This window comes from Stigmatopora nigra, chromosome 8, assembly GCF_051989575.1.
Source record: "Stigmatopora nigra isolate UIUO_SnigA chromosome 8, RoL_Snig_1.1, whole genome shotgun sequence".
Classification (NCBI taxonomy): domain Eukaryota; kingdom Metazoa; phylum Chordata; class Actinopteri; order Syngnathiformes; family Syngnathidae; genus Stigmatopora; species Stigmatopora nigra.
In genome coordinates this window covers 5786431-5858519 of record NC_135515.1, presented here as the reverse complement: position 1 = coordinate 5858519, position 72089 = coordinate 5786431, and the positions used below count along the sequence as shown (strand labels likewise).

Below are 72089 nucleotides of genomic sequence, written 5' to 3'. Positions count from 1 at the left end.
TAGAACCTCACAATGCATTGAAGCCGAAAAAAATGAATTACAAAGCAGCGAGGGCTGACTATGTTGGCAATATGCAATGATGACTGCTTGAAGGTAGATCTTCAGCAAAAAAAAGTTGGAGCGCCCCAGATTTGATAGGTAGGCTCTTTTTAGCAAAATCATTATGACTGCCTGAGTATTGTTTTTAATTAATATTCCTTTGTGTAGGTAAGATGTAATTATAATTAATTTAAAAAAAAGTGAGGGAAATTATTTTTCATCACAAAAAACGCTTGCAGACAATTTGCATCTGTGCCAAGCAAGTAGCCAGATGTTCCTGATAAATATATTAACAGGAAGCAATTAATACATTCATTTTCCGTAATGCTTATTCACGTAAAGTAAAGCTTGATTGGAAGAAGGAAAAAAACTCACCTTAAGAATCATTTTATCATAGGAAACATTTTGACGCCAGATGCAGTCACTAATGACCTTCAGTGAAATGAAATCGCCATGAACAAAAAAACCCCATAAAAATTGTAAAAATCTCATATTTGGTTATAAACCTGCAACAATCAGTCAAAACGTAAAGAGCCAGTCTGAAACCAAGGCTATTGGTGACACTTTTACATTTTCTCCAGTGACTAAAAAGTCCTCAAGTCACAAATAATGTTTTTTGATTAATGACCTGCATGCTTTTTAACTTTCAGCTCTTATTGTGATTGCATTGTAGATGTAGACCAAGAAAGTTCCTTGATTACTCATAAAAAAAAATACTGGCAACTAGCAGACTGTAGATAAAGCACTGAATGATACTCAAATCAAATCAAATAGCTCAAGGCCACCATATCCATATGTATACAGTATGCTAACAAAGTGTGCTTTACAAAAAAAAATAAAAAATCATGTACAGGGAAGAAAATGCTTCATTGTCAATTGTCCAGTTCACCCACGCATAAAAGAATTTAAATATCATTGGAAATTGGGCCAGTGTGATTGGATCACTTCCGGCTCAGCAGAGATACTAAAATGCCTTTGGTGCTGCTGCGGTAATTGAATGCTTCATAATGAGAATAAATATAATAAGGCTGCTTCGTACTTGTTATCACCACGAAATCGAGAGCTCCCACGGAAACACAATAACATCTGTACTTTAATGATTATATTATACTTATCTACTTAATTCATTCATTCATTTATTTGCCGAGTCGCTTATCTCACGAGGGTTTGAGGGGGTTGGAGTGTATCACAACTTATTATGGTCTGGCCTTGTTTGATTTGGAGTGATTGTCATCCTAAGCAAGTACCTTGGGAAAACCACACAGACATAGGGAGAACATACTGAATTTGTACAGGGAGACCAGAATCAGGGATCAAACCCTGATCTGGGAACTGTGAGGGGGATGTACTAAGTACCCTTCCACCTATTTTGTCCACTCTTTGAAAAAACGGGATGATAGGCAAAAAAATTCAGTTAAAAAGTTACTGAACGGATTGATCGAAAATCAAAGAAAGCATTTAGTGTAAAACGGCAGCTTGTCGTAATGTATGAAGTGAAATAGAAAACAAACCAGTATTGCAATTACAAAAAGATTTTTTTTTAAATCTCAAAGCAACAACATTTTAGGAATAATAGTAGACCTTGTTTGTAGCATTTCCTTTCAAGTTTATTTTCTCAAAGCAAAAATGGAACTCTCCAGATGAAATAAATTAGAATCCCCCCAACAATAGAGGCAACAATGAAATGACACTGATCATGAGTGGATATGGAAATATGAGAAATGAGAGTGGAGACAGACATGGAAGGAGATGAGAGATGGGAAGCAGCGACATGGTGACAGTGTAGGTCAGTAAGAATAAAGAAATGCAGATGATAGTCAGTTGGAGGAATGGATGGAGGGACAAAAAAGAAGTTGGATGTTCTCCTGGCGGAATGTCTCTGATTGAGGTCAGTTTTCCCACCGTTTGAGACTCCACTTTAATCACCCTCTGTCTGCCTCATCACCATGGAAGGGCTGGCCTCATCACAGAGTGAACAGACATTTGGGAAAGGGAAGAATTATGACCAGAGTGTGAGATTATACATTTAAGGAGGACATTTTGTGGTGTCTACCTCGCCTTTTCCAGACGCTATACATTATTTGAATGTCCTCCTTTCCCAAAAAGGTTTTATGGTTTGATTTGAATTTTAACATTTGCCATTTTTATTGGACAACAACGATTAATGGGGATATATTCAATCTTATTTTACTTCATTCATTTGCTATTTTTTTATATGCATACTTTTATATTTAATTGCACTAATAATGTGAATAATTTAGTTTTATGGTAAATTTAATTGACTATCACTTGGTAGAGGTTTAACTTTAATGTTCACATGATGCTTAATATAAGGAGCATAAAAATTGATAGACTGGGGGAAAAATACATGAAAACTATACATACTTTTTTTAATGAATTGTTGATACTTTTGATTGTGACTTTCTTTACCATATGTGGTTTCTTTGCCCTTCTACACTTAAGAAATGTTGTATTGCTCTGTGCAAATGCAGCTTTATCCATCTCCCTCAAAACACATAACTGTGTATATGTGACTTTGCATTAATATTGATCTATTTCCTGCATATTTTGTGGATGTCTGAGGCTTCTAGCTTTCCAATAAATTGAACATTTTGTTCTAAGTCTTCAGACTTTTGGCATATGGATGGATGTACAGACGCACAGACAGGAAAAAGATTGTCGCCCAGGCACCCAAGTGTCTTTTGAGTAATTAGATGTGACATTGTGACAAAAGTCACCTCTTTTAATCTAATGGATGACTTGAAGATTTGTGATTGATTTCATGCATGGCTGTTCATGTGGATAGAAGAAGGAAGCAGCATTTTTATTTTGCTGCCTGTGCGTATATATATGTCTATGCAAAATGACTCTGCTCCTTTATTACTTAGGGCAATTACGACCTTTTAGTCATCACGGTGAGTTTCACTGAGAGCTTTAACCTTGAGAGAGGTGATGTCATCAAAATAGGAGACAATCAGTTGGATAGAACTCGCTGGTGGCATTTTGGGAATGTGGCTTTACATTTGGATTACTTGGACACTACACAGTGAGAGGTAGCCATTTATTGTGTTTTTAAGAAAAGACTCAAGACCAACTTTTATTATAATACACTTGAAACTGCAGACATAAAATGTCTTAAAATGTCTCCCAAAAGTGAGGCTATTCAAGGCAGTTGTAAAATATTGGAGGAAGTTTTCTCAAAATATTCGCACTCATTAGTTTAATCCGATGATTCAAACTTGACAAATTCTGCACCAGATACACCATAAATGTTTTGATTTCCTTAAAATGCATTGAAACCTTTGGTAAATTACATGGTGGTGGAATTAAGCAGGAAAAAGAACATAAGTTATTTCAAAATGAAGCAGAAAATCCAGTTGTAACGCTTACAACGAGACCTTGAGGGTTCTCAGTTTTTACCATCTCTCCTGTAAACCTGGTGTACCGTAGGAAACAAAAATTAATGTTCATCTAATAATTTTCCGCTTATCTTAATTTGTATTATTGTTGCACTGGAACCTAGCAGAGCTGACTTTACACAGGACAATAAACACACACCATCATTCACATTAATACCTAGGGGATAATTTAGACAAACTTGCTTATTTTTTATAAGTGTGGAGGAAGCCTCAATACATACAGAAATCTCATCCAAGCAATGGAGAGCATTCAACTCCCTACAGTAAACATCCCCAAACCGTCATTGTTTCACTTGAATTTTTCATTGAGCAATCAAACAAATACTTTGATCCTTTCTTTGCATGCAATTAATTATACCTTAATTTTGTGTGTTTGGTCATGATGATCAAGCGACAAGTTGTCTGCAAATGCCTGTGTAAGACTTTCAATGGTACCTTTAGGAGTCTTGGTGTTAACCATCTCCCTAGTTGAGCAGGTGTGTCATACGGCGATAAAAATAATATTTACATAGTAATTGAACATCCTCAAACACTTCCCCTCTGTAAACAATCACCCAAGCAGGGACTTGTGCTTTTCATAAGTAGAAGTAGCATTGAGGCGAGGGAGACTTGTGTTGTATTTAAACACTTCCATCCGTCTTCTGTAAATACATAGCAAATCTTATTTCTCCCGTGCCTGATGACACTCGATTTCACCTGTTTAAAAGGTACACTAGTAAAAAGACATCTGGTGGAGAGTGATAAAGACGAAGTGTCCTCCCGCTTCCTGATCCAACACATCCCCTTCCTACCAATTCATCCGCCCCACTCCATCATCCTGAATAGGAATCACTCAGATGTTTGACAGAAAATGTGGATAAATGGCAGACTTGGACTGTCAATTTTCTTCCTGATGGCCACCCAAAATTTGAAGGTAGCGGGGAGGATGTGAATAATGTATTGAGCCAGTAAAAATGGGTTAAAAAAAAAAGTTTGAGAAGAAAAATGAAGACAGAAAGATGAGTGAGAGATTGAGCCAGAGTATGAAGGCCAAAAACAAGGTCTAAAATTTGTAGATATACAACTTGTGTCACCCACGTGTTCACCTTCTCTTTGTATTTAAGTCCACTCTGTTTGTTCATTTCTTGTTGCGTCCTTGTCCATTTCATGTCAGTGTTAAGTTTATGTCCAAGATATATTTTATTCTCTGGCTTTTATTTCAGTTTTTTTATTTTTGGATTCCCTGTAATTGTTTGCACTTTGCCCTGGTCTCTTTAATGAAACTATCTGAGAATACCACCATTCCTGGCCTCCCAGTGTCCTTTGAGATTGGGTCCATTCCCTGTTTTTATCCCTACACGCCCACACGTGACCCATTGAAAAGTGTGTTCATTACAGTGTAGGTCACTGGAAATGACAATGTCTTGGATGTACAGTATCTGCTGGTATGTGTACTGCTGTGCACAGTCAATACTCATGTCGCTGTGCCCTTATGTGTGTCATTGGCCTGATGCAGCTTGTGTATGTCAGCCCATGAGAGTTAAGTTATTGGACTGACCTCTGTAGTGTGACACTAGTAGAGTCTGAGGCAATCTTGAGGGCCAAACAGCAGTAGCCACCAGCTACCAAAACACATTAAAGATTAAAGCAGTCGCTCAGAACAAAGCCACCAGTGTGTGCATTTGGTCAAAGTGGACACTTTTGGGTCCTTGTATCTGCTTGATTTTGCTGGTAAGCCATTGTTGCCTTGGGAATTTGTGTTGCTGTTGTGCAGGTTGTTCTGATGGGTTTACAGAACTCATGTTGATAGTTATATCTACTATAAAATATCAACTATTGGTGCAATGACATAAATATTGCATACGTAAACAGAGTAACTAAGTAACACTTCACACAAGGCTTTAATTAGTATTTGCCATTGTCTTACAAAGGCATTACTAAAAGTGTGAATAACATTAATATGTATTTGATAAATTCAGGTTTTAACACAATGCAGGAGTGACAGTGTACCTGAAAGTTGTGTTTTATTTTTAGGTTAGGTTAGGTCTTGTCCTGTTGCACATACTGCTTGGTGTGTCTGATGCTTTTCATGAGCATAAAAGTGTAGCGTGTCCATGCCCTGAAGTGAAATGCGGGTGAGAGCGCATGCGTGTTATTCATGTCAAGTGTTAGTGGTTGCATTGTTCAAGGTGTACTTACTATGCCAACACATCCTGCAAGGAAATAAAGCCATGTATTCATTATACCGTTCAACACTAGACCAATGAAAAGGATACTTGACAGGAAATTACCTCCAGAAAATATTTTGTGGAATAGAAGAGTCTCCTTTCTTTGTAACTGTAAAGACACTTTAGACTAAAAGCTGAATGTGAAAGGGTCCCTCAAAAACATGCAATATATGAGATGGCAAAAGGAATGAGACCCTGTATTGCTAACATAGCCGTGGCTTTAAGTGAAGAGCGGTTATACGGCAAGGATATTCACAATAACAAATTCCTTTCTTTCTTTCAGTTTTTTAACGTTTTGAAGAGGAGAAGAAGACTAAATCAGCTGTAAAAATGGGGGCTCTTTTAGTTACTGCTACAATGTGAATTCAGAAACAAAAAATCCACTCAGTGGGATCCAAGGTACCGTTTCGCTAAACAGAAAGAGGTGTGAAAGCCCATTTGCGCTGAGGTAACTTAATGAAAGTGTATTCATGAGGGCCTCCTCTGCCATGACTTGTAGGTGTCCGTTTGCCAAAATAACAGGCGATAACTACACTTCCGCTATTGGGACCACTTTATGACGTTAGAGTTTACCGCTCTGAAATAGGACAACCTCCTATTTTGAGACTTATTCCTTCATGGCCAAAATAGCCATGAACACTTTCTGCCTCCGGTAATTCTCCTCCCACATACAACATGAATGGGTTTCTGTATGGCACGTTATGCACTGCTACCACTAAGTTTGATAAGGTGCAAACTGCATGAGTCAACTCTTGTTTTCCCAACTGCTAATGGATTTTACATTTAAAAAACAAAACAGCATTAAAGTGGTAAAATGTTCTGCCCACTGTCCATATGATAACTTGCATGATTATGATTTTTTTAAGGATTATGTTTATACTTAAGGACTCACAATAAAGCCATCATCATTAAAGGTTCACAAAACAGGGCCATCTTTGACACAGCTGCTCCTGACCAGGCAGCAAGTACTAAAAATTTAAAAGCAATGGATGACCTTTTTGGTAAGTCGTTAAGTATTTTAAATCTCAAGAGAGCAACCACCTAGAATGGCAAATCTAAACCATTTATCTCACGTCTTCTATTTTCACATTTCAGGAACTGACCAAAAACCACAGGGGAGAGCTTTTACACCACACCCAGCAGCTGTATCTTACAAATACAGCGCTGCATGATGAAAAAAAAATAGCATGGAAAACAGATGGGAAGAGAGGATTAAGAAAAGGACCGATGAGAGCAACAGTTAAGAGATTATCACACAGTCATGCCCGGGATATAACCTTCAACTTGTGTCATGTTTACCTAACCTTTTCAATAATTCCATCATTTTTACCCGTATTAGGACTTTGGTGGTTTGGGGGGTGTTGGACAAGCAAATTTACCTTTGAAAAGTACAATATATTCTATTACAAGGATAAAACTGTAAAAAAAAAAAGTTCACAGATTCCCCGTGAAGCATTTTTCAACCATCTTATCCTAATAATATAGTTTAACTATAGTTTTAGAGGTCAAGGGAACCTTTTAGGCCTGGTTAAATACAGTAAAGGTAAATTTGAGATTAAGTGGACATGCTGTTAATGAAAATGTGTATGCTAGCAGAAAGTTTGTGTGCTTGAGTATAATGATGTTAAAGCATGTGACAGAGTGAACACGCACGTTGAGAGGTGAAGATGGCCAAAGTGACGGAGACAGATAGAGATTTCAAAAGGCTACGATTTCTTATCAGCAAAGGTCACTCAAGCAATTACGTGACACATTGATTTCTATCCCTGGAGGCAGGGCATCCCACAAAAGCACGTACAATGAGCTTACTCACAAACTCCAAAACACACATGCCTGCACAAAGAGTTTACCAATCTGATTCCCTGCTCTAATTATTATTGTTTTCTGTTGAAGTCTTATATGTTGTAGGATCATTAAGTTCTTGGCCAATGAGAGGATACTATTTTTTTATCATCTGTCAGAAGTCACAGCAAAAAAAGTTTGAGTAGATGAGTTTTCAGATGATATGTGATACACTTACATATTTATTTCAGTCATCTTCGTATCGCACATCCAAAGCAGACTTGTCTTGAATAAATGTATATGGTCTCAGGCAACAAATGAAGATTGTTTTAGGATTTCAATATAGAAGTAATCGTAAAATTGAGTAGAATTTTTGTGTCCAGTAGTGTCACATTACTGTTTAAGCAACAGCATAGAAACATGGAAATATAGTGTATGCATGGTTTGAAAAATCCATTGGACAATTGGTTCCTGATACTACGGATTATGTAGACGTTAAACGCCCTGACAGTTCTGTGTGCTGGAGATTGCACAGGCAATTAACTTGGCCATAAGCATTTATAGCTGCCTCCATCAAAGAGTCTACTTTCAATGATAAAGTGATTGAGGTGTCTGACAGATCACATTGTGAAGCAATATCTTTTTTTCCTTCTAAAATCTTCCTAAAAAATCCATCAATGGATAATTATTATGGAAGACTAATATAAAAACACCCTTATTCTACAACCACAGGAAACTTGCATATCTACAATAAAATACGTAATTTTTAAAATTGAACAAGCACATTATTGGGGATAAAAATTGAGCTTTCTTCAGAATGTCACAAAAATGACACCATGAGATAAACATTTTGAGATAACGCTCATGTTATAGTTTTCTTTCCTTTGATTTGGTGTTGGCTGGAGCAATGGTGTGGGAAGTGCAACTGTGTCTATGTTTATTACGTTTGTCAATCAGACTGTAATTAGCAGCAGCAACAGGGAAGTGTCTGCAGACACACACCCAACTACACAAACCAATACATGCGTAATCAATTGTACGTTATTATGGTGAACAAAGAAAAATATGTTGCAGTCACTAACAGCTCTACACAGGGAGAGTCACAGTTTGACAAGATAATAACCATCATCAAGGTGCAAAGGCTTGGAGATCTAACAAATCCCACTCCCTCTCTACCCATCATTATCTCCTGGGTGTTTATCCAAATAATGACGTACCCCTGTGTCTATGCTCTAGTGTGAGAGCAAATGTAACCCAATATGAAACAAAGTCATTTAGGTGACTTGTTCAACACTTACAAAAATAATCTAGATAAAAGTAGCTAGTTTGTCAGAGAATAGATGATAACATTATGTTGTATAATGCCATAGTGCATTCCCCAGGGTTAGCGATGTCTTTCAAAATCTCAAGACATTTACTACATACCTTTTGATTTCTTACCCATGCTGTGTGTGTGTGGGGGGGGGGGGTATACCTGCATAGCAGTTAGTTTTATGTTTGTTGTTTATTTAGATATCTAATGTCCTTGTGTGGGCTTGTTGCTGCATCTTGCATTTGTTGTCGTGTGAGTTTCCCTTTGTTGGACATGAAGGGTAATTGCAGCCTTTGTAGATTGTCAAAGCAGGTGGTGAGCCATCTGTTGATGGTAGGTAAGAGAAGATGACTGAAGCTTTGGGGACAAAGTGAGTGCCAGATATAGGGATACTTTCAGCCCTCTATCAGCCACATGAATAAGCAATTGAAGGGATGTTATCTATTAGAAAGATAGCAGGGGACGTCATAAGATGGGAACGGAAAGAGTTCCAACAGGTTGTTCACTTCTTATTTAGAGGCTGAACATTTTGTTTCGAAAAAAGGAAATAAAACATAAATCATCGAAATTATGAGCATCGCCCCATGTCTTAATTGAACTCCGTAACCCATGCAAAACTAATCATTTTTTTAAAGCCAGTGAATATAACTCAAAACTAAGAAACCGAATAATCATTCCCAACACATAACTTATTTTCTACTATAAACCACTACTTTTTCCTTGCATTTTGAACCCTATGGCTTATAGTCAATCCAATGCAGCTATTTTAGGGATTTTTACATGCTCATAAGCTTAATGTGCTATTTATGCATGTATATTATGAATGGAAAACAAAAAGTTTACTTGTAAAAAAAACTCTTATACTATGGTGCACCTTTTATAGTCCAAAAATTACAGGAATCTGCTATGGTCCCATAAAACTATGCAACTCTATGGTCCCGTTTTACTACTATTACTACTACAGTATACTTAGTGTAACACCCAGTGGTTGTCATTGATTAATTTTATCTAGTTATATGTGGAAATGTAGCTTTAAAAATGTTACATTTATACAAAAGTAGCCACACCATACAGCTGAATTTGCCCTTGTTTATTTTATTTTATTTTTTGCTCTTATTGTAGAAGTGTCAGAGCCAGAGTTGAGACTCCGTGTCAAACGTATATTTGTATTGCCTCTTAATACAAACTCTGATTATACTCTGATGCTTCACGAGAGCAGCGACAGGTGAATATTTCACGACTTTAATAGATTCTGTGAAACATATTACTACTATATAAGACAGCCCAGTCCACATCTTTTTGATTGAAGGTTTTCTAAACAGAGATTTATGGCAGGTTGCGTCTTGAACTACGCTATCTAGTTAGTTTTTGAAACAATCTCTTTTTCCAGGTGCTGTCTCTGTACTTTAAAAGCTGTTGACACAAAATATCCCTTTCATTTTCTTCCCCATAAACATCTAAAGATTTGAATTTGACTCTGAAGAAGACACTGTGATGAAAATATTGTAGACATAGAGTCTTACATATTTTCAAGCCCAAGGCTGTGGTGAAGCACTTTGTTGGTCTCGGCAAAATATATTTGCTGGTAGGGTGGGTGTGTAGTTGTGATGCTCGTGGGAATTGATAATCCTTATGGTCACTTTGATGCATCACAGAAACAAGAGCTATAATTTATCTTCACTGATACCAAGAAAATATACGAAAATATAAACACAACAATAGATATTCACACAACACTCTTTTCAAGTGGATCTGTGCATGCATTTGTGCAGAAAGCTCTATATTAGTAAGAAAGAGCTATTTTTCTAACTGACAAAACATGCAGTATATCAAAGAAATAATCACGTGAACATTTGACACTATTTTGACCGCAACAACTCTCATCCAATAAACATCCATGGTCATTTGCCTACGTATGATTTGATGAGACTCACTGGAGAGTCTGCTGGAATCAGAGCAGGCAGTGACAGCGTGAATGTCAGTATGAATTGTTGTCTTTGTATAGGCTCTGCCACTGACTGGCAACCAATTCAGAATCTAGGTCTGCCTTCTGCAGATTAAATCTTTCATCACAATTATGCTTTTAACAAAATATTGCACAGTTTAGATTTTATTAAACTGCACAATGAAAAAAAAATGAAATGAAATCTTCCACTTCTTAAATCCGACCCCATGGTCCCACAAAGTAATGTGCTAACTTTATGTTATGCTACTCAGCAATTATCAGTGATTTATGAGCCAATGCTTTTCACCTCTGACTTTGAGTAATGGTCACCAGTCTATCACAGGTTAAACTTTCAATATGCAACGGCTGAACAGTCTCAGTTTTGACAGTTGAGAATATGCTGCAGTCCATCCTCCATCTTTCTTAGCCCACTTTCTCCACAGCCAGGTTTTGTATGGTATCCCCTTAATTCCCTTTATGGCCATGTCAGGTTTGTTCCCAAAGCATCTCAGTGTCTTAGCTGTCATTATGGCAGTATTCCAAACCTGCTTTACTGTTCTTCTCCCAGGGTAGTCCTGTTCCAAACTGAGGCTTCAGCTGCTGGCATTACCACCCACTGCCATTGTACTGTCAGTTTGGGTTTGAATACTCACCTAAATCGTATTCATATTCTCTGAGAGTATTCAACATTAATATTCAAAGAGAGAAATTATGACAGCTTGGATTTCCTTGCTGACTTTGAGCTTGTTCCTTGATTACAGATAACAAAAAAAAAATAGAAAACTCAATTACACACTGGTTTATTTTGTGGCCCCTCTCTTGGTTTTAGACAAAAGATAACATTTCAAGACACCTTGTCAAGAGTGAAGGTGTGTGTGTGAGGTTGGCATCAAAGTTAAAGCAATACAACCTCAAAATATAAATGATCTTCAAGCAAACCATGGTTGAAAAGAAGCATTTAAGTATGTACATCACGTATTCTACCTTTGATGGTCTAGAAAATCATACTTTAAACTGTAAAATGTATCATAGTCATTGTGTTGAGTGTGTATAACCACCTCCAATGAGGTTAGTTGGACTAATCTTCAGCTCACCCTCACTGGGTACACAAAAATAGACAATAGATCAATGCATATTGCAAGGACGTATATTGAGGTTGGGTTTTCATGAGTATAAGACAGAGATAGATGGAGTTTCTAGTAATAAAAAAAATACAGTTAAATGTCACTCCTGTCGGTCTCAACAGACCTGCTCTCAATAAGGGGCATCCATTGTGAGAGTCTGACATTTATCCACCTTCCAGTGAACGACACACATAAACAAAGAATTGCGTGCTTACAAAAACAAACAATCAGAAAAAAAGTCACATTTCCAAGCTAATTTCAGAGAGACAATGCATATGGTGGTGTAACGTTGAAGACTGAGGCGTGATTTGCCTTATTTTATGATTTATTTTTTCATTGTAAACATTTATTTACTCAAAGGAATAATATGGTATTTCAGCATCACAAAAAATCATGAGTGTGAGTTAGAATTACATTTTATAAAAGTCAAGAGTGTTGAAGTCAGCACCACTATTAAACTGGCGACCTCACAAAGAACTCATGTGTCTGGCTGACTCGAGCAGTCTTTTTTTGGGGTCATGTAGATATTTGACATCGGTACAGATTGGAAATAATACAAATAGTTCAGCTGGGTAAAAGCTGTGACACCAATGTAACAACAGGGGTGGCCAACTCCGGTCCTTGAGAGCCCTGATCCGGTCTGTTTTCCATATCTCCCTCTACCAACACACCTGAATCAAATAATCTAGATCAACATCAAGCTTCTGGAAAGCTTGCTGAAGAGTTGATCATTTGATTCAGGTGTGGTAGAGAACGGGGATATGGAGAACAGAATGGATAGGGGCTCTCGAGGACTGGACTTGGCCACTCCTGCTCTACAATGTACGGTAAATTAAATGTTAGTATTCAGTCTGTCTTTGGCATATCACAGTCTTGTCTCCACGATGGCTCACTGTTGTTATTCATTCCCAAAAACACACAAGGGCACATTGTCTAACTTAGCAGTTATAGAAATAAATGACTATCTTACAAAAAACAGACAGTCTAATGTGTTGGCCCATTTGAGTGAATAAACTGGCATTAAGGTTTATGTGCTAGGGTCGTTTTTAAAACTGCATTGAATGTGTATACTTCAAAGTACCAATATGAAATACAGTATCCCAAGAACAAGCTGGTTTTGACCTGCAGCGACCAATGAAATTCAATGTAGGATTGTGTATAGAGTAAGCCATAAAAGCAACTTTTGCTGTTGTATATCTCATGTCGATATCAGACAACATGATGGTTGACACCTTGATACTGTAAATATGCTCAACTGAGTAACAGAACAGTTCATTTATTTATTTTTAAAGGTTGACTTGTGAAGTAAAATCTTGACTTGCTGTGACCTTATCGTCAAGCTCCGGTAATAGTAACAGTGTTGGGAGCGCCAATAGTGACAGTTTTTTTTTTTTTTTAGTTTATGTGGGCAGATTGTGTCAGCGGGACGCAGAACAGTCACACAGGGAGCCGTCCAAGCATTAGTGTGATCTGGAGTCATTCATTTTCCATGAGCGTGTCCCCTAGCAGTCATCAAAAGACTGTTTTGGGAGTCCACCAGAATTTTGGAGAAGTGCTTCAAGGAAAAGATTATCAGACGACACAACAATGTAAAGTTTTTTTCTTACCAAACTTTTGATCCATAAAATCTCCCCAAAAGAGGATCATTTAGTAGACACAGTTTTTTTAATTGTGTTGCAAAGACCTTACAATTTTTTCACTCTTGGGAAATTCTGAAGGAGCTTCTGAAACAACTTCATCTCAAAACTTTGTTGACAACAGAATAAGAGACATGGATTAGAAGCATGCTATTTGATGGCAGACATCAAATTGGTTTACATCTAATACTGGCTATGTTTATCTTTTTTAAAGGTACTTCAGTGACCGCTTGATGTTTTGTTTTTTTGTCACATTGCTAATTCTTTTTCTGATTTTGCAAGAAAAACTCACAGACAAAATGAAGCAAACAATTTAGAGACCTAATAGAATTCAACTTGTTCTTTATGAAATGTTCTTGTTGGTATACTATAAAGTTAAGAGATTATTGGCCAAGGTTATCATATATTTTTTAGGCTACTTAATAGGTATAAGAAGGGACATCATTGATAATGTACACATACATTATAGAAACAGTCATAAGACTGCAAAGAGCTGAGCGCAAAAGAAGAACTCGCGATTGAAGATGTTGCCAAAAATAGGTTCATGGCCGTCATTTTTGAGACCTCATAACCACTTTACTTTTATTGTTGGATGATGGCTCAAATCACTTTGCCTCATGTCCCTCTCTTGATGGAAATCCTTACCTTGTCCCTTCGGAAGGTTTATAATTCATGTGGGTCCCGTAAAGGCAAACCAAGGTCTTAGCAGAAGCAGTTTATTGGCTTCAATGAGGTAGTTAAATATAAAGAGACTTTGGAGGCACAGTCATAGACACTACATTATTGACGACTTTAGTCAAAATTACTTTACCTTATGAATATTGTAAATTCCTTATCTTATTGCAATGATTAATGAACCATTCATCTTGAGAAAATATCATAAATCACTCGTCTTTAGTTTCAAATTGCTTTAAGATTTAATTTTCTATAGAAATATTCAACTTAATTCATTGAACTGACAAAATTATTAGTGAATTACACTTGTATAGTTATTTAGGCCTATTTATCACATTTTATTTATCTAGTTTTCGATGAGCCATGCTTTTTTTTGGCTTACAATGACCTTGACTGGAGAAGTTTAAGTCTGGCCAAAGGCTTTCAACCCAGAGGTCTGTTTATATCCTTTTATTTTTTGCATCTTAGTTCTTGCATGTATGAGGTTTTTCTGGGTAAATGTATATATTTATGCCCACCCATGACTCTTTTTGAGCCTCAAGCAAGCTTCTGCACAATATGGGGCTGTCATTTTACATAAATGCCAAAAGATATTTGAAATCCATGTAAGCATTTTTTTGGGCCACATGAGCTTAAGCAGTGTTATTGTAAAACATGAGAAAACACATTTTCAAAAAAATTCTATATATGCATACACTATTGCACTAGCAAAAGTTACATGGAGCTAAGTGCATGTTTTTCTTCCTCGCTTGCATGTCCATAAATAATAATTACTACACAATGAGAGCATTTTCCTGTTTTTTTGTTGTTGCTTTTCTCTCAATTGTCAAGACAGAAACAATGGATGGATATTCAAGCAACTGATTGACTTAATTTGACGGAATTAAAACTAATCCGAAACTTTCAGTTGACCAACCAGGTATTTCTGCTCTTTTCCATAAAAACAAAAACAAAAATTGCATTATAATGGGACACTTTTACTACAAAACATGAAAAGTCACTAAGTGTTACAGAGAGTGCATTCAAGCCATTAAAGATGCACCATTTAAAAAATGCCAGGAGTCTTTTGCACTGCTTGTAGCTAAAACACTGCCGAGTCTGATGAATATTTCAAATTTGATGGCAATTACATCATTCCAAATGAGACGAAATGTATTTCAGCTCAACTTAACTATGCAGTAGTTCTGAAAGACATGGTGTGTGTACTGCCAGACAAGTGAAATTAATCTGACATATTCATCTTCAGTATAAAATATGATCATGAGTAACTTGTCTGTAAGGTGAGGCTTCGATTTTCTTTAGATTTACTTTCACGATCATTTCTTTTTTGGGGGGAATTTTATCCCTTCTGGTAAGTATTGAATGATAACAATTTTCTTTAATGGTTGCATTTTATTCATTCATTCATTTTCCATGCCTCACAATCTCATGAGGGGTGCTGGAGCCGATCCTAGCTAACATATACTGATCATCCCTCTAATATACAGTAAAAAATTATTAACATAAACTAATTGAAAATACCCTTTACTATCAAGCAATGAATGAATACATCTGATTATATGAAAACAAAAATCTCTTCACTGCACAAATGTTCTCCATATACCAAATAGGCGGCGCCCTGTGAGTATGTTTTATAAACTTTTTCTTTTGGTAGCAGTGCCCACGGCGCAGTAAACAGTGCCGTGGGCTCTCAGGAGCCATCTGCACGCTGTGCCGATGGTGCAACGACAGCGGTGCCTTGTATGCGGCGGGCAGAAAAGCTGAGCGATATCAGAGCGCAGCTGGCAGAAAGGAAACCTACTCTTTGTGTATTTTGGTCAGGCCATTCCATACATCCATATTTCAACATTTCCCAAATATGGGGACGCTTGAAAAGTATCTCAACCACGAAACTTGTATATCAAGCCCTCCTTTCCAAAGTAATAAAAGTCATATTGTGCAAGTTTGTGTATTAATACACAATCATGTTTACTTGTACTACAAATATTTGCTTGCTTGTACCAATACTAAAAGTACATCTACCTGTACGTGTACTTGTGTGTACCTCTACTACAAGTATTGTACTTGTGTGTACCTCTAATACAAGCATTGTACTTGTGTGTACCTCTACTACAAGCATTGTACTTGTGTGTACCTCTACTACAAGCATTGTACTTGTGTGTACCTCTACTACAAGTATTGTACTTGTGTGTACCTCTACAACAAGTTTTGTACTTGTGTGTACCTCTACTACAAGTATTGGACTTGTGTGTACCTCTACTACAAGTATTGTACTTGTGTGTACCTCTACGACAAGTTTTGTACTTGTGTGTACCTCTACGACAAGTATTGGACTTGTGTGTACCTCTACTACAAGTGTTGGACTTGTGTGTACTGCAACTACAAGTATTGTACTTGTGTGTACCTCCACTACAAGTATTGTACCTGTGTGTACCTCTTCTACAAGTATTGTACTTGTGTGTACTTGTGTTTACAATGTATGTACTCCCACTATAGTCACTCATACAATAGAGAATAGTTTGCTAAACCTTCACTTTTCATGTTACAGTGTCCTCGAAGTCATGCATGGCATACTGTACTCAATGTGTCATATACAAAGACAGTGTTATAAATAGCTTTCTTTGCATGGCATGAACACGGCAGCAAGTTGTCACTTACAGTATACTGGATGACAGTGTGAAGTGAAGTGGAAGCAAGGCCAAGGCACACTATAGCATACTATTTACGGCTGTCAGGAAATACATTGAACTCACAAGACTTGCAGACACGCGTATCAAATATTTTACCGAGTCGTTGCGTGTATTTGTATCTTTTCAAGGAGTGCATTGGTGTGCATTGCTACACAAAACATCACCTGATCACAAATATTTTTCTCAATCAAAATATTTATCAGAAATGAAAGAATTACTACTTTAATTTCATGTCCACTGATATGCAGTAGTTTTGCAAAATAGTATTTAGTGTATAATAGATCTGTTTATATTTGATACATGTTGCTCTAAAATACCAAACAGATATGTTCAATGTCAAGAATCAACATTTTTGTTGTCTTTTTAAAAAATATGGAAATATTTTCAATCTTTGGACATAATCTCCACCAAATACTGCATCCTAAGAAAATATATTATAATATAATATATTAATATATATGCATTTTTTTACAGGAGTTTAGTGGGAATGTGACACTGTAATGTTTATGCCAAATGGATAATTTCCACTTTTTAGAAGAGTGGTACAAAATATTCAGTCTTTGTTGTAGACCTGGATAATGCTGAGGTCAAGACATGTATTTTTTTGGTCCTCACCATTTGTTTAACTAGCAGCTCCTCAAAAGATCCAAGGTCAACAAAGCGGAAGCTCCGGCATTAATATGACATCACCACCTCAGCTTGTTTGAAAGCTAATGTGAGTATACCTTTATTTGTCTAGCTCAAGCTGGGTTGTATGTAGAAGGTTATTTCAACTTCTCATCTGCACGAATTTCTGAGCAGCCAAAAGTGGCAATGCAAGCAAGCATCGGGAGGCATGGTGCCTGTCCTGAAATTGCTTTTCTCACATTGATGCAGGTGTGTTCTCTGCTGTGGATGTGCAAACATTGGCCTGGTGGGTGCTTTAATCCTCTTTTCCAGCAACTCCTTGCCTTTCAGACGTGATCAGAGGTGAGTCTTTGTGTTGGATTGTGTGAGATACTGTGTGAAGTCGAAGAAGGTGAGTGAGTGCTGCCGGGGAGGTGTCAGCATCTGGCTTCAACCCCGATAGCTTTGCTCTAGGGTAAAGCATGTATGAAATTGAGCTGAAGCTACCTATTGTCACCCTTTGAACAGAGAGCAGTTACAAACTCGGAAATGTTCTGACTTGTTCACTCGTACACGGGCTGATATTACAGATATGACAACAAAATAAAAAAGCTATTTGACCAATACACACTCGTTGGATTAAAAAAAATGAGTGTATCAACACAAAACTGACCGGGAACCTAGAAATACATTGATATTGAAGTTGTGCATCAGTTACTAGGGGATTCAAATTGTTTTTATTTTAAATGCAGGGCTAATATGTAATAGACAGCAGTTTTAAGGCAACTCCAAAATAAAATCTTTGCCATGTACTGCTCCATGTTATGCATAATTTATTCAATGTTTATCTTGAATCCCGATCATTGTGGCAGCATACTTGACTTGCCATTGAAATTGCACACTCGTGGGAAAATAATATACCACACATACTTCTTGATATTGGAAAAATACATCATTACCACATTTATAAAACTTGTTTTCCTTGGAAAAACTACATAATCAGCTTGAAATGTTGCATTTTTAACTTGTCAAGATTAAAAATATATATGATATTTGGAACAAAATTGTTCACATTTATCAACCTCCTCCCTTCCAATACAGTAAGTTAAAATTTAAGATGCAAATTTGCACTTTTGTGACCAACCAAATATTACTAAAATATCTGATGGCTTAAAAAATGAAATTCAGGTCCTCCTTAATTTATGTCAGTGTCATTTTTCTCGTATCTGAATCCCAAACTAATCAAACTCATGTCAAAGATTCCCAACTCTATTTTATACAAAATGTTTTTTTATATGTCCGAACAGGTCTGGCTATAATGCTTGGTGACATAAAGTCAAGACTTGATCTTATTATAGGACACCTGCAATATGAAAACGAATCTTACAACAAAACCACTTTGGGAAAAGTATAATAAATGTGCCATTATGCATAATCTCCAAGGAGGAAATAGATTCCCAGTTTCAATGTCTCTGCACTGGGACCAATCAGTGTGTTTTTGCTGAGGTGCGAGGTGTTCAAGCAAGTCTGCGTGCATGCATGAATATGTGAGTTTGTGTACTCAGCATTTCCATCCTCGGGGGAGTTGTTTAAGGTATCAGAAACAGAAGTATTTTGAGCTAAACCCTTTGAAGCTCCTCATTTGAATGTCAGAGGATACCATTAGATTGTGTGCACACTGTTTATGTGAGGGAATCAGTGCCTTGAATCTCACAATTTATATTTGATGTGTATTCTTAATTCCTATGCAATGCTTTTTTTAAATATATATATTATGTGCATATTCACCGCATTAGCTTTAAATCCTTTCACATTGCATTCATCATTTTTCTTATTGAATATAATGAGTGCAAATACCTTTTTTTTTTTTTTTTTACACATTGCTCCAAAACCCACTGGCATTTTGATTCAAACGTGTAGGTACATAGCTTCTTGGCTAATTACTTTTTGATGTTGATTGACCTTAATGGTAATGAGCTCACTAAAGGTCAGAGTTCACCCTCAACATTAATTTGTTACAATCATTCAAGATGCATTCATCTTGTGCTTCATAAAGTATGATCCATAATTTAAATTGATGGCTGTTTGTTGGCAATATTCTCCAGGCCTTAGGATCAAGGTTGCCTGTGAATCATCAAAAAATACATAGTCTTCAATTATTATTTCAATATCTCTATACTTGGTGATCATTGCGGTATCGTGATTAGATGACAGATAAGCAGATTTATTTTGGGGCCAGGCATCTTGAGTATGTAAGATTTAGGGTATCAAATGCACATATAAATACTCATTTGTATTTTTTAATTGCCATAGATGACAGCTCCATGTCAACAAAGTAAGATAAGTCAGTCTTAAGTTCATTTACTCTTTAGTATTCTTATTTTTATGAGTAACCATGTTTATCAACTCATTAATTTGCATGTTTATTTACTTCCACTATGCAAAACTACATAGAACTAACAATAAGCCCACTTTTTTCCTTTGTATTAGTTACTAATAATTAGTGCAAAGAGTGAGTAAATTATCAAAATGTTTATTAACAGAATTTTCCTTTTACATTATGAACAATATATTATGAACAAGAGAATAACATAAGAACATAAATAAATGTCAATTCATGTTTTCTGCACGTACTAAAACACTGCGTCCCCTGGTGGACAATACAAGTACTACACATTTTAAAGAAAATTCTTTTTTTATATACAATGCAGCTTTCTTCCCGGGCCGTACCAAACCACCAGACGGGCCGGATCCAGCCCGCGGACCGTAGGTTTGACACCACTGCTTTAACCAATCGGACTTCGATTAAGAACGTCATTGCTTTCACAAACTATGATTGGCTTCAGAGCTACCCAGGCTATTTTTTGGTGCGCATGACTGAGGTCATAGTTCAAAATGCCACCATCTTTAAAAATGGCGGATGAGGCTGGAGCTAGTGCGCCAGTAGACTGCAGAGAAGCTCAGAAGTGACGGTTTACCGAAGAAAGACCTGTTAAAGTGCTTACAAGATAATGCAGCGCGTTTGGCTTGTTGGCATATGTTGATTTTTAAGACCTAGTTCCCATTTTAACAGTGCTTTTTGACGAGAGCGTGCCTCGTCGGCGTGCTGTAGCACCTCGTGGTTGGAGACAGAAAAAGGTTTACAAACAAATCGGCTACATTGTGTTATCTATAATTCTTTACGTTTAATAAGAAATCATTCCCTTGTCTGTTTCAGTTCCTCAACGTGCACAGATTGCTGGAAAACCTCAAGGATGAGGGCAAAACGACCAAAAAGGAGCTGCTTGTCGACGCCACAACGAGCTGTTGTCAGCAAAGTGAGTCGTTTTTTAATTACTAGTTTCTATTGTCTCTGTCCGTTTAATCATTAGACACCAGCGCTCAGTATTCAAGGCTTTGCTCAATTAGCCTTTTATTTATTATGATACGTTTACATTTCGAATGAAAACACTAACTGGTTTGGTTTTGATTTTAAATAGCAAGCTACCCGTTTGGTTAACTCGCCCACACAAGTGCCATCAGTGGAGATGTAAGGAACAAATGGTACACTTGTAGAATGAATATACCTTTACACTGGGCTTGGACCTTTGAATTTTTAGTTTTGACAAAGCCCAAGTGAGACATTCATTCAACAATAGTCATTTTTGACTCATTTAAACATGGTAAAATAACAATTTTTCCTCAGTGTTTGAGGGAAATACAGAAACAATTGTGCCAAAGCACATTTATTTTTAAAAATTAATAGATTTGAAATGATTGACTGAAACACTTACAGGAAAAAAATAACATGGCAAATGAATGTGGGTCTTTTGTGCATTAAATGATTTAATAACCAATGACATAATCATGCTGTTTTTTTTGTGAAGGTTTAAAGCCACGGAGACGGTGGATGCTGACGAAGATCAAAAGTCAAGGCACGAGTTGTAGATGAGGTAGGACCCAAGGGTTTCAGGTTATTTTACTTCTTATTTTCATGTCATGTGTACTAAATCTACTCTTGTTATCTTGCCTCTCTTCAGGGTCTGTCCAATCAACATGGTGAATGGCAGTCTTGGACACCAACATCCCCTCACTGGTCTCCAACTCTGGTCCTCGAAGGCCCCTGTCCAGTATGTTTTCCATATCTGAATCAAATGATCAGCAAGCTATCTAGGAGCTTGATTGCAATCATTTGATTTTGGTTTGTTGGAAGACATGGAAAATAGACTGGATAGGGACTTTTGGACTAAAATTGGAGATCCCTGTTATAGACTCTTATTTCTGAGTCTGTGTGGTAGTCAAAGAAGGGTATGTTTAAAATTTTCATTTATTTATTCCTATTTTGCCTTCAATGTTTGTCTTTTTTTTAGTGTTGGGGTGAAGTTTGCTGACTTACAAATGGTAAGTATCTTTTTGATACAAAATACTTATTAATTTTTTTTGTTGTATTATAACTTGACTTTTTTTTTCTTCCCCAGAATACCACCCAAGAAGAACTTTTCATTGGATGAATGCAACACTCAAAAGTTATTTTGTGGGAAAAATAAAATTTCTTGAAATGCAAACATGTCTTATTCATTTTTCTTGTAAAAGAAAACAAATATCATGACAGGTTAAAAGATTTTATTGGAACACAAGAAATTGACATCACATTGAAAGCTGGTTAGACTTCTTTTCCCCCTCTGGAAATCTGCAGACAAGATAATAAAAACAGGGATTAAACACTTAGGTAAATTTGTCAAAAATAAAATCTGAATTTAAAAAACCAGGTTAAACACTTAGGTGAATTTTCCAACATTAAAAGTAGAAAATTTTATTTAAAAAAAAACCCCTATATTGTATAGAAGTATTTTTTGATCAAAAAAAAAAGGGAATAAACACTTAACCAAAATTTTCCACATTTTAAAAAGAACCAAGAAAGCATATACTTTCACAAGTATTTTTTTTTTATTAAAACATACCATATTTTACAGAAGTATTTTTTTGAAATAAAAAAAAAAAAAGACTTGACTCGTAAAGAGTTGCCGTCAAGTCTCTAGAAAATGTTGGGCAGGATTTAGCAGTCTTTTCTTACAAGACAAGAAAGACTTAGAATTAAATCCTGCCCCCATGTTGGATTACATCAAATCACTTTTCTGAAATTTACTTAACTTAAAAGTCTGATGCTTCACTTTGCCAACATGAGCCAGAGAACTGGACCTATAGAAGAGGGCGAGAAGCAACCACTCAGTGAAATAATTCACAAAATAGATTGGATGAATACTTAGATATTTTACAATAAACAAATATATTCACCTGCCAGCATTCTCCAAAGTGCAGATATTAGAGACACCGCAACTTGCAGGGAAGATCTGATGCATGAGGGGAAAAAAAAAGTTATCACATATAGAAGAGATAAGCTTTAAGGTGTTTTTTATGGGAAGTAGTTTTACCTTGATCTGGCCCAGTCTTCTCTCCTGTGAATGTTCTGGGCACACGGAATGAGCTTCATGCTGCTGCTGCTGCTAAACAGGGAAAACATGCAAAAGTTATATATAGAGATGCAATAGATAGGCTTGGGTGTTTTTTTTTTTAATGGGAACTAGTTTTACCTTGATCTGGCCCAGTATTCTATCCTGTGAATGTTCTGGGCACACGGAATGAGCTTCGTGCTGCTGCTAAACAGGGAAAACATGCAAAAGTTATATATAGAGATTAGAGATGCAATAAATAGGCTTGGGTGTTTTTTTTTTTTTTTTTTAATGGGAACTAGTTTTACCTTGATTTGGCCCTGTGAATGTTCTGGGCACACGGGAAGAGCGTCATGGTGATGCTAAACAGGGAAAACATGCAAAAGTTATCACATAGAGAGATTGGAGATGCAATAGATAGGCTTGGGTGTTTTACCTTGATTTGGCCCAGTCTTCTCTCCTGTAACCTCAATGGTTTGATTGGTCTGGACGCACAGGATCAGCTGCATCTTGGTGCTAAAAAGAGGGAAAAGTTGATTTAATCAAACTATTATTACATGCAAGAGAAATCCTACATATTTAATAAACGATCAAAATAAAGAATGAATGAAAATAATTTAGTGAGTGCTCCGTGCGATTTTCCCTTTTCCAGACAAGGTGATTAAATAGAAAGACTGACTAACAATTACAAATTGGGAACGGCTTTGGCACTTGCATTGAAATCTATCATTACATACAACGCATCAGGAACTAAATCGTGCCTCTGGATGTCAATTTTGAGTGAGCTGTTACACAGCAAACTGTCAGTTGATGTCTCGAATTTGTTTGATTAGATCGACTCTTTCTACACGACTCAATAATGGAGAAAACTGACAATATTAAAGTCATCGTAACGCTAATGCTAGGATAACTAGTCACATGGAGCACACGGGTAAATCAGCCCAAATTTAAATGATCGACGGTGTGTTCAACCTGGTATTAAACTAACACATTTGTTGGCGTTTATGGCTTAATAGATTCCTAAAAAATCTACAGATAACGCGATAAATATGCACTTAGACGAGTAAAGTCCTCTCTAGACCTTACCTCGTCGACCGTCGCCACAGAAAACGCCGTTCCAAAGGGGCGTAACCCTGCACATGTGCTTAATTTACACAGCTGTGGCCCCACGTAACCACGCCCACATTGAACGTGAAAAAGATGGCGGCTTATTTAGCGCGTTTCACAAGGGGGTTTGTCCGCTCAACTTAATAGTATCTATGTTTTGAAGACGCGCATATTGTCCCATTATATTGAATGGGGAAAAGATGGTGGCTTGCTTACCGTGCTCTACGAGGTGGTTTGTCCTCCCAACTCAATAGTATCTATGTTTTGAAGATGACGTAGGCTAGTCGTGAATTTTGTGGTCTTGATGCTACAAAACAGCATTTCAATACAGAAATTTTACCAAATATTAAGAACATTTTATGTTTGTATTTTACATCAACTCACCTTTATTCCACGCCATCTTAGTCCATTAAAAGTTTAACATTTGAAACACAAAGAATGCTTCCTTGTCTCATCTCATTTTCTGAAACTTTTTCCTCACTAGGGTCGCGGGGGGTGCTGGAGCCTATCCCAGCTGACTTCGGGCCAGAGGCGGGGACATCCTCAATTGGTGGCCAGCTGATCGCTGGGCACAAGGAGACAATTTAAAATTGAATGCTTTTATTGTCATTATAAAAGTATAGTGAAATGTAAAACTTTCAACACAAAGTGCACAAATAACAGCAGACAACCATTCACACTCACACTAATACCTAGGGGGAATTTAGAGTGTCCAATCAGCATACCATGCATGTCTTTAGAATGTTGGAGGACTCCAAATCTCCCAGAAAAAAAACCCACACAGGCCTTCACATATTTGGACAGAGCTGGATTCGAACCCAGGTCCCCCACTGAAATGCAGACGTGCTAACCACTCACCCACCGGGTCACCCAGGTTAATAATGATGGTTTTTTTAAATGTTGTCGCAGTTGTAGCTGCGGTAAAAATGTTATAGCCATAAAATAGTTATTGAGGGTTGGGTTGATTCAAACTTGGGTATTAAGTGTGTGGGATAACGAATGAAAAAATAAATAAATTATTAAAAAAACACCCTCATAAGATGATAATGGTTGCATATCACTTAATTGAAAAAAATGATGTGGGTTGTGGGGGAAAGCATTACACATTACGATCTGATATGCTTGGAAAACTTCAATAGAACGATAAATTAACAAATTAATTACTACACTGATTAATGTTGATGAACATGTAATACATTGAGATTGTGTTGTGACTTTGACACATCCCTTGATGCCTTGATTTATGCCAAGTTATTATATTCAGGCTGTAATGGCGATGAAGCCTTCTTGTAAACATTTAGCACTTAACCAGAAGCAAAATGACATGACAGAAATATGTTCTCTAATATATATATATACACATAATATTCACCAAGATTCTGTCATGCCATAAGAAAATATCATGCAAAATACCACTGCTTTCTTTTTTGGAAAAATACTTACTATGAATTATATAGCAGTATATGTGTGGAGCATGCCAACCAAGGCATAACATAGTAAGATATATTAGAAGTCAAGGAAAATCTCTTCTGAAAGTTTGAAGATTTTAAAGCTGAGCTGCAATGTCAAAGAAAGGTTACAGAAAAAGTCACAATACTTAATATACAACACATACATAATGGCATTCCCACTGCGGCAAAAAGGTTTAATAAAAAAAAAAGAAGTACAAAACCAGATGAAAATGGTGTTCAGGAAAAGTTGCATAGATAAGATGTACATGCAGGCAATAAAACAAAGTCAAAGATATGAAGATTATGATTTATACAGAGACTGTCATGAAGGTTGGTACAAAACTGAGTGATGTATTACTTTAAAAATAGTAAAAACCATTATGTTATATTTCCTTACCATCTAAGTACAGAGAAAAATAAAGGTTTGAGGATCATTAAAACACATAAGACACAAGAGACCCGTGATGAACATTTGGGGTGCTGGAGCCTATCCCAGTCAACCCTGGTAGCCAACTAATCGCAGGGCACAACTAGACAGACAACAATTCATATCCACACTCATACTTTAGGGCACTTTAGAGTTTTCAACCAGCCTACCATGCATGTTTTTGGAATATGGGAAGAAACTGGAGTACCCGGAGAAAATCCACGCAAGCCCAGAGAGAACATGCAGACACCACACAGCAGAACCGACCTGGGTTCGAACCCAGGACCCCAGATTTAGCAGTAACTCCAAAAATATGAATGGGAGACACTGAGTGATGAAGTGCAAGCATGAAAATGAAAGAGATGTCCTTCACAAGTACAGCGCTGAGATTGGGTCTGTTAATTATGAATGGCAATATATTAAATATGGATGTGTCCCTCCATGCTGTACAGCTATTGAGTGAATGAGGAGCGTCTGTTGTTCCTTCTGTCAGTACATACTTTCACTGCAGGTATGAGGGTTAGCAAATGCATTGAAATGACAGTTATGATAAAACTATCCCGCAAAAAAAAACCTCCTTAGAGCTGCATGACAAATAAAGCATTACCATGTTTATCAGTCCTAAAAAAGGGTGTTATTCACTTCCATTAAAAAGGATTCAAATGTTGTTTCTCTGAAGTTTTCCTTGTAGCACCATCTTTGGTTACCTGTTGGCATATAGACAGTAATTTAGCATGACATGTGACAAACAAAAAATAGAAGAAAAAAATGTAAAAATTATTCATTAAGCCATTAACATTAATAAGACATGCAAAGACATTTTTCATTGGATGGTCACATGCAAAGTTGAGGATGGGGAAAGAGGCAAACGCATTAAATTAGATAATGGGTTTAAAATATTGCATTTTGAAGTAAATTTAATTAGATTAGATAACTTTATTCATCTTGTATTCAGGAAATCAGTTAGATTTGTATACGTTTATTGACATTATATTTATGAATGTTTTTTATGTCTAAGTTCAATGCACATTTTCATAATATTTGGTGTACCAATTTTTTTCTTTTATGGTTTTCCATACACTTTGAATATGTTTTTTTTAAACGAGGAACATTTAGTCTATGTAAAGGCTCAAGCCCAGCTGAAAATCTTAATATGTTGAAACTCTGCAGCCTCTACTACAAATATCTAAGCATTCTCATCCGTTTTATCAACAGAAATAAAAGATGAGTATGTAGTAAATATCTTTAAAACTGTGTTCTAGGACTTCCACATGTATTCCCTTCAATTTACATACAAGGAAAGCCCCAGGCATGCAGAGAAACAGGCAAAGAGCATGTAGGTTACACAAGAGTCAGCACCAGTGGCACTGATGCAGTCAGACACAGCTTGCAAAAGAAGAGGGTGATGGCAAGCTGCAAAGTGACATACAGGCAAAGGGGGGGGAGATGAAGTCTCGAGCACACTAAAGAAGCTTAAATAAGTGCTCCTTCCTGTGTGAGATTTGCTAGCTGAATGCTTGCAAGGGAATCAGCTGAGGCAAATCAAGGTATGGGGGGTGTCTGGAAGAACTGGGTCAACAAGATCACGTGGTTCTTTTATCAGGTAATGGAAGCAAAGTTGTGCTTGGTAGGGGACGGGTGGGGGGGGGGGGTATCTGAACAAAAGCACTGTTTAATTTATACAGAGAAAATGGGCGATGAAAAGTAGTCACATCAATAAGATGCTGTTAAAGCTTAACCTTTCACTATCTTTGTTCAAAAGCATCTTTTGCCTTTATTCCTTCCTATTAATATGCTCTTTGATAGAAAAAAAGTGCCATTACTCACTCAAAAGTAAAAACTTGCACAAAAAATGCACAAAAGACAATAACTAAGGGCTCTTTTTACTTCATTCAACGCAGATAAACATGATTTGTAGAGTATTCGGGTTTATTGTAAGGGTGCTGTCAGTCCAAAATGAGGATTATGCTAACTTTTTTATTATTATTTTACCAATTTATACTACATTAGATTGAATCTGTTCTTGGTGAACTCAAGATAAGGTAATAATGTCCCTGAATTCACATCCAAAACCCTTCAGGTGATGCCCAGGGGCTGCTGCCCCCATTTTTTGTCACGCTGTGATCCAATGTGAAGGTATACTTAAATGTCTTGTTGTTGCATTTGGCTGACACAAATCATGCGTGCGGAAGAGAAAACAAAAACAAAAAAACAATGGCAAGAACACAGATGAAAGAGAATGATTTTAAAATTTCATTTTAAATAAAAAAGAGAGAAAAGAAAGAAGGAAAATTGCGATAGATTGACACATGCATTGAAGTATGGAGAGTCAAAAGAGAAAGAGACATGGTAGGGTAAAAAGAAGAGATAGGCATAGAAATGGAGTCAAAAGAAAGAGAGAAATAAGGATATGAGAATATAGAAGAGGTAGGAAGGAGTTGGCAAGGGTAAAAGCAGGCAAAGAGAAAGGGCATCCCCAATTAATGACAAAGGCAGTATGCTCCAGATAGACTCAAGTATTGTTTCCATCCTCACTCTGTCATTTTCTGTCTCTTTTCACTGTGCCTGTCATTCTGTCTTTGAGTCACATTTCTTTTAATGTTATTCCCCTTCATTTAATTTCTGCAGAATGGTAGACACAGTGGTTCCTCTCCTTCTAACAACTACAGAAGCTGTTCGAAACAATCTCCTTGCTACACTTTGGTGTTTTCACTGGCTTTCTGTCTGGATTTTTAATGGGGTCAATCAGTAACTCAAAGTAATATCCCAGTAAGAAGTAATTAAGTTGTCAAAATAGGGTTCTTTAAACCTTTGCCCACCCACATCTGATGGTGCAATTCAACTTCTCCCTCCTGCTGGCTCATTAGCATATTTTTTTATTATCTATCATTAACTCCAAGTTGACACTGTGCTCAGTTTGCAACACAGCTGTGTGTGTGTGTGTGTGTGTGTGTGTGTGTGTGTGTGTGTGTGTTTCCGTGCATGTTTATGTGTTTTTCTTTAAAAACTCATGATGGGAAGTTATGTTTTCCGATTGATTTTGTATTCAATTGTCTAGATGTTTATAGTCATACTATTACACCATTTGTTTTGTTAAAAAGGGGAATTATAATTTCATATTCTCTTATGAAACAAAACAATTAATTAGTTTTTTTCTCCTATTTTTAACGCAACTATCTTTTTCTAGCCTTACTAATGTTACAAACATTATCAACCTGGAGAAAAAAAGCAGTCCAAACAGTACACAGTAAATATTAAAACAAAACCCATTGTATATATTAATTTATAAAAATTACGGTGTGGCGGTCCCCCTTTTTGAAAATGAATTTCTGCCTACATTACCAGAGAACCGTTCGCCAAATTCCAAAATGTCCCGGCACAAAAATATACTTGCATCAAACACAATCTACTAAAATAGGACCCATAATTGGTCTATTGCACCTCCCTAGGTCTGATTTGCTGACTTCATCCCTGGATTGCCTTCCCTTTTTTCCCCCCATCAATACAGTACAGCTAAGATTTCTATAGACATTTTTGCATTGCTTCTGGAAGCAGTTTCCTGTGAAATCAATTTCATTCCAGTGCCACAAATTGAACCTCTCGATATAACACAATATCAATAAGACTTTCTGTCATGGAAACACAAGACATACAGATTTTGTTCCATACCACAAGCAGCTGCTATGGACATAAATACAAATTGTGCTTGTCTGTGTAAAAAAAAAGAAAAAAAAGTGTCACAGATGCAAGTTGTACTAGCCACTTGTTCAGTGACACATTGGGAAATCCAATATGGATGTGTTAAATGAAATCTAGCAGAGACAGAAGACCAAAGGAGGTGAGGGAGGAAGCAAGAAACACAGACAGGAAGCCAGGCAGCTTGTTGATTACTCTGGTGTTTAACATTAGGGAATGAAAATAGACCTCATATAACCCTGTCAACTGCCTTGTTAGCTCGGCGGTTTAAATTTCCATTTATCTTAGCTGGCTGGGGAATAGGATGTCCTGTTTCTTACAGAGCTGCACACATACACACATATGCACACGAGTATTGATATCACGTCAACAGGTATGGTGAGGTGACACATATTTTGTTAGTGGACAAACTGGGATTCATCTGTCTTGACCAAATGTCATCCATGTCCATATGTTTACTAAATCCTTGGTCTCAATTCCCTGTTCTTAAACCTATAAAAAAAAATCGAGGGGGGGGAAACGATAACTGCCAAATGTGACTGAAGAGGCAAACAAGTGAGTATTTGTGGTCAGGACAAGGTCACTGAGTACTCGGCTAAAGAAAATCTATCCCATTCATTTCTGTGGCGAAGAAGGGTTGTCTAAGTTTAATAGATATGTGAAAAGGAATATCTGGAACTTTGTGGATAAAAACAACAACTTTTGTTGACTGTGAACATATTAAAAAAGCTAAAAAAATAATCTGTATTGTGGCTGACTGCTAAAATGGTCTCAGGCAATGAAAAATTAGCCGGAATATGTATACTTTTAAGATGCTTATACTTTTCACAGTACTATTTGATATAAGAAAGACCTTACTTGGAAGACGAAATACGGCAAGCCAAAACTTGGCAAGAAATGACTTCTCGATGACCTTTCTCTTAATAAAACACTTTATCATAAACCTCTAGAGACGTATGCTAATAAACATCACAAAGTCTAAAGTAACCATTACAATAGTCTCCTCCATGGGCTATCGTCATTTGACAAAGCTCAGTTGAATCACCCTCTAGAGCTAGTCAGAAGCAGTAATAATAAACGGTGCAGGCAGTTCCTCCATGACTCTGAAGGGACAAAAAGAGCCCCTGAAGTCATAATCATGCCATCACCATCAGACCTTTCATCCTCATGGGGGCAGTAATTTTGTGTTCTGCCCGGTAATCACTATATTGCGATCATGCATCTCTGCCTGTCATGTTTTCCAATTGCTGTGTATTTTCTTTGGGCATAAACTTCCATAATGTTTCTTAGTGATTATTCAAATAAATGAATTTTTAGCTTTTAAACAGACATTGATTATGGAATAGACAAATCCAGCTCAAATCTCGGTCTTGAAAGTACCAAAAAATGGCTGAGTCTAATAAAGACAGGCCCGAACTGGTAAATAAAGGATAAGAATTATGTAGTGTGTTATAGATGTGACACCTGTGTCCCGCCTCCTTTGCCTATGCGTTATTGGACAGCTGTGCAAACACTTTCTGTCGTCCCAACATGCTCAGACACACATGGTTTAGCCATATTATTAGATAATAGTGAAGGGCTATGTTGTGTTGATTTTTTATGTAATTATTTTATTTAACCTTCCATTCTTGTAGATAAAATTCCATTGAGACCAAATGCATCATATACAAAAGAGACCTATTCAAGCCGAAAGAGTTGAATATTGTCACTGAAGATTAACAATTCAAAACAGTAGGCATGATAAATACTTACTATTCTGATCAGTCACAAATTTAATTTGGATAAAAGTTTTTCCAAAGCATAATTTGACATTTTTCAACACAGTTCTCAACTGTGAGGCAGATATGCCAACCACTGTTTCACCATGCTGTTTGTGTATCTCTTTGACAGATATCAACCTGACATTTAAGTGTAAATCACCATTGTGGTACCTCACCAAACTCAGCAAGGATGCAATATGTCATAACAGCTTTATATAATGAAAGTTAAACCCCAATAAAAGTTCTTTTTGTACTTACATGAACTCACTTGGCGCTCCCATGGAGTATCATAACGTCTTCGCAATGGCCCCAATCGGATTCCGCCAATGTCAGTATTCACAGTTGAAGAAAGAAAGGACAAATAAAAGGCTCTTGACGGGAAGACAAAAAATAGACAAAAGAATAGTAAAAGCATCTGGGGGTTAGTCAAATGATAATGCTTTTGATAAATCAAAAAATATTCACTTTTGTGAATGTGCTCTCCTTCAAAATCAAGTCAAAGTGGTTTAAAGGACTTTAAGGTTAGATCTAAAAAAATAGTCTTACAATAACACTTAAGTGGGAAAAATGTAATCAAGTTTAAATGATTTTAGATTGTACATCTTTTATTGATTAGATAATAGGCTTCTATATCCTTAGGTATTATGAGAAATGGAATTTGGTTAGCATCACATCTTTATGATGTTTTATTTCTGCAGTTTCCCATGTTCTCAAGGTGGGCATGGTAACATTATACTAAAATATGTAAGCACATGCCTGGGCTAGCTGTCAGTCCCGGGGCACTTTGCAAGAAATGCAATGTAAAAATGAACCGCACCAAACCAAAACGTTTCCATTGTATTTTGGTCCAGACCGAAGAAAGAAAACAATGCTATTTCCTGGTGAGAATACGCCATTAAAGCCCTTGCTTAAGATCATAATTCATTCAGAAATACTGTGGATAAAACAACACCGGCAGGTCGCCGAAAATAACATCAATAGTGTAATTATAGGATACATGTTTACCTGTCTTTGTATAAATGTTCAATCTATTTATACAGTACATGTAGCCAGTACTTTCCAAGCACTCTGTCTTCCTATCCAGCTTTCAGTGAAGAAGTAGCATGTACAGATGTTGAGATTAACTGCACTTTGACTAGTGCAGATGTGCACACTCTGTAATTCAGACATCAAACTGACAGCTCGCCAGCTTTATGTGCTCAACCAACTGTGCTGTTGTCAACAGTTCAGGCCCGGCTGCCTTGATGTGGCATAAGCACTCTCATGTTAAATAAATAAATAGATAAAGTATATGCACATTCACACATAGCTAGTATAGCAAGTTTTTGCTGATCTGCCTTCTCATCTGATTTCTTCTCAAAAGAAGGGTTTGAATGTGTAAAAGATGGCTCAAGATGTTGCTTGAATTGAAAGTTTATGCATGCCATATATCCACAGCTTGCACACTATAAGTGCCTTATAAATTAGCCATTTTTTCATTCATGTCAAGTGCATGTATGGATAGATATGAGAAAGTATTTGTTCAGATAAATGTATTAACATTTATGTTGTGATTGTTTTATCTAGTGGAACTTATTTGTAACATTATAGTCTGCATGTTATGTAATCATATTCTAAATTGCAAAAAAAATCCTAATCTAATAATACTTAATATGTAAGGATTAATGTACATTGTGAATGATACTTTAAGTATCTGAGTGGGTGCAATAATGTCAGTGCTGTAACCTGTAATATTTTGATTAAGACAATAGTTATTTCAACTATTTGATCACATCAGTGTGAGTACCTGACTTTTTCTTTTTTTAAGTAAGAAGTAAATTATTGCTGTTAACTTTCCATATTTGTCATCCCTTTGCCGAGTCCTTTGTCCAATTCAGAAACAGACAAAATCAAATAGACATGCCAAAGCATTCTACCTTGGGGGAATGTGAAGCATGCAGTCACGTCTGATGAATGCAAGTGTCTAAATAGAGAAATGAACTGGTGCCCTGACCTCCCTTTTGGCATGGGCATTCTTTTCTAGATGGCCTTATCACCAGATGAATGGATACATAGTTCAAACATTCCTCTCTGAAACTAAAAGTAGTTCACAAAGTCTTCATGAATTCTCCCTTTCCATTAACAAACATTTTGAAGGGAAAGTCATTTTTGACCATTTGTTTGAAAATCTATTCATGTTTAAACTCTTGAAACTTGCAAAGGCTAACAATTGAGTGTTTAATTTCTGAGTTATAGTATGATATAGCTAACTATTTTTCAGCTCACCTTTTTTCTTTTGTTGAGAGGGCATAAAAAGATGGTCCGAGTGAACGTGTATGAGAAATGGCCGGCAAGGACGCTGCACAGCTGGCAGACCCTACAAGCAGAAAGATTCAGGAAATGTTTAAGATTTTTTAGCAAGTGCACTTATGATGTTAAAACCTTGACTTGCTGTTCAATTCTTGCGATCAAAGCATGCACTTTGTGCAACCTATTTTTATTTGAGTGACCACTGTCACACGAGTGCTTGAGTTGCTAGACATCCAATTGCACAGGCAAAGTTTAAAGTCACATTTTAAAGTTTTAAAGTAAGTTTTGCCATCTGTATGTCCCTAACTGCTACACCAAGGTTATAGCCCCACTACTCCATGCATTGCCATGAAGCTGAGTCACTTTTATGCCTGTCAATGAAGACTTAAAACCACAGTGAGAATTTAATCCATTTTAGAAAGAAAGTAGCAACCACTGCATATAACAAGACCGGCTCACTAAAACAAGTGTTCCCTCTGGGCAGTAGTTCATAGAAATCGTTGTTACCTATTTTTCCGCTGGTGGCTTTTCTGTCACATTTTATTTTTTCCACTGTCGTTTTATCTGTTTCCCATATCTCCTCATTTTCAGCACTCCTTTGTTTATTTTTTTTTTTTTAGATTTTGAGGCATTTGGATGGCCTATAGTTATTCAGTGCTTCAAAGTGCTCAGTGACACTGCTGCTTTTTTAATAATTATTTTTTTTACTATTGATGCCATTTGTAAGTTGCAGATGGGCCTGACCAGGCACATACCCAAATGTGAAGGCATTGTTAAAATATACACACTAACACATTTTCTGTTCACAATCGTTCACCCTAGAGACTCCCAAACAAAATATAAAAATACACAGTTAAGTATAATACAAAAATTTATGTTGGCAAAAAATGTTTTGATAAGTTACTATGATAACATGTTTCTTGAAATAATACCACTCAAAAACACATAAATTCCCCACTATAAGTAAATGCATTTAAAAATTCTAAATTTAGAATTGATTTCTTTTGACCTGAATGAATCCCAGTGGACAAAAAAAACAAAAGGATAAATACCACTTAGTACGATACTTATCTATTCAGATTCTGGTAGTTTGCCATTCTAATTATTCTGGCAATTTTCTCCACCCGACAGAAGGACAATCACAAATCGGCATTTAAAGTGATGTCACCAAAATGCTATTATTTAGCTGTGCTTCTTTGCTCTCTATTAAGAAGCATTGCCTCCCAACTGGCTCATGGTTAAACTTCAGAAGACTGTCTTTAAGGAGTGTGGCCACCAAGGAGGGTAAATACTGACTTCAAAGGACGCATGCTTTGAAACCCATCCGATTCAAATAGGATGCATTACAACAACACATAATTCAAATGAGTCATCCTTCATAGCTTAGTGACTTCAAACAGTGGGGTGCAGGTGAACTGCCATGGCACACATTGACATAAACAGTCCCCTTGAAAAACAATGCAACAAACACTTCTCTTTAAAAAAAAATCAAACAAATACGTGACATGAGAGAAAGTCAAATGTAAAACTATTTCACCGTATATGTCTATCAACAAGTCTAAGAACAGAAGTCTTATGAATGGATTAATGAATGGACAGTCAATGTCTATTGACTGCACCATGTGTCAACTTGTATGAATATTTTGACCTTTTAATTCACTTTTTTTAAGTAATTTTCTGGGCAGAAAAAAATAGATTTGTGGAAAAAACACTCTCCAAGGACTGTCTTTCTTACCTCTGCTCTATATATACGTGCACACCAGCCTTGGTGTGCACTTGTTTATTCATCCATGGCTTAAATTAAAATACACACAGCCGTAAGAGGCTGTTTGCAGGCGATTAGTCTGACCACCAGTATTCACTCTTTATTTCCCTTGGTAGACAAATATATTAGACAGTCCTCCGGCTAAGTGCACACACAACGGAACGCAGAAGAAAAAAAAAGTTGGTCTGTCAGGATACTTCTAGTTTCCTGGATAAGCAGCTTTTAAGTGATTTTTTTTTGTATTGAAAAAAAAGTGAAATTTAATCACTTGAATTTGCATTACTTTAGCATAGAATATTTTCTGATTCAAATCCGGAATCTGCTTAAGTCATTCGTTTGGATCAAATCGCAAGTGAAGAGTGACAAGAGAGAGGAAATATCTGCCCATCCATCTGGAAATTCTACAAGCTCGGAGTAAGCTTAGATGGAAGCTCTCGATTAGCTATGTGTGCATGAAATGTACATGTCGTGACAGCAAGAGTGTCACGTGGATTATAAAAATGTAGTGCGAGAAAGTACACTTGTTCATAGCCGAACATCTAGGATAAATAGATAGAGGTAATTGAAGGAATGTTTGAGCTCTCAAATGCATAATATGTTTTCAGAGACGCACCTGTTCTCCAGGGATGGAATTTACCTAGCTGTATTCTGTAGAGGATGATAATATTAAAGATGTCTGAGCTTCAAACCAGCAAAAATCTGCCACACCACACAGTAAGTGACCTGGGTTACTGGCTGTTCATCCCACTCTCAGGATTAATGGGCTGTGCAGAAAAAAAAGATAAAGCCACATTAATATACACAAACACACTTATGCAAAGATAAGAAAAACATCATTAAAAGTGGTTCAGTAAAACAACCACTTCAAAACATGAGTTTTTAAGCTAATTTAGAAAGAATATGATAGGACTACACATTATATGTAACTACAATTTATAGAAATCAGAAACGTGACCACATTCAATTTAAATGTATTTAAATGAATTAAATAAAAAGGTACAAATGTGGGGAATGTAGTGTGTTAATGAAGCATGTCATTCTGGCTCCATGTTAACAAGACTTCACATCTTTTTTAAATTTATTTTTACCATCAATCCTCATGGGAAATATCAATGCCAACGAGACATGATTTCCATCAATTGCAAGCATTTATAAAAGATGAACTACGCACACCTTTTTTTTTTATCGTAAGCCATTACTACAAGGGGACAAATTTCAAATCCTCTTTCGGCAATGAGCAGCATTTAGAGTGCTCTTGGGAGAGAAAACTTAGTATTCGCAAACAGGTACTCTAGCCCACAAAAATACACGTTGATAGGCCAGAGTTAGTGTTTAGTTTTATCCCAATAGCCGGGGGACTCAAACTCATTATGCTGTGGATATGTTGGCTGTCAAGATGTTTAAGCTAAGGCCAAAGCTTTGAGCTCAGTTGAGAATTTACCCTTGGTTCCTCCATTTTTTTCTCACTTAGCCAGCTTAGGTTAAGGACCTTCTACAGTTACATCCAATGGCAGTCTACCAAAAAGTTGTTTTGGAGTTTCTCGAAATAACACACATGTTTAATTCATTGCAATGTAAATGGATGAGCCCACAACTTAATGAAAATATATCTTCTCACAAATCTCCAAACCCTCCAAACACAAATGCATACATACAATGTGTGTGAGAACTATGTTGATGTTGACACTGCCTATGGACAGCTCCTAATGTCAAAATCAAAGAATAAAAAAATACACTTTACCTTGCTTTTTAAGCTCTAAGTGAGCCAATCTTCTTCAAAGTTGCTGTAGCATCTGATATACTGGAACAGAATAATAAAGGTGTAAATCGACTATATACGTAGGTATTGAGGGAAAACAAAATTAATTTACTATAAAACGAAGTACTGTCGACGTTTGTGAAAAAGAAAAGATTTTAAATGTGCGTAAAACAGTGAAAAATATGTGATATAGATTTTTGTGTCATGGGGGGAAGAAAGATTTGTACCTTGTAGAAATGATTCTCCAATCCGTTGAATAAAATCTGAATTCCATAAGGTGCATTGGCCTGTCTGCAATGAAAAACAAAAGTAGATTATAAAGTGTACTGATGATTATAAATCTGTAAGAGCATCATCAAATATGAGTGCAACTTTACAATCAATAGTAAGATGACACTATTGTTGAGGAAAATTCGGAAGTGCCTTGCAGCTAGGGTACATTGTGGTCTCCCTCAAGAAACCGACAGTAAATATTACATGGGCACGTTATTAGCTGCTCTCTGTTAGTAAAAGCAGAAGAAAGAAGTGTGAGAAGAAAAGAAACATAAAGGGCATTTCCTTTATTTTAGTCTGGATGATTTGGAAATGACATCAAAGGATCACTATCAGACTTGAACTCAACATTTCAGAGATTTGCTGGTAATTGCACAGATATTAAATGAACTTTTTTTTAAATCTATTAGCTTGAATACTGCTTACTATCTCAGTTACAAATCCATGGCTTGCCATCATTTAACAAAATGTGTTGTGTCCAACTAAAATCAATGTCATTTTCTTGGCTTTACTTCTGCAATGCTTTTGAAGGGAATACATCACCAAATGCTGTTATCAAATTAGTGTTTTATGGATTCTAGGAACGCATAAAAGGCTGAAGAAGAAAAAAAATCTATTGTTGACATTAATCAAAATAAACTTGGTTCAAATCCACATTCATTGGGTTCGACCTTTCATGATTTTACGCTTTCATTCATCCACCAATAATAAATCCAGTAGTTGTGGTTCCAGTGTTTCCTTACACTTAAAAGTTATCCTGGTGAACATTATTGTCAGACGCAGCAAACCATGAACCGGAAGATGGCCAAATAAATCCACATTGCCAGATCATACTGAATATGAAGCTTTACATTTGATGTTCTTATTGTGAATTCATTCTTTTTTCATCCTGTCATTCCACAGGTTCAAATGCTGTCAAAACAGACTTTTCAGAGCCTATAATTTGTGGCAGATAACAGCTTGTGGCACAGGCAGGTGGCTATTAGTCCTGATAAATTATGAATCAGCTTTGTAACTGACTGTCTAGTACCTGCTGAAAATAAATTATGCTTGGCTTCCGTCGTAATGCCCGCAAACACAATTCTGAATGTGTTTTTTTTTGTAACGTGAGTAAACAAAGACATCTTTTATTTGCCTGTATTTTCACTGTCTATATTTTAAAAGTAAAATCCGTCTTTGTGACAGACATGTGCATTAGTCTGTTTTTAATAGGTTTGTTATTTTGTATCAGTTTATTTTTAGATCTTTTACATTTTAATTTTAATTGGTTTTAGTGCTAGTTTCAGTTCTTTAATAGACAGCCTATGGGGGATTTTCTAGTGCATGATGAAACAAGACAACTAAAGACTATATATAAACTATAAATAAATAAAAATGTACCCTAGTGATTAGCTTTTATCGGACCGCACCCAAAGTTGCAACGTCAACATTTAAAGCCAAAAGATTCTTTTTTTTAAGAAGAAAATATAAAGTATGTTTGTCAAAAAACATGAATAAATAAACACTTGCATCATAGATTATTATAATACTAGTGTAGAAATGGAGATGGTCTATGTGCCGAAGCATTCCAGCAAGAATAAATATATTTCAAATGAACCCTAAAAGTGTGTGCATGGAATTTATTGACCAAGACTAAAACAAAGTGTGTGGGCGCATGCACGTGTAGGTGTGTTTGTGAAAATGAACCTGGCAATAACCTTAATGCATCTCTCCTTGTGGGGGCATCCTAATAAAGACAAATGAGCTGACAGGCAAAGTGAGATGCGTAAACCACCAAGCAATATTCACATTTCCAAACAAAACACACACACACACATGCAGGGAATAATAGACTACTACAAATGCAATTCACTTTGCTTCCAGGGGCCAAGAAAGTTCCATTTGTCCAAGGACTGTAGTATCAGTCATTTTGTTCTATATATAATCAATTCTTGCTAAATTTAGAGTTTCTATTAAATGCATTGAAAAGATGGGCTAAGATGGCCTTTATTTTATCTCAAAGGTTATTTAGTACCGTTAACAATTGACCGTTCACCCCCACCCTAAAACGGCTAGTGAGCAATCATATGTCTTAGCAACCCTATTTAATTGAGCATGAGCCAACAAACTGGGTATTCCTCTCCTAAATTTTATGGGTGCTTACTAAAAAGATTTACCTGCCAACTTCAACAGGAAGGATCAATAAACTGCTCTTTTAAATCCTAAAACTAAAAGAAAAACTTCAACAATCATTCAAAGATTCATTCAGCACTCTATTTTAGGAGGTTGTACCCTTCTTTTCAACACTTATTTTCAAACAGACTTCATTTCATTTAGAAAAAAAAACATCAATTTGAGTTTACAGCAATCTAATCATTCCATCTATTTGTCCTTCTATCTTTCATTGAATCAGTTTATTTTTTCATCGCATGGTGATCACACAGCATCAAATAATTTCTACATCCAAAAGCCAAGTGCTATCATTCCACTAAATTGATATCATCAAGTGAGAATTTGCAAATCAAAGCTAAGAGGTGGGCATACAAATTTGCTTACCAATTCTAACGTAAACAACTACACACATACACACACACATCCAGATTGAAGGGATTGAAGCACTCCATTCAGCCCTGACCACCACAGTGTTATCTTCTCCTTCTGCAGACCACTTTCTCACCACTGATATGTCAATCACAGGGTCACGTTTTGAGAAGGTGAGTGGCTGTCTGTCATTTCCGTCAAGATGCCTGCCCCAGGGCATCATGCATGTCGACACACTCCAGAATCTCCTGGATTGCTATGAAACTCTGGGCCCCCACTCACTATTATTTGCCTGTCTAGACAAAGAAAATACATATTCTAGCAGGTGCCCTTTTCGAAAAAATAGCTGATAATTACACTGATTTCAGATGCTAGCCTTTCACCGGGAGCCTCTAGTTCTAATGGCACTTTCTTGAGCCCCCCAATGAGCTCCCAATCTAAAAGAAGAAACTATACACACACACAAATGCAAAAGGCAATAAACAGCAAATCAAAATTGCCCTTCTATATCATGCTTCTCAGAATATTTTGTAATATTTAGAAGAATGCTAAGTGTTCCTGTCTCAGCCTATTCTGTCCATACTCTGAAATGGTAATAGCACTTTTAGTGCATTAGACCCTTACTGCTTCTCTTTTATTTCTGTCAGTCAGTCTTTCACCAAGTTTTTAAAAGAAAGTACTAAATGCATTCACACATCTATGTATAAAGTATAGATGGCTGAGCAATGAATCATACAGTATGTACTCTACATTTTCTATTCATTAATGTCTCATAAATAGCCATCTACAGTGACATGCTGTATATATATGTATATATAATATACTTTTTTAATGGCATGAATATAACCATCATTTCCATTCTCTTTATATTTTGGTGTACAAATTTGCACAGGCACCTCTCATAATTTACTCCCAAATATTTTGCCTGCAAACAGAATTTGCAAACCCTATATAAATGTTTTCATGCATATTTCATGTTTTGATTAGGTTTTGGTGCGGCATATCTGAGTTTATTTCAACGTTCTGAAGCACATTCATATCAATAAATGAAAGCCCACTGTCATTGCCCTTTTTGCATTATGAATGACATCACATAACATTAGGGTTGCAGGGTAATGATAAGAGAACAGTGGCGTTGGTTTGATGAGTTATGCATGAAAGGAGCGCTTTCAACCTTCTTGACATGCCTTCTCAACATAGTTCACTTGGTCAAAGCAAAATTCCTATTTGCCCTTTGGTTTGTTGTTTTAAACTATCCCAACCAAAATACAAACATCACTTATCTGTTTAAGTATAGCCTTCAGTCTGTAAGTGTTAATGGTTGTTTTGGGCTAGTTCGACATTTTTTCCAATCAAAGTATATAGGTGCATTACTTGAAGGTATAACTAAAGTAAATGTTCAATTGAATATGCATTTTATATTTTGGTCAACTTCTTTTAACACTTGTGGGAGAAGTTAATGATTAAGTTTATGCAAAAGACAAAGTCACTGTTGACCATTTTAATCCTGCTCACAAGTAACAGATTCACGTACTCTATATATCATTCAAATTAATCTGACATGAGGGGGGGAAAAGTTTCATTTTGACTGATGACTGACTAGCTTAGAGTAATGTTCAATGTGCCAGTGCACATCCTTGCATATTCTCTCTATAAAAATCTGTGTCAATCAAGTTGACTGAGTATAAAACAACTGCTGGTTCCTAGAGCCGGACATGTGGTGATCCTTCAAAGTCACAGTTTCATGACTCAAAATGGCCTTCTTGTACATCAATGTCCCAACAGTGCCATAAACAACATGTCCTCATTTAGATAAAGCTTTATAGACCCTTCATCTTGAGATTGCTGTCATAAAATAAAAAATATATAAAAATCTGACTAAACTGGTTGAGGCACTTAAACATTTATTACTCAATATATATTCCTTAATACTCTTGCATTTATTGTTACAGTAGATTTCATATTCATCCATTCAAGTAAAAATATTTGGTAAAATTAGTTTTTTAAATAAATATATATAGGGGGATTGTAACCTTGTATGGTGTGACAGTTTATTTTTATTTTTTTAATGCATGCATGGTGCTTTTTCCCCCTTCCTTACAACCCTCAAAAATGTCCACTGACACCGGTGGAATATTTGCTCTTTATAAAATGTATTTTAAGTGTGTGGTCAAAAGTTAAGGTGCATAAATTGAGGCAGAGAGTGAGTGCAGTAATGAGGTCCAGGATTATCTTCATTAAAGTGTGAACCATACTTTTCCATGGTATTTAAAAGGCATTTTTGCACATTCTCTTGCATTCTACAAAGAATTTAAAGTATACTATGGAATCAAGTCTCTGTTCTTCATCAAAACTCTGTTCTCCTCAAACCATTGATTCATCTTCTGTTATTAGTGTAGTTCCAGCATTGCCTCCAGTTTCATCTTCACATAAAGATTTTCTCTTAATCAATCGAATCTTCTTAATATAAAGACGATCTTCCTTTACCCTTTTCTTGGTCTTCTACATCAACTTTTTTGCTGCATATTTCAGTTTCTTTGGTGTGATACATTTTAGCACAGCAATAAAGGGTCGGCATGATATGCTGGGTCACATTGTTTTTCAGAGTTTCAATTTCTTTGAGAATTGATTATCTTCTGTACTCAATTAAGATGTGCAATGTAGTGAACCTTTAGCTTCATTGTCCTCTAAATGTTGACTTGCAAAAAATATGAGCTAGACAAGTGCATGATATTAATGGCCTAGATGCCATTGGTAAGGTATCATGCCCTCTTCTTTGTCCTGCTACTCTTCCCCTTTCCTTTGGCCCTCATTGTTCATTGTGTTCTTGAAAAGAGCTGAGTGGGGTCTTGTGTCAAAATAAAAAAAAATATTTGGAGCAAGGACTAAAAACACATGGATTATTACCACCTCTGTGGTAAACAGAAACTATTAGACTATAATAAATCCATTGTACATTCTTTAAAGAGTACTAAAACATGTTATGTTTGTGTATGATGTGTATGTTGTAAAACGGGTCTATCTTATTGCCAAAGTCAATATCTAACATACTAGGGATTGCAGTGTTCAACTTCAAACTGTCATTTCTCAGAAGGTATAACCAATGTCGAGAAAATTACTGATTACGTTCATGATAAGAAAGTGCTATTAAGGCTGAATACTTCTACGTCCTCAACATTTGACCATTGCTGCAACTTTTGCAGGTGTGTATGACAATATAGATCCAGGAAAGTGTTTGTTTCCCAATGGCTTGTATTTCCCCCCACTCATTAGAACAAGACATATCTACATGTGGCATTTACCTCTGACCTCTGCCCAATGGCAAGCACAATTACTGAAAGGTCAGGTTCCCTAACGAACATCCATCATGACCATTGTTTTGTCTTCTACTTGTCAACTATTTTATTTTTTCACTTTTCAATCCTTAATCGTAGACTGTAGTGAACTGAGAACTAAGTCAATATATGTTCAATTGGCAGGTAATTCATGTTCTTGGTATTTCTGATGTTTGTTGCAGAGAGTCAACAAACGAGGTTAAGAAAGACTGAACTGGAGGAGTGATGAGATGCAACTGGATTCCTCTTCATTTGTTTCTTCCACATTGGCTTATACAACCTTTTTGCCCATCCTTCAGTAGATAGTAATAATAGACCACACTTCGAGGCATGGTAAGATGAAAAGATAAAAAGAAAATTAAACCAAGCGTCTTCTCTGTGACAGGACATTAGAAGCAGTCACAGCATCAAACCACTTTTCAAAAACTGGGGTTAGTGATCACCGAGATTCGGATGAGACAAAAAGAAAAACGGAAAAGAGAAAAATCTGAGGTCAGGGCACAAGAGTTGAAGGGAGCGTCAATGAATTAGAGGGTAAACCAAATGGCTACTTCTGAAAAGGAAACTTATTTTGGTGGAAGATAAACCCATCACATCAATGATATTAACTTTAAACAGCATTACACTAAAACCATATAACCAATTTCCTTAACATTTTAAAAAACTACTACTACTCAATGTTGGCATGCTAATGGAGTGTATTTTAAAATGTTGAATACATTCACATAAGAAGAAATAACACTAAGCGTTGCAACAAACTATTTTAAAAACTACTCTGGTCAAAGCATTAAAGTTTTGCGGTGTTTTCGGCTTTTGCCAGGTTGGGAAAGAAAGATAAGCTGTTTGAATCGATTTGACAGTACAACACCCCACTGTATGAGGGCAGTGAAAGCTTGATGATTAAAAAGCCAGAATGAAATACCGACCTTCACATCAAACACTAGTCATTGTTTAATAAAACCATCATGGTAAAAAAAAAAAAAGGATTTAAAAAAAAATCAGAAAATCTAGCTGGAGATGAGCATAAATGGGATAGAGAGGTGTGTAAAATTATGTAATGTAGTAATGTAATTTGCTTTTTTGATAAACCCCACTCTGTAGGGTCTCTTTTTTAATAGAGTTGTCAATTAGTTTCACAATCCAACATAATTAAGTGATAAAGACTACTAGTTGTAGTCGTATCATGCAATTACACCCTGTCTTTCTTGTTCTGCCACAAAATTATTATTTTGCAAACTTTAAAGGAATCAGTGTGATCTATGAACAATCTCCTCTAGTCAAACAAAAATGCCTTTCAATCTATTAAGAGTCTACTATGTGTTATTTATCCCATCAATGGGCCAAAATGTATTTTCTCTTCATATATCTACCTTGATGCCTTTGCCCATTAACTACGATAGTACTTCAAATTCTTAAACAAATGTTTGCCATTTGCTTTTATCAGCATTTCTAGTTAAGAGGTAATTTCAAATGACATTAAAGGATGGGTCGGCTTGGATGTAATTGGCTATGATGTAATTGGATTAGAGTCATCATATAGCACAAATGCTTGCACTGCAAATTAGCATAACTAATGTACTACACTTAAATCAGATTTTTGCACAAATATGCTTCATCCTGTTTAATGAGATTATTGGCCAGTATATTTTCTTGTTAGCTCAATACTTTTGGTGTTCTCTCACTTAAGTGAATCATGATAATATATAACTGCATTTCATTGCAGGAACACATGCCTCCTTTTCTAACTAAGACCTTCTCTTCTTTTCCTACTGGATCATCTCAGTGTGCCAACATTTTCCCCCTGAGCCCAACATTTTGCATTCTCTTCTTTGACACCAGCTGCCCTAATGTATTCCCTACATCTAGAACTTTCTCTTAACTTTTCCTAAAGCTATCTGCATCTCAGTTCTATTCCTTTTGTCCTAAAATTGCAAAGCACTCACCACCTATCCTCTGGACATGTCCAAACTATTAAAGTCTCTCTAACATTGTTTCTGACACATCTAACCTTAGCTATTCCATTGAGGGCCTCATTTTTAATCTAGTCAGTCCTAAAAAATAAAATAAAAATATTTCCTTCATGTCAGCTCCAGTTCTGTTTCATGTTGCCTCTCCTTTGACCCAAATATCCACCACTTCTTAAGTAAAATTAACTTATCTGCAAAACAATGGTCAAAATTCCATGTTTATATTAAGTGTGTCAAAGTTAGGGCAAAATGCATCGCTTTTTTTTATAATGCTGAGCTACAGGGTCATGTAAATAACTAATTGTGGATTCTACACTACAAGGTAAGGGGATTGTGATTCAAGATGGTAAGAAAAATGATACGAGATTCAAAATGATGAGACAACAACAATAATCAGGCTATCACTAAACCAAAATGACTCGAGCTCTAAAGGGACCAATAAATGCATGCCTGTGCATGATTTACAAAAGGTTAGAAATGCTGATACACGTATAGTATATGTTTATATTTTTGCTGTACACTGGTGCATATTTGTGGGGTTTATTAATGCCATTGGCTAAATGAGCCATGAGAGGTGTTGTAAAGAATCTTGGCGGGGTACTTTTATCCTGAGTTGACTCTAGATTATCCTCCACCAAACTCAAACATGCATATTAAACACGCTTCCTATTCATAAGCATGAAGGACATGGTGCAGCTATACTCGTGAGAAATGCTTTCCAAATGCTATGTCTCGTAAAAGAACAGCAAGTGTGGTGTAGTAAATTATCCAATCTCAAAAATCTTATGATAATAGGATTTCCTTTGTAACGAGGAGAGTTCCATCTGAAGTAACTGAGCTACAACTACTGCCATCCATGAATTATAGTTTTGTAAGTAATGCATGCTTTACTAAAAAATGGCAATGGAAAAAAGCTTCAGTAGCAAAATCTGATGAGGGAGGAAATTCTGCCAGGACCCAGCTTTGTGCTGCCTCATTTTGATAGAAACAATCCTACTTTTAAAAATGTTCCGATGTTAATGTTCATGTCATTTGTGTCTTTTATTGTCTGTATTGAAGAGAAGCTGTGGCATTCAGTTTCCATAATTTTCTACACAGTTTAACGTGTGACATAGCCTGACTTCTGTATTAAATCTATCTGAAAGGAAATTAATCATAAATGTGCTGTGTAGAAAAGGGTTATATTATAAAGGAGGCTGAAATGGACCATGAGCTAGACTCAATTCTTCTACAGAAAATAGCTAGTTCCACTTATTCAAAAGGGAAGAAATGACTAGAAAAGAAAAGATTCAATAGAACTGATTGGTTCAGTTTTATCCTGTCACTTGCATTGGACATGTAAGGGAGGGGTTCATGCTCATAAAATTATTTTAAATTGGTGAATTTTTAAGTGATCCAAGATGTGCTGCTGCACATTGAGTACTACATGCTGGCAGTCAAGACTTAAAAATCCAGCTGTCTTCTTTCGTCCTCATTAAATAAAATAAAATAGGTGAAAAAGAAGTAGGGCGCTGGCTTTTGCAGTATCAGCTGAATGGACTTAAGGAGAATATTAACATGCCTCTAAAGTGGAAAGAGACTGCACAACAGCAAACATAATTAAGACCCAGTTGAATTGACAAGAGCAAGAATACATCGAATGCAAAGAAAGAAATGTCAAACAATAGCAACTTATACTGAAAATGAGTCATTGGAATGTCTAGGGGTGAAACACTTTTTGAGAATGTTATATGTTGCTGCTCACTGAATGAATAAGAAAAAAAGCAATGCTTATGGCATAATAAAACAGTTACCTGTGAGTAAGATGGCTGTTAATATGAAATTAGTTAGCTGGAATTGGTGCATAGTATATTGCATGCACTTGTCATTCTAAATCAAACTTTTCTGTATTGTGTGACATGAGCTAACACCCACACATCCTTTCTATGTAGTTATTAAAGTGATGAGATGTGAAGGGTGGTGAGGTGTACTGAAGCAAGCAGATTCCAGACCCATCATGAGATGACAGCAGATTAAAATGTCATGTTAAAAAAATACCTGGAAGTCATGTTTTTTTAGGTAGGAATTTTTTATAAGATCAGCTAATGGTAGAATCCGTAGGAATCGTTCTTTGTATTTAACTATCTAATTCAACATCTGTATTTATTCTTTCTGGTAGCAGCCGATTACTTTTACTTCACGTTAGACCAGCCACTTTTAGAGGTCAAAACAAACTCACTTATTCAATACTGATGGCCAAAAATTTGTCCTTTTCATATTGTAATCAATAATGGTATTTCTATCGTATACTGTGGAAGTAAAATTAATTCTTCATCTCTGTTAAGGATTTTGATGCATGATTGCAATAACCGTTGTTGTATGTTCCATTTTCACTTGTTCTTGATAAGACATGCTCATGGATTTCTGGGCAGATTCATATGGTCTCTTTTTTATGAGCTTCATCAGACAGCGGGAGGTCACTGTAAAGGTTACTGGGGTTCGAGCTTATAGCCTCATTAAATGTTTTATGAGAAAGGCTGAGCAGTCATGCATATCACCTTCCCAATTCTTTCAATAAGACAGACTAGAGCAATCTATCCAGCTAAAAGAGAGTTAGAGCCGAGACTCCCTAGATACTTCATCATGACGCATCATCACACAATAATGACAAACTAGTTTACTCGTCTTCAATCTTATTTAATCATGATGATTAACGGTTTTTAATGCCTACTATCAATTTGGAATAAATGACTGCACCAAATCGGCATATAATACTACATAATGTACTGCAAAGCTCACCATACATTTAATAGGCGACCTGCCTATAGTTTGCTTTATTATCAAATTAGTTAGTTTGAACTTTAAAAATATTTTTGTTTAACAAATAAACAGATAAATGTAGAATTTTTCTTGAGACAAAAAGAGAAATGTAATGTCCTTCTTTCTTTTCGCTCATTTTAACATGTCCCCAAATGTCCCATGTGAGGATACATTAGAAACAAGTCTCTGACATATTCTGACTCCCGAACTTTAAAAAATATTAAACCCAAAGAACCAAAATTATAAAGATAAGGCAGTAAGAACCAGATTGTTGGAAGGGATGTTGAAGCAGACAAGTCAGCAGAGGAATGAGTGTTCATTTTATAGCCTAGCTTCATCTCTCAACATCCCCTGATCCCACTTTCTACTCTTGCCTGCCATGGGGACTAATGTGCCATGAAATATCTACTGAAAGCCAAGATCAGGTGCTGCCATAAAAGGAATAAGAGACAGTCTGTTTTGCCTGGGCATGCATATCAGCCTCCATGTACACATATTTTTTTGTAAACAGTAGGGAAATTGAGGAAAAGACTAAGGTGATTCAGGGATTACTATTTTCTTTTCTGGAACATATGAGAATCAGGTATTCTAAATATAGTCATGAAATACATGACCACTTTACATTGAAATGCCTGGTCAGGAAACATTTCACAGATTGTGGTCAAGTCTTGACTTTCAAAATACTAATAAATTGAACCACTACACCATCAGACGGCTCCCATGATTTCCTATTAAATGGAATTAGTGTTGATAAGTTGAATCTTATCTGTGCAGATGTGGAACCATAAAATTGCAAATGATAGCAAGAGATGATACACTAAATAAAATGGAGCCTACACTTGCCAGAAAACGTGTTAAAATGGTGAAAATACGGTGCAGCACACACAGTTCAGCTTCAAACACCTGCTTTAAAAGTGTTTCCTTTCGCTCCTTAGCCAGCTTCGTTTTATCATTCCCTCTCATCTATCTCAATTCTTTCAATAACTTGCTGTCATCCATCTTTGTAGTTATCCATCCATCTGCCCATTTATCCATTATTCTGTGTTCCCTTTCTCTTATCTTATTTTCAGATAACTCTCCCTTTTCTTTCACCCAGGCTCAACCCACTCTGGCAACAAAGAGAACACTCCAAATCACTATTGATTCTACTCTCATGAAAAATACATTTTATACATTACGATTCAGTATCAGCCCCGTTCCTGTAGCCCCACTGCGTCGGCTCGTCTGCTAATCTCCACTCTCTATCGTTCCATCTCTCTCCTTGATTCCACACAGCAGGTGAAAGGTATGCTGTAAATCCATGCATCTGGTAAAATTTCTGTATTCTGACAGATCTGTACCTTTAACTCAGGGTTCATTAGTATGTGTTTTTATAGAAATGATGTGGTTTGTCGTTTTTTCCAGTAACAAACACGTTTTTCTGTGTATTCTCTACTAAGGCCTATTTTTTTTATCTCCCACTGATGTCATGCAACTGGTCAGACGATAAACTTCACATCAAACAATAAATGAATCATTTCACGGACAGTTAGTTTTTAGTTGCTTGCTCCCCTCATTATGACGTCACATTGCCAAAGGTCCTCCACTCTTAAGCCTTATCTCCCCCTTGAGACCAATTTGTGCAGGAATATTTTTAAATAATTAAATATAGTCGATGATACATCTTTTGGTGCCGTTTACAAAATATGGTGGCAACAATAAAGCACCAAAAGTCAAGTAAAGGTTGCCACAAGTTAAGGAGTGTTTGTTCTAGTCCCTAGTTACTCAAAACAGTTTAAAATTGGGTTAATTTTAATGTAAATTATTGAGCGGTAGCGTTTGAAACAGATCTGAGATGTCACTTTTAATTGTATGCAAAATCAGATAACAGTAAAAAAAATCTGAGTATAGAGACGGGAAAATATATGTACCTACGTATATTTCCTACAGTAAATGCAAGATGTATATTCCCACCTGTCAATATTTACAACAAGTAATCGATGCATCTCAGGAACAAGAAGGTAATTATTGCATGTCAAGCAGCGCTATGTGAAATCTGCCTAATTATTTGCACTGTCACTCAGAAAACGTGCTAATTTCTTCATGTTTTGTCTCTTTTTATTTTTGATTTAGGTTAATTTACTTCATTTAAAAATAATACTACACAGTTACATTGTAGTGATTACTGAACAGAATGAAAGTCTTTTCTTTTGTGACATTTTGATGCAAGGTTTGCCTGTGGAGCATGAATGAAGGTTCTTTTTATGAAGTATCATTTACTTTTTGACAAACTAATAACCTACTGCCACTTTACAGACCTATAATAAAATAATTTGTCTCGCAAGTGAAATTAAAAAAAGGGTTGTATAGAATTTGTCTCAAAACTGTGTAAGTCCTACTGTTATAACGTACATACGGTCACTTGTAAGTACTGTATTTCAAGGCACCACTAAAATTTGGGAGTAGAAAATTATTCTATATTTTCTCATAGGTAGTGTAAAGCTATCTAGCACTCTTGGTTTAAAGTTGATATAATGAGGCCTCCACTCTTCATCTATGCTATGTGAGCAGGCGTCATGGAAAACTACAGTTCTGAAGAATGGTAGTTTCCTGCAATTACAAAGTGACAAGGACTCTATTTCTTGTTTTTAATTCATGACGGTGTGCATGCATGCGTCTGATTATGCGTGTGCACATATCCTCCTCATATCTTGCCTCATTTCTATATCGGATTTCCATATTCCTGCCCGTTTTTTTTTCTTTTATTCTTCTCACCTTAGTTCTCCGTCTCGATTCAGCAGTTTCTTGCTGATTTCTCTCTGCTTATCTTCTGCGTAACGTCTTCCTGCTGCAATCTGTCCTTGTGCTTGTTCCTACAGCCATGGTGCTCTTGTTTTCTTGGTCTGTAAGACATAATGAGCAACTTGTGTCAAGGCTGGCTTAGCTTTGGCGCTCCATTATTTGTTTCTTGTTGCGTCACTCGACATGCTGCTTTGGTTTGCTTCCTTTATTTCTAAATGGCTTTTCATGGTTTGGGATCATCTCTTCCCAAGTTTATTATCTCTCGTGCAACAGGATTATCACCGTCAAGGATGTTGGACCTTCTGTATAGATAAAAGGGCATGCATTTTTGGTTCAAATAGTTACTGTCGGCTGTGACTGTTGATCGCAAAGCAAACCAGAACTGACTTTACTACAGACCCACATTTAACCCTAAACATGAGATAATCATTTACATTACACAACAGACATTGGTCAAAGTTTTTAGAAAACAGTTGTAGAATATTTATAGGAAAGTGTCCCTAGGGTCCCTACCCAATTTTATGCCCATATTGCAGTGTCACTACATGGATTATCTAAAGTGGGAAAAACAGAGAGTTGGTATTAAAACCATAGGCCTCTCACATTGTCTCATTTGAAACTGAATTACTAATCCCTTTTATTTTTCCCTTACAAAACAGTAATTGTTGCTCAGTACCTGCCCTATTTAGATTAAGTTAAATTAGCAATATGTGAGCTGTGAGAAATGATTAAAATGTTGGTTTAATGCCAAAACTGCCAAAAAGCTGTTATAACGTGTTATCTTTAACATTATATAAGGAGAATCTAATTATGGCTGGTGAACTTTGACTTTCAATTAATCACATGATGGCATGAGTGGCTAAAAATGTTGGCACCCATGTTGACACTGGCATTTAGTCATTGGTGTTTCACAAACTTTTGTTCTTTTTTAATTCATTTTCTATAGCGCTTATCCACACAAGGGTCGCAGGTCTTTTGTTCTTATTTCTGCTAATTTTCATTCCCAAGTAGCCTCTTTATTTAACTGGCACTCCGTAAAGGTCTTGCTGTCAAGCTCCACCTGTCCCTGTCACAGTAAACAAAGACAGCCAGGAGACACATCGCCCCTCCTCCCTTTGCATCTTACATTATATCATTTTATTGCCTGAAGATTCAGCCCTGTATAAATCTCACCCACTGGCATTTTTTGTTATCGGACCTTTGAAGGGGTAGAATAGCTTTGTTCTTTATAGAGGATTGATTTTTCTACTAACGTTTCCCCTAACCTTGATGAGGGGTACGGTATTTTCAAGTACATTCTTGTGATGTTATATGAAATAGTCTTGATCTTTTTTTGTTCTAACATGTTTGAAACATTTTTTTTACAACACATCTATCCATGAAAAGAAAAGATCAATCTTCTGTTACATCACACTTGTGACTCAAAACCGTTTTTTCTTTTAAACAATACCCATATTCCCAAAGCTAAGGTCAGTTATATATATTAGAGAACCACAGAATAATTAGTAGCATAAATGTAATGAAAAATATAATTCGTGTAAAGCTTATTTGAATTATTGAGCAACAAAATAAGATAATCTATTCTATTTAGAAGAAATTGTTCAAATAAGATTAAATTAAAACATTTTTCTTAGAATTGTGTTTCAGCATTTGACAAAAACGTAAACAAAGATATTTTTTTCATCAATAATGGACAGAGCGTTACCAGTCTATGCCTCAGCCATAGCTAGTGTTTTATTGTTGTGAGTAAAATGATCATGCATATATGTAGATTTCAAGGAATTAGTATTGTGCAGAAGTGTTCAAATGGTGAACAAAAACATAGAAAACAGAAGGTTAGAAATTATATGCAAACATTGAATCTTTTATGCTCGTTTTTTATTGTTAAATTTGGAGTTTTATATTCAGGCCCAGCGTTACCATGGACAGAGCCTCAGTAGACTTTGAATGTCTGTATTATGCAAATCACTTCCTGGCCCCACAAACAAGCCACCACCAATCAATGTCAATCCCTATTTCCTAGGCCAATCAATGTCATTCCTTCTTCTCCACAAGCTGGTCTAATCGAAAACCATTATTCTTCAAGCATTGCATGCCAAATGAGTTGGGCTGGGAGAGTGTAAATTTCTCACTTTTGATTCTGTGGCGCATAACTTGAAAAATCACTGATGTACAATAAGAACAGATGAAGCATTACCACATCAAATCTTAAAGTAATTTGGATAAGGATTTTTTAAAAAAAGCATGTGTTTATCTACTTCATGGGAAAATATGAAAACTTTCTGGTAAACACTCTAAAACATACTAAATTACTTTCAACTGACAGCTGGTAAAGGGGTAGAAAAACAAGAGGAACAATGACAATTCCGTTTTAATGACAGTTTCCGTTCTCTAAAATGACAATGGACATTGGTCCATTAGAACGACCTTTAACTGTATTCAGGGACAAACTAAGTTCTATGTATAAGCCCAAATTGTAGTTTAGGAGCTTCTTTCTGTGCAAATTTGCTTTTAAGTCTTTGTATTTCTAAAGCTGAAAATAATGCCATTGCTTCACCTGGCTTAATGATGCAAGCTTGCCATCCAGCACACAATTTTAATTATGCAAGTTTCCCCTAAGAGCAATTGTGTGTGTTTTACAATATTGTGCAAGTGCACCAGTATTCAAGTAAATTTGTCAAACTTACTTGACAGGAATAATAATGAAACCCAAGCTAATTGCTGATAGTTTAATAGAAAGAGCAATACAATTTCAGCGCTGCCTTCTAATACATGATATCATTTTCTGTTCCACTTATCCTTAGCCAATTTTGGGCAATATGTAGGGAACAACTTGAATTAACTGCCAGCCAATTACAGGGCACATGGAGACCAAGTAGCACAAACACAAACATTCATACCTAGGGCGAGAAAACCAGGGGACCCAATAAGGCACCTGGAGAACATGCACACTCCACAAAAGAAGGTGATAACTACCTGTATGTGCATATATAGAGACCTGAGTGGATGTTGTTTTAATCATTATCGACTTCCATCGTTTCAATGTTCCTCCTACGTAAGATTCATGCTACTACTGTTCCTCTTGAATAAAATGTAGATTGATTCATTATTGCAAGTTGTTACCATGAGCTCCAGGGGGCCTTTAGTGAACACTAAAGTGTGCTCAATAAAGTGACAGCATGTTGCCATCATTTCTAGCGTTCCATTCTGAACACGACACTCGCTACTCTGCACAGAATGGAGCAAATGCCATTGAGAGCTGTCATATTTGCTGTAGAGAACAATGACTAACTAATATTCATACTCATCATCTCCCTGCCATCTCAAATAAAGGGATGTCATCAGATCCACAATGCCAAAAGAACCAGTCAACTGGATTACAATCGTGATGATACTGACATGGGTGATGTTCCTGCTGACCAGAAATTAAACAAAGTGCCAAGGACATGGGGCCAGAAAGCAACATCTGTTGACGTGAAGTATATATTTGATTGGAGTTTTCAGAAAATTTTCCTTTAAGCTTCCTGCTGGTTGAAAAGGGTCTTTTTCTAAACAGGAATGGATATAAAAATTGGTAATGTAATGTATATTTGGTGTAGGAAAAAAAAAAACTGCCTTGCAAGACTGTAATTCCTTAACCGAGAGGAATGTATGAAGCAGTAGGAGCGGCATTATCCACATTCATGCTGTAAAATTGAACTTTCAGGTCTCCATGCCAAGCACTGATTCTTTTCTGCTCTACAGGCAGACTGCAATCAAAAGGCCTACCCGACAACCACCCTACTACAGAAATCCCTTATTTGATTATTTACAAAGAGATGGTTGATTTTTGACCACATGCAATTCATCTATTGAGCAGGAAGATGTGTATTTTGGTCCAAATGTGCATATGTGTACCTCTTTTTTGTGGTTGAGAAAGCAATTTGGTTATGATTTATGACACGCAGGGACCAAGAGTCTCCTCCGGTTCTGTGACTGCTAACAAGCATTGACTCCTCAGTTAAAATCTTACTGAGTGGCACATTAAAATGCCTCTTAAAAGAAGCATCCATAAACACTTATGCACACCCCGTCTTACTCACACATACACACCAATAAACATATTATAGATTCGTTAACAGCAACTTTGTATGTATCCTGAGTCAAAATATTATAATATGCCTCTTCAATTCATTCTTGATTGTCTTTGGCCAACACACGACTCTTTTAGCCTTAAACTTTTGAACTCATGTCTTGATTAGGTAGACGTAAGGGCTGTTGCTGTCATTAGTTTATTTTATTTTGATCTCACCAGAAGGCATGTTGAAGGTGATATGCCTGCAGGGAAAACTAAGAAAACATGCAAATAGTAGTAAGGCATCAAGACAACCATCTGTTAAAAGGGCAGGAAAATAGTGCTAGTGAGTTGATGTCCAATTGATAATTATATTATGTTAATATATATAGGACTGCATATACATTGTAGAACAGGATCTAGTTATTTTTTAACTGAACATTTGCAAGTCGTTTCAACACCTGCATAACAGCTTTCTATCTAATCTGTCTCTGATTCTGACAGCGCTTGTAGGCATTCCCGCAGTGAGTGACTCATATTACCACACCCGAGTGAGGCGTTGAGCCCTGAGGATGGGGGAAAAAAAACAGAAAAAGAACACCCTTGACAGAACTCAAAGAAGATGGGATAAAGTAACAGTTGGGTTTAAGGTGAGGGCACAAGGTTATTTCTGGGGCATCTCCTTCATGTAATTGCCATTTGTGTGGGAGTGTGTGTATGTGGTAATGGATGATGAACAGTTCACTCAATGCTTTACTACAATTGAGACACTCATGTCTGTGTCATAAAAATAACTGGTAAACCTTTTTTTAATATGGTTAGCCATTTTCTATAACCACCACCCTGCCATGATAAAAAGGGAGAAAAAAAACGTGCTACATTGCAGACACTCATTTGTGCAATACTACTTTCAGTTTATATTAATTTGTTTATGGATACAATCCAAGTCTATAACCAATGCCTTGATGACAATCTGCCTCATCAACACTTGCTTGATGGGATCTTCAGAGGATCTTGACCTTGCCAACTGAACTTATAATGATGAGCATTTTTTTTAATTATTCAGTTTTATCACTGTAAACAATTGCAGGCCCAGTATTCGTCTATATTAACCTTGAGTGAGTGCACATTGTTGAGTCTGCGATGAAAAATGCAGTGAATTATTGATTCACCTCTGTATGTCTGTGTATTTTTTACATTTATATATTTTAACGCCAGAACAGGCACCCTACAACTAGTGCGATACCTAAAACCTGTAATGATTCTTCAATTACTCATCAAGCCTTAATACTGTCTGACATATCAATCTTTTATACAACAGTTACACATTATCATTTAAAAATACAATCCTAAACATACGTTAGAAGAAATCATATTCCTCCCAAATGTCAGATGCTGAAGGACGTCACAAAAGATGCAAGTAACTCCACAGGGTCATCAGACAGGCAGCGCTATTCAACCACGCACCTTATCTGAATCCTACAGTGTTGAGTGCGCGAGCCGCATGTGGAAACTTTAGCTTGATGGGGTTATCAAGTCGGCACCTCTCTTCACAGATGTTTTATTGAATTATTCCCATGACCCATGAATCTCAGCAGTGATTTCCAACGTCCCAGAACTACACTTAAATTTAGAGGACAATAGGCGTTGTGGGAATCCCACTAAGATAAGGAACCATTTCTCATTATTATACTTGGAGACTTTGCCAGTCTCTTTGCGAGTGAATTCAGGTCCACAGCTCTTTACAATACAAGTAGACTAATTTAATTACAACATACCCAGGGATTTGACCTTGGCGTCAATTTTGATAGGAAGGGGAGACAAGAATGTCACTGAAGCAATCATATTGAATAATATTATTCTACAGATTTTCACTTGTAGAAGAAAATGTTTAACATTGACAAAAAACTGAAGTATTTTAGAAATTGAAGAATTTTTCTGAACATTTCTTAGCCGCTCATCCTCACAAGAGTTGTGGGGGTGCTGGAGCCTATCCCAGGAGATTTTGGGCTATTAGGGGAGTGAGAAATAAACAGAGGTAGGGAATGGCTAGAGGATAGAGGAGCAAAGTAAGACCAGGAAGGAGGGATGAACAAGGGGGCAGAGGAAGAGCATCTTTATTTCCACACTGAAACTGTCAGGAACCATAATCCCATTCTGCACAGTTTGGTGTGAGAATCAAACATATTGAAGAGCAGAAGGAGAGAAAAAAAGATAGGGATTACACTGCGGGAGAGGGGATAGAGGCTTCATGGTACGGTTACATGACATCGATTCACTAAAAACAGGAGAGTGGCTCTTTTGTATTTTCGGACAGTTTCTCATACATGCAGTTACGTTAACAAGACACTCCTTACACATGGCTTTTTACCATTGAAAAGCATATTATTAGGTAACTAACGTCATCATCAAATGAATGCTCAGAAAGGTATATGAGTATATACTAATTGAGCATTGCAAACTCATGTAGCGATTGTCTTTGGCAATGACTCTACCGTTTAGAAAGTTAACACTAATGTTGAAGGTGATGGCTTTGACAAACTACCATTTTACGACAACCATAAAAAGCTTGCAATGTATGAATGACTCCCATGCAGCTGTTGAGCAGAGCTAGACTACATACCTCCAAATCATCTGTATTAGTCACACTGCTCTGCCTGTGACTTTTTTATTGTGTTGCATAATGGAAATGTATAACCTGTTGTGTTTCCTCAAATCATGTTATCGTTCCCACTATTCTAAGTATCGAGCAGAAAACAGAGAATGGTCCTACCCGATTCTCAGTATATGAATGTTTTAAAGAATACTTAGGTGTGAGTGTAATGCAAAAAGTGGGCACCATATATTTATTTTGTTTCTAGATTTATTTAAGAGAAAAATGGTGCTTGTTTACCCACTTTCAATTGTCAGTAAGTAGCCCAATTGCCCATATTCAAAGAATGCATATTTTACTGCTTTTGTCATTGTTACACAACTGAGGCATTTTAATTTCTTTTTGCCTGGAGCTCCACTCTCTTTACGCTTCTAAGTCCGCAAATGCCCGCCACTGTCTCCCTTTAGACAAATATGCACATTCCAGCACGCAAACACACAAAAAGAGCTTATGCATTCCCTTGCATGCATTCCCACACACACACACACGTACACAGATACCCGGAAAATAACAAATCATCCTCCCAGACAAGCCAAGCTAAACCCAAAGGAAACTTGACTGTGCAATTCTGGCTGAATAGGAGCAAGCCTCAGTGGTATAATAGCAACAATCTGACTGAAGGCGGTTTCATTTCTGTATCAAAGTGGCTGTAATGAAGGCTGAATGACACCGAGGAAGGGCACAATAGCTCATATAGTGCTTCTAATTAATCTGGCTCATGTTTGAAACATGAATTAGATCTTTTCCAAGCTGAGCAATAGATGTAATTATAAGTCCATTCACTGATACACACTCTGTTCATGGTCTTTTTTTCTAAACTTATTCTTTCTAATCCCCTTATTCCTGTATGCAACTCTCCATGCTCATACATACACTCAAAAAATATCAGTCTATTTGTTAAGGTTTTTAATATTCCACTCAATATTTCAGTGCATGTTAGTGGCTCTTGAATTAAAAACCTAATGAGCAGTTTGCCTTTACATTGGTACGCCTCTGGTGGATATTGGTCCAACTGCCTCTCTCACTCTTGTCCTCTCACTTCTGTAAAATAAAACTGACCCAAATTGACACCAACAAGATTACCTGAAGTTACATGATTTTCTCAAGTTTCTCCTCCAAGCTGTCAAGGTACTTCATTGATATTCTTAGTGAAGAGGAATAAGCCTTGCAATGATCACAATGTTGTAAGAGGAAAAATATATGTAGGTAGATCATTGTTATTATCTATTTGTAAAAAATAAATAAATCAAGGAATCTGTAATCCACAGACATTTTCCATTCAGATGAGGGTTGAATCTATTCGAGCTAAAACATAACAAGTGCCCCATTAAATAACAAATGCTATCTGATGACAATACTGTTGAATCTAGGTAATTGTTTTCCAGTATACCTCAAGTGTCTGCAGGTGCACAAGTCAATGTACTTTATTGTTACTGTAATTCACACGGTTTGATTTTATGCCAATCTCATAGACCGTAACTATATTTAAACCTACTGTTGAACATTTTTTTTTACATGATATGATTTGCAAGCCCAAGGGTAGCATGCTCAGGTGATGGATAGAAAGAGGATATATGTACAAACATGAGAGAGAAACTAGGGTCAGATAAAGTGGGATAGCCACATTTGAGGCTGTGTTGTCAGCAAAGTGTGAATGACATAAAAGACAGCTGTGACAGGTCTGGTAAAGAAATTGAAGGCTAAAGGGAAACTGCAGTTTGACGAAGAGTCAAAAAGACAAGACAGAGATGAGAAAGTGATATTGTAATAAAGAGCTTTTTGCTTCCCCATTTCCTCTCTAAAAGACAACGTGCTTTACAAGATAAAATTCTAAATCACGCACTTAGTAGCATAATTGTTCTGATGACGTTTGGTGTCTAGGAAAACTGACAAAATTTTCATTCCATCTCATTAGACTTATATAATGACAATTAAAGTATTCAATTCAATTCAGTCTAGACCATTGTTTTACACCAGGGTCTGCTCATTTTATATAGAGGCACAATCATGCACTTAGAAGTTTATAAATTGCTGACAGACATAATAACTTTTAGCTTTTTTTCAGACCAATAAGCAAGATTTTCTTATTTTTCCATGTGCATTTTAGCTGATGGATGAATTATGTGACTCTTAAATCCAATCAGAGCCTTTCAGACCACATCCAGATAAACTAAATTGCCACTCTTGCTTTAAACTCAGATGAATACAAAAGCAATGCCAGGCTTGTTGACTGCATACCTAGCTACTTGAAACATCTGCCATTGGTGTTAAATTCTGTAGTTGTACATATTTTTGTCTTTGCTGCTATCTAGGATGGCACTAAAACACAGAACTCTACACAGATGCCAATCCGCCACGCTGGCCAAGTCAGTTCCATTTACGGTAGAATAGCCTCGACCTACAGCCAGCTGCTGTGTACTGACCACCTTGCTTTTCCTGGAGTTTTTGCCAGCCAGTGGGCTGCCATCCAGAGCCATTTCTCCTTCAATGCCAGGAGATAGTGTTACTGACCTTGTTGTTGTCTTACAGAGTTGTTCCTGCTTGAAACTACTAATACTACAAGGTGATTATTTGTATTTTTACATTCCGGATAAGCAGAAAAGAAGGAATGATTGAAGTACGCCAATAGTCAAGTAGTTAATCTTTGCGCGTGTTAAAATATTATATATTGGGCATGAGAGCAGCCTTAATTGTGCAAGAGACACATTCAATGTGTCAAAGTTGAGAACTCTTACAAGGTTGAGAACTCTTACTAGGGGACTTCATCCTTTTTAGTCTGCCTCAGCATTGTTCTCTATTGCACCTCCATCCATCAGTGCAATGTTCAGTCAACCTTGAGGGTACACTGTATCTAGCAGCCTACATCTGGTACAACTATGAGCTGAGATCTTTTTGGAAAAATGAGGAAACACTAACAAACTGAGTGGTGGCCCGGCAGTTTGCGTGTGGTCCTCAAAGTTCTAAAGGTCAAGGTTGACCCTAGATCGGTCATCACTGTTTGGAGTTGGCACAAATGGCAAACTATACCCTAGACTGGTCACCATTTGTCTTGCATATTGCTTCATTAAGGAAAGTCTGATTTGTTCCGTGTAGTCCCGTGAAAACACATTACAAAATATTTCAAAAATCTGAAAGGTGTATTACTTACTCGGAAATGTTGTACTGTACACAGTGGTGTCTTCCTCATATAGAGATGTGCCAGCTTCTCCTCACATTCCATGTTTTAAACCTTCCTTGGATCCTGAGCCGTTTTGCCGACCTCTGCAATCTGGGTGCAATCCATCAAGGTCTTATAAAAGCCACTGTTAATCATGCAACCTATAGAAAATGCACACATAGACACAAACACTAGTACACATATCTATAACATGCCTTGAAGAAAAGAAAAGTGAATCCCTGTTTTCATTAAAAAATCCAATATTTGAGTTGCATCATGGCTACAGTCACGGTTTGTTAATTTACATATTACAAAATGAAAGTCGTTAGGCACCACAGCATGCGGTCCCACGTAGTGTTGAAAATGACTTGCCTTGGAGAGCACATTTGGGATGTTTTATGATCACATTACGTCTTTGTAACTCAGGCCTATTAAACTGTCGGCAGCATTTATAAGTGAGCTGATATAACGGCGTCTTTGAGGTGCGCTCCTTCTGCTCGACATTATTGTTAGATAAAGTACATTTTTTGTCTCTTCTCAGGTGGCATCAAATGAGATGACAAAATTTGATGTCGTTTTAGCTCAACAGAAATTCTCCAGTCATTGTAAGCTGTGTGAATGAACGTTTTTTTCATTTTTTTTGTCCACGTTGAACATTGGGGCATGTAAAGGTTATTGGAGTCCATTTGAAACTCAAGTGTCTTTGAAAAAAAATAAGGTATAAATGAATGGCAAACAAAGTGCAAGACAGTAAGAATCAAATTGCAGACCGCATTTGACAAGAAAACAAAGCCACTCACAAAAAGCACGGTCCATATGAAGGTATTTGACTTTGTGAAATATACGGACAACGCACAAGAACATGACAACGCAGCAGTAAAATATTTGCTCAACACTGTAAATAATAATGTTTCTTTAGCTGAATATTTGTATTTCACCTTATTGTATAAAAACTGGAAACAAACTCAAGCAAAACCAATTATTCACCCAGGATTTTGAATTTTACTCTTCCTAATACGAAAACTTTTAATTCCAAGACTTAACGCTGGAAGGAAGCATGGCATGAAAATTGGTCAACATTGTGCATGACATCTATCCTGTGTAATTACTTCAGTCATGAGGAGAAAAATCAGCTAAGCCTGGGCTCTGTGCCCGGGGCAGTTGCTCGTGCAGTGTAAAACAGTCACTGTTTTGACAGTGGGCTTATTCTGTTTGTATGCTTAATTTTTTTTCTCCCTTCAGTACCTTTATTATAATTATTATTAAAGCATCACCTAGTTGCGCGTCATTGATTTGCATTTTTAATTTGTCATTCCCTTTCGATCAGGAATACTTTTGAATGTTGTGCACTGATGAACGCATCATATTTAGTTATTTATTTTCATCTTGCACTTCTCTCTCTCCTTTGACTCAGAAAAGAGGGGTACTGTGCCTAATCAAAGCTGTTACCCCTGAGCTAACCCAGCACACTACAAAGTCTAATCATCGTCATCATCTTCCATGGGATCCAATCAATAATTCAGCATGCGGCCTAACAAATCACCGTTCATAGGGTTATTTTGGCTCACTCCTGCATAGTCATACAATGCAACAGAGATATTCACTGAGGGCCGATAACAAGGTGGAAATGACAACTACAAGCCAATAATCCCCAGTTAGTGTGTGATACTTCTAAACCCAAGGCTCGAGGGCTTGTAGAAGTGGTGTACTTTGTTGACTGGCTTGGCTATGCAGACACACTAATGGAGGCTATTTCAAAAGAGCAACTGTGCACTCACATGAGTCTGCCCTGTAGAGCACACCTCATTATATGGGTGGGTGTGAAAAATATATAATAATAATGAGTTTTGCCCTGCCATGTTTTCCTTCCCGAGCATGTATGGGATGTCTTGTCAGATCTACCTTCATAGATCCACAAAACAATTATTTTTGAACAGTGGATGATGTTGTCTATGCATTCACCAACAGTACTTTCAGGTGTTGAGTGAGGTTCATGGGCTCTTGATTGAGATAAGAAATTTAACATTGTGGCAGAAAGTGAGGTGTAAGTCATGTTATTGTTGTTGTGTTTGTTTTTTACATGGCTTGGTTGTTTTTGTTCTTACCTCTAGGTCCCGATTGGTTGGATAGTTGGATAGATAGAATAACAACAGTTCCTAACCTAAGGGATAAATATATGGTCTTTGCTATGGATCCAGTTTGACACATTCAGGACAGCTTCATGTGGACTGTTGTGGTAAAAGACCTAACCCTAACCCAATGTCCAAAACAACCCAACACACTCATCTCACATACTATGTGACCAACAAGGTTAGACTATTGATCACTTACAAATGATTATTGATGTAATGTTTACAATTCAGGATCTAAGGTAATCTCCTCACTTCACCTAATTGATTTATTGGTCATTGTCATATCTAGCGTCCCATTTACAAAGCCTGCAAAATCCTTGAAGCCATCAATGTTTGTTTTATGTATAACTGTTATTTAAATGGGGTAACATTCACAGTGGGATCCATTGACACTCAGTAGCGGTGTGATTGTGAGCGCAACCCGTCTGTCACGGTGAGTGTCCTACAACTGACTTGTGACCAGTTTAGACTGAAGTCAGATGGGATAGGCTCCAGCGACCCCGACAAGGATAAGCGGTGTTGAAAATAAATGAACAAAAATGAATCCCTGCACTAAGTTCAACAATTGCTGTGTAACATGTTAAATATGTTTTAGAGAGGAAAGAAAGATATAGTAGTATTTTCTGTGTAATGTATTACCTTTGACCTTTAGGCGTGTTCATGTGTTTAGGTGTGCATGCCTGTATATTGCCGAGGGAAAATGTAAGAAAAGTTTTTTTCACCTGCCATTCGATGATATTGTACATCGTTAGACAGCTAAATGAATAGAAACTGCAGTCATGGTTGTGCGATCTATTGAGCTCGGCACAATGGAACATTGTCATGTTAATCCAACATTTCTCACAGTGCTCTTAATCAGTGCATTCTAGATCCGGGCCTGGTATTCACTCATTCAATGACATCAACAGTATATCATTAGACACACACTGCCCCCAACAGTCAGTGGATAAAGCTACATACCGAAGAGGGATATTTTTCAAGAACACGCACTGTCCTTCAACTCTTTTCCTATTTTATCTAATGCACATGCAAGACTGCACACCCACGTATTCATGCAAAGGGCAACACACATAGGTAATCTGGCGAATACATGCCACGAAACGAACACTTGAACTCAATTCTGTAGAGACCCAAACCTCTGATGTGATAAATGTTGTGCATGCCGCTCATGGGCATTACCATCACAGGGATATTAACACACACCCTCGCAGCTGGACAATGAGAGATGTGTCAGGGGAACTAATTACACACCCAAGTAAGGAAGTGTGAGGTGTAAATTGAGATGATGTTGATGAAGAATGAATACAAAGTTATTGTCACCAACAAGATATACTGTATGACACATTGGCCAAGGGTACCACTGCATGTACTTATCTAATAGCTTAAATAATGGATGTGTCATCACAGTGAAACAAACTACAAAGTTTTTATTATCACAAAGAAAAAGAGCTGAATTGAAAAAAGAAGCTGAAATCCCATGACATTGATCAGTCCATCAATTGAGAAAGAGATGATGGAATATCATAACTGCCCATCAATGCCAAAATAAGACTTAGCTCTCCACTGTCACAGTTGAAAGACTACAGAACAAGATTAATTTGTAGCAAACCATCTACATTAGTGCAGAAATGAGATGACCTGACTATAAATCAGACCCGACCACCAGCTTTATTGAAGACAAATACTTTTGATTTCATCTTTGACTGTGAGGGCATACCACATACCTGGATAAGATTTGGACTATGACTTCATAGCAGGAAAGTCTGATGGCTACCAACTGCTCTTTTTTGATAGATTCCAAGAACCACAAGTAAATTTGAATTTGGATATTATTATATCTGTGATGGTAACTGCTCTTGTAGGGTTTTATAGGAGAGATTTTTACTGTGGATTTAAGATCTATGATATAATTTTGTTGTTGCAGGGACTATTCAAGCAGAAGCATTTTGGATGAGCCAGAGTTCTTTTAGTTCTACTTTTTACATCAACCTTGTAAAAACAAATTAGATGCTCATTTTTTTAACATCAGTTAGCAGCAAGATGTTTTTGTTTGTGTCTCAACTGACAAAATGCTGTACTTGATGTTGAAGAACGATAAATCCAGGTGATTTAGCTATTTAAGGCAAGCATAAAGTAATTATAGAGTATCGATGTGACTAGAGACTGAACAGCTGTCACAACATATTAAAGGTAAACAGTGATATCCAAAGTGAAAGGGGGGTCTTAAAACACCTCCAACACCAGCATTCTAATTAGAAATAGAACAATGTGTTTTCCCCATTGTTTTGTAACTTTCTAAGCTACAGTTGAAAACAGCAACTCCACTTTGAAGTATTTTTTTCTAAAAGTATTCATGGAAGAACAAAACAGTATATTTACAGACAGCTACAGGATATCATGGATATCTAAAACAACATAAGGTCTTTAATAAAATAACATGCTAAACATATATACAACATATATTTAAAATGACACCAAATAACATATTTAATGTGTTCCATACCAGCAGTGAGCTGATTTTCCACAATACTGTTTTTTTTGTTCTGAACATCACTAGTGGCCCACATGTGAGCTGCTGAACGTAGGCTTATTATTCCAAACAAATCAACTTAGATAAAGCCCAACCCATATCGCCATGAACAGACTCCGATGCATACAAGACAAATACACACGTGAACTGACTCAAATAGACTGTAATGCTGTTACTACGGGAACAAATATTGCCAGCTCACACAGCTGATGAAATAGTCAATGTTTACCCATCTCCAAATGTCCTGCTAATTCTTGCATGTGGGGTTATGCGCATTAAATTGTGTGTCCTTAAATAAAACATCCCAGTGAAGGGAGTATTACACAGTTTTGACTAATGCACAATCAACCAAACACCCAGAAATTCCATTGTTTAGCTCTTAAAAGGTCAAGCCAAGGACAAGTTCCTTCATGGAGTCGCCCTGCCGAGTTGATCGATATTTCATATTGTAGAATAATGCAGTTATTGGGAAAAATGTTCTTGATTTATGATAATTTCCGCACTATAGTATGCATCTGACCCACAAGATGTCTCCACGTTTTAATCCTCTGGTGTCAACGTACGCCCCAACATGTCATGTTATAGGACTCATAACCGCTTGCATCCTTTGTCAACCTCCCACCTGGCAAAAAATTAATATTGTCTTCCATAAGATGGAGGCAGATTCAAAGTTAACTTATGTTGTCACTTTTTGGGACAGTTATGTTCAGTGCTGTGTCATAAGATGTTTACCAGTGTGAACATGCTTTGGCTCAATTAAAGTTTGGCACACAGTGGGATAGGTAACCATTCAACGATTTGCGAGCAATATAATGTCATTAAAACATTTAGAACACTGTGTTATTTAGTCCTTCATTAATTGATAAAATGTCCAAGCCAATTAAAAAGCAAAAATAAAACTATAACAAAGAAACAAAATTAGCATTTGTTTGATGTGACAAATAAGTGACCTCATGTATTATTAAATATCATCACTGGTCCCAACATAGTACTGTGATCTGAGGAGCGAGGATGCAGTGTGACTCCCGACATCAAATATTTATTTCACACACACCCAACACAAATACCCAAACAAACCATATTACATTACTAAATATGAGTTGTTTAACCTACAATTGTTTGAATAGAAGGGCTAAGATTGGAAGGACAAACAGACACCAATTGCTATTACTGTTTCCCTTTCCTGCTCTAAACTAAAGTGTAACATACATTTAGTTTTAGGATGCAAACCTCTGGACTACTAAAATATACAAAAATAAATCAATCATATATTAAAAATGCATTCCTATATTTAATTGCAAATATATATTTATCACTGTTTAAGCCTAACAGCCACAAAAACACCTAAAAATAGGCAGGCTTTGACTTGGTTTCTATATGTCGAAAAGCCCCGCTAAGCAAATATTTCCTTGAAATGAAAACAGAGATTACCTGGCGTGTACAAGTTTGCCAATTCAATCATTGAAATTTCTTCATTACTGTAAAAAAAAGTGCCAGTTAGTGTCTAGGGATATCATTAGTATGCTCTTTTTTTATACATGCACAGAAGATTGAATGGATTGTAATTGTGTGTCATGGTGTTAGAAAAGGTTGTGAGCTGTGATCCAGACTGATTATAGCACAGTAAGTTAGAGAGCACATTAAGGCTGACAGGTGGTGGTTAATTCGATAGGAGATGGTTGTTGTTTAAATAGAGAATTATCAGGATTCATGGGCCACTGCTTTACAAGAGGGACAGCAAAGACAAAGCATGAACAACAGCCCTAAATAACAGAAGGCTCTCTCAGTCATTCTTCTTTCTTTTCATCTAGTCTTGAGTGATCTTTTTGAAAAAGCAGCCCAATGACAAGTGGAAAAGCAATCAGTCTTTGGTAGACCTGATACCCAGCCCAATTTATAACAATGCGTATTTTATCATGCCTTATTAATACTAGTGCACCAGATCTGTGGCTCACATAACCTGGAATGTGGGAATTGTTGACAAACAATATGAGATATACTTGGTAAACTACTGGGTATAAACTTCCAAAATGGCCATTTGCATCATAAATACAAGTTCACTAAGGTCGTGATATGAGATGCTGGAGATACCCAAGAAAGGAGAATGCATGAGCATGAAACAATTGGTAGTAACTGGCCCTAATTAAGACTAGAGGGGAAAACTGAATTATTAGTCATAATTGTCATAATTGAGTTTGCATGTTTATGTATGCTGGAGTAGTACATCCTTTTGGTATTGCGTGTGGTCTATACATGGACAATAAATAATAATGTCTGCGTATGTATCTGCATACCTGTCACTGTGCAATCCTTTACTGTAATGTGTTTTGTACCTGTGGCCTACCCTAACCCAAATCAAGTTAAATAAGTTTTGTTTTCACTCATTTTATGTAGTGACTTGTTGAAATGTTAGTGGCAAATATAAAATAAATAGCAAGACCTAATATGTACTTAGTGTCTCAAAGTTTAGGGCAAATTGTAACCATTTAGGTTATTCTGGACCCCTGCTGTACAGAATTTGGTGTGCCATCTTGGCTTTATTGCTTATTTTTATCTTATTGGAGAAAGATCCATGTTTTGCTGTCTTTAAGCCTCACAGGGGGCGTAAACAGACTCAGTTAGGGAACACAATTATGCAAAAATTTGCCTATCCTGACAAATGCCTTGCTGTTTTTCAGCACATCACTCAAACATAACTGTTACCGCCGTGAATCATTATGTTCTTCTATTTTCTGCTGTTTATCTCACCTCTTTAATTCAGCTAATATTTTTTTCTGCTACGTGCTCTATTCTTCCATTTCACACATTTTGTTTTCATTTCCTAGAATCATGAATTCCACTGCAGTGCAGAGCCTATTGACATCCTCTCAAGCTCAAGTGTTATTGATTGGAATACATGCTTAGGCATTTACACTCCATAAAATGAAATGTGTGCACATGCATATCAGCGTTTTATTTTATATTATCACCAAGCATTTTTTTCTGTCTACTTTCAAACATTTTGCAATATTTATTTTCTTCAACATCACTGATGTTGCAATGTTTGTCAGTTTAATTTATTGGATCAGCATTCTTTTTCTGCAGGTCTTCAACTATATTGTGTGAGCAGAGTTTTTTGGAAGGGATAAAGTCAACTGGCACATTGAAGTTAAAGCATTTTTTGAATTAATGATTTATGATTGCTTCGTACTTTTTTTTTCATTACCTTGCTCATGAACATAAACCTGACTGTATACATTTGCTTTTCCAATAAACAGAGATGACAGTCATGAAAAACTGCTCCTTTACTCGTCTCTTTTTTATTTTTGGACTGATCAGTTGTCAGTGAAAATGAGATAAAAATCATTTTCACATTTAGTATATTTCCTTTCATCGCTAAAGACACTCAGAGGTCAAGTGTGTTTACAATTCAGGCAGACAACAGCACGTCAGATGGCCTTGATTCAACAAAGAGAAGGGACACAAGAATATGGCCTTGGCAGTGAAACTAAAAATAATGAATGTGACGTTTCTTTAAACTGACAGGAAGATACATTTGTAATGCGACGAGATGTCTACCGTGAATGAGGGTGAAAAAGTCATAGCTTATCATTAAAATGGCAGCTGCATGCTCTGATGAATTCAGATAAAACAAATTCCAAGGTGTCAAGCTACCAAGTTCACCTGGGTACAAAAATAAATGTAAGATGCAAAAATGAACCTGAGCCCATCCCAGCCAACTATAGGCATTAGGCGGGAGACAAACTGAATAAGTTGCCAGCCAATCGCAGGGTGCGAGAAGATGGACACCCATTTATGCTCTCACACAATTTTGGGTGTTCATTCAACCTGCCATGCATTTTTTGCTGTGTGAGGAAACCGGAGTACCTGGCAAAAACCCATGCAAACATGCAAACTCCACACAAGAAGGTCTAACACCCTTGATCACAGAACTATGAGGCCAATGCACTAACTACTCGTCCACCGGGCCACCTTAGAACCATTGTTTTCTCCTAAATTGAATGATATGACCCATCTAACTCTAATTACAGTTTAAACAACACCAAATCATAAACATATAGACTCATAGCAGCACAATCCATACCTGTTGGTGGTCGATACAGCACGTTGATGTACGTCCTGCCCTTTGACATGTAATTGAACGTCTGGGAATCAGGCACTTTATCATGATGGGGCCGTTTTCTCCACAGGTCATCGAGTGCTAAATGGATTAGAAGTCGCTGCACTTCACATCTCCTAGTGCTTCATATGGCTGCTGTCAAATTGACACGCATTGTTGCCTGGGTTATGAGAAGGAAAGAGCAAATTCATGTGCGGTGAGCATTTGTGTTAGAAAACAACAAGCCTTGTGTAAATTTCTCATGACAGTGTCACTCCATCATGTCTCTCACCAGAGAACAATCTGGTGGTTCTGGAGACAAATGAGTCGGGTATGTTTCATCAGCGTCAAGCTAATGCATCCTGCCCGGCCCGTGAACTTCTTCAGTTTCCTCCAAGATCTAGAACAAGACACCAGCTCTTAAATAGCTCTCTTTGTAGAGACAAGTGCCACTTGAATGTCCAATTAAAAAGCTGCTTTCAACTTCCTTTTTGTTGTATGGCAGTTTTATAACCGCCAAAAGGCACAGATCCTCTGAAAATTGCACGTAATTCACACAATGTATTCACTGTGGGATACAAATCATAAACATAAAGCGCAAGGGGATTGAACTCATTAAAGTCCAATTTCATGTTTTCAGTCACATTTCCTGCTTCAGTAGTGGGCTCCTATTGAGGATACTCACAAAACTGCAATAACTTTGGGAATGGATAATGAGTGCCTATATTAGAGGTATTTCAAACAATAACATCAATCAGCAGGAAGATATGATAATGCAAACAGTAGGTGCGATATAAAAAAGGAGGAAATTAGGAGCTAAGGAAAAACAATCATGTACATATGCCGACTTTCTTTTGCTTCCGTAATTGAATGTTGTGCTTTCGATTATGAGAGTCAGCTTTATTGTCAGCTCGTTTCCTCAAGGCATCCAATGTTCATTTTGATATGGTTTAATAGTCATAAGGAAAATAGTCAATTTCTACTGTGTAATTGTGTAGTAATAGTAGTCACGCTCTTTTGAAAATATACTGGAAAAGAGCTTTTTGGTTTAGTCAAATTCTTTTATATTAAGGGTGCAAAATGCCACATTTTTAGATATTTCATCATATAGTTTTTTGTTTATTTTTATACACAACTCCTATTAATATTTGATTTGGAATGACAGTAAAGAGTGCACTTAAACAGCATATGTCAGAAGCTAGTATCACAACTACAAACATCATCACCTGGGTGTCAAAACATTTCAATTTTTGCCAACGTGACAGCTTGTTTCTCTAACATTCATGTCCCTCTCAGGACTCCTTTAGCAATCCGGTAAGTTCTCACCATTGAATAGGGCAAACATCAGTTCATCTTAATTGATCAAAAGTGCCAACATCATTTAACTAAATGGGCCAGTGGCTTCTGGCCAACCTTCTTATTGATTTGCCTCTAATTGATGCAACATCATTAACTGTAACATTTTCTGCAAGCCTCAAAAACTGATGTGAAAATATAAGTTTGCTAACCAGAGGTGATTATATTCAATCTGTATGTGACAGTATCCTGCACAAATTATCAAATGTTCTAGTGTTTTGAAAATACATCATTGTAATTACTCACCAAGGATAAAATAATCATACATTATTTCAAACCGATGCATTCACTGTGAATCAATCCAACCCACAAAAAGTATTTTATAGCTATAAAACCTTTACTGCAGCTACAGCTGGAACACATAAAAAGCATTGAATTGATTAGGGATATAGCCATGTTATACTCACCAAAAATCCTTATTTGTGCACAAGATCCATGCTCTTCTTTCCATCTTCTTTTCTATCGCCATCGAAGCTAAAGCTGCAAGTCAGGCCTGTCCTGTCGTATTTCTGAAATAAGTTTTTATTCGATTTAGGGCTGCAAATGTCCATTCCCGGTTGAGACAAACATGCATGTTAGCTTTGGTGTTGTCCTAAGTCCTACCTTTCTTAATGATGTCCATCGTTTCCTGAAAAGTTCGTCTTGAAAATGGTTTAGTCAGTAGATCTGCAAACAAATCTATTTCTTCTCCTCCTTCAGCCATCGTGGATTGATAAAACCGCTATTAAATCAACACAACAATATGTTTGCACATGCGCTACACATTGTTTGGTAGCTATCTAGTCCACGCGATCACTAACCAATCATTGTTTGCGAAAGCGATGACTTATACCCAATACCTGCGAGAGGGCGTTGGTATCGCCAAATCGAAATCTGATTGGTTAAAGCAACAGTTTTATCCACGCCTATTTTATGTTGATTGTGAAGGCCTCCATGTAGATTTCCTTCCTGGCAACAAATGATGACTGAAACGTGATTGGTTAAATGCTTAAATATGAAAACACGGATCTGGCAGTAGCGCAACTTAGGGAAAGCAATGAAAGGATGCTGACAATTTGTGTTGTTCCTAGAAATAACAGCTCTAATTAGATTATTTTTTTATGTTCTGATGCATTCTTCCAATTGAAGTACTTAAATTGTTCCAATCTGTTTTTATTTTTCACATTCTGCCACAGAGATGAATGCTCTAGTGCTTTTCAAAGTGCTAAGGAATGGCACCCCTCCTGCCTTATGGATATCACTTAATGTTTGCATGCTCTGCTGGAAAATTCTCAGATGGTTATGTGCATGTCTGAACAATCTCTGGCACATATA

The 72089-nt window shown here is 36.7% G+C and overlaps 2 long non-coding RNA genes across 4 annotated transcripts; one reads left to right on the top strand and one right to left on the bottom strand.

Moving 5' to 3' along the window:
- The first annotated feature begins 20063 nt into the window (after positions 1 to 20063).
- On the top strand, positions 20064 to 21980 carry LOC144200610 (uncharacterized). Of its 2 annotated transcripts, none has more exons than XR_013327154.1 (7): positions 20064 to 20461; positions 20526 to 20574; positions 20654 to 20753; positions 21303 to 21368; positions 21456 to 21723; positions 21786 to 21816; positions 21894 to 21980. It is a non-coding gene; the product is annotated as an uncharacterized LOC144200610 (long non-coding RNA). The 2 variants fall into 2 exon arrangements; XR_013327153.1 differs by having other exon boundaries at positions 20080 to 20433; positions 20510 to 20574.
- Positions 21981 to 25897: 3917 nt separating this feature from the next.
- On the bottom strand, positions 25898 to 71555 carry LOC144200687 (uncharacterized). 2 transcript variants are annotated; one of them, XR_013327172.1, is made up of 12 exons: positions 71379 to 71555; positions 71183 to 71284; positions 69712 to 69819; positions 69405 to 69600; positions 60650 to 60819; positions 50768 to 50895; positions 37347 to 37410; positions 37102 to 37161; positions 35974 to 36124; positions 33572 to 33662; positions 31565 to 31675; positions 25898 to 26557 (listed from the first exon to the last, which is right to left on the bottom strand). It is a non-coding gene; the product is annotated as an uncharacterized LOC144200687 (long non-coding RNA). The 2 variants fall into 2 exon arrangements; XR_013327171.1 differs by having other exon boundaries at positions 35998 to 36124.
- Between the last annotated feature and the right edge of the window lie 534 nt (positions 71556 to 72089).